This window comes from Humulus lupulus, chromosome 2, assembly GCF_963169125.1.
Source record: "Humulus lupulus chromosome 2, drHumLupu1.1, whole genome shotgun sequence".
In the NCBI taxonomy this organism is placed as follows: Eukaryota; Viridiplantae; Streptophyta; class Magnoliopsida; order Rosales; family Cannabaceae; genus Humulus; species Humulus lupulus.
The window spans coordinates 27,546,548-27,618,636 of NC_084794.1; the positions used below are offsets into that span (position 1 = coordinate 27,546,548).

General features: G+C 41.3%; 3 protein-coding genes and 1 non-coding gene across 4 annotated transcripts; 1 reads left to right on the forward strand and 3 right to left on the reverse strand.

Annotated features, from left to right (window-relative positions):
- Positions 1-9,056: 9,056 nt before the first annotated feature.
- Positions 9,057-10,097, reverse strand: LOC133814075 (glycine-rich cell wall structural protein 1-like). The gene has a single exon (XM_062247081.1). The coding sequence runs from the start codon at positions 10,095-10,097 to the stop codon at positions 9,057-9,059; it is 1,041 nt and encodes a 346-aa protein (XP_062103065.1).
- An 11,768-nt stretch (positions 10,098-21,865) lies between these two features.
- Positions 21,866-21,972, reverse strand: LOC133820713 (small nucleolar RNA R71). Its single transcript, XR_009887114.1, has one exon. It is a non-coding gene; the product is annotated as a small nucleolar RNA R71 (small nucleolar RNA).
- A 1,059-nt stretch (positions 21,973-23,031) lies between these two features.
- On the forward strand, positions 23,032-23,586 carry LOC133814076 (uncharacterized). The gene has a single exon (XM_062247082.1). It carries the CDS (start codon positions 23,032-23,034, stop codon positions 23,584-23,586), a length of 555 nt encoding a protein of 184 aa, XP_062103066.1.
- A 15,864-nt stretch (positions 23,587-39,450) lies between these two features.
- Positions 39,451-40,188, reverse strand: LOC133814077 (uncharacterized). Its single transcript, XM_062247083.1, has 2 exons — positions 39,870-40,188; positions 39,451-39,740 (listed from the first exon to the last, which is right to left on the reverse strand). The coding sequence occupies exons 1-2, from the start codon at positions 40,186-40,188 to the stop codon at positions 39,451-39,453; spliced, it is 609 nt and encodes a 202-aa protein (XP_062103067.1).
- Between the last annotated feature and the right edge of the window lie 31,901 nt (positions 40,189-72,089).

The following is a 72,089-nucleotide window of genomic DNA, read 5'->3' on the forward strand; positions in this document are numbered from 1 at the left end:
GAGTCGGCCAATAATAACCTTGCCTGAGAACCTTTAAGGCCAGGCTTTGCCCCCCAGTGTGGTCTCCGCAGAATCCTTCGTGAACTTCCCGCAGGATGGCCTTCGCTTTGCTTGGAAGAACACACCGAAGGAGAGGTAGGGAGTGCCCACGTCGGTACAACACTCCTTTGACTAGCGTATATCTAGGAGCTTGATAAAGGACTCGTCGCGCGTCGTTACGCTCTTCGGGTAACCTGCCCTCGACGAGATACTCAAGAATGGGAGTCATCCAAGTCAGCCTAATATCAATCATCTCGATCTCTACTCGATCTCCCTCTATACTTGGCTTTTCCAAGAATTCTATTGGCACCAACCCCAAGGTTTCTGCCTCTCCCGAGGTGGCGAGTTTGGTGAGAGCATCTGCGTTGGCGTTCTGCTCTCGAGGTATTTGTTCGATCGAACCTCGCCCAAACGCGGACAGCTCGGCTTTTACTTTTGCCAAGTAGGCCGCCATCTTTGGTCCCCGCGCCTGATATTCTCCCAAAACCTGGTTCACCACGAGCTGGGAGTCACTGAAGCACTGGACGGAGCTCGCCTTTAGCTCGCTAGCTACCCTCAGCCCAGCCAACAAAGCCTCGTACTCTGCCTCGTTGTTAGACGCCTTGAACTCGAACCTTAGCGCCGAGTGGAATCTATGTCCCTCGGGGGATATCAGGATGATTCCGGCCCCGGAGCCGTTCTCGTTAGATGAACCATCGACGAAGATCTTCCACGACGAATGTGGGGAGGCGACCTGAGGCAAGCCTTCTGATGGATTCTCCTGGAATCCCGTGCACTCCGCCACGAAGTCGGCCAAGGCTTGACTTTTTATGGCAGTTCGTGGAGTATAGAAAATCTCGAACTGACTGAGTTCGATCGCCCACTTTAGCAAACGTCCCGATGCTTCAGGCTTTTGCAACACCTGCCTTAGAGGCTGATCGGTCATGACGTGTATAGAGTGGGACTGGAAGTACGGCCTGAGCTTTCGCGAGGCCGTGATTAGGCAGAACGCCAGTTTTTCCATCAGTGGGTATCGCGACTTTGCTCCGAGGAGTCTCTTGCTGATGTAGTAGACTGGCTTTTGAACTTGGTCATCTTCTCGCACTAGCACGGCGCTTGCTGCATCCTTAGTGACGGCCATGTACAGATAAAGAGGTTTTCCTGTCCTGGGCTTGGACAGCACGGGCGGCTCAGCCAGATGCGCCTTCAAGTCGAGGAATGCACTTTCGCATTCTACTGTCCACTCAAACTTCTTGTTTCCCCGGAGCAGGTTGTAGAAGGGCAAACACTTGTCGGTTGATTTGGAAATGAACCGGTTGAGTGCTGCCACTCTTCCTGTGAGGCCTTGGACGTCTTTCCGCGACCTGGGGGAAGGAAGCTCGAGCAGTGACCTGATTTTGTCGGGGTTTGCCTCGATTCCTCGGGTATTGACTATGAACCCCAGGAATTTCCCTGATGCGACACCGAACGTGCATTTATGAGGATTGAGCCTCATGCCGTATTCTCGTAGTATTTTAAAACATTCTTCCAGGTCGGGAACATGGTTGTCGGCAGTCTTTGATTTGACAAGCATGTCATCAACATACACCTCCATGTTCTTTCCGATCTGGTCCGCGAACATTCTGTTTACTAGCCTATGATAGGTAGCTCCGACATTCTTCAGACCGAATGGCATGACTTTGTAGCAATAGACATTCGTTGGGGTCATGAAGCTGGTATGCTCCTGGTCCGCCGGGTTCATCGCGATCTGATTGTAGCCTGAGTACGCGTCCATGAAGGACATGAGCTCGTGCCCCGCCGTGGCATCCACCAGCTGATCGATCCTTGGCAATGGAAAGCAATCCTTGGGGCATGCTTTATTCAGGTCGGAGAAGTCAATACAGGTCTGCCACTTCCCGTTGGGCTTTGGAACCAGCACGGGATTAGCGACCCAAATTAGAAATTTGGCTTCGCGGATAAAACCACATTTTTTGAGCCGGGCCACTTCTTCTTCAAGGGCTTCGGCTCGGGTCGTTCCTAAACGCCTCTGCTTTTGGGATTTGGCAGGAACACTTTTATCCAGGTGGAGTGTATGCATGATGACACTCGGACTAATCCCCACCATGTCCTCGTGGGACCAGGCGAATACGTCCAAGCTATTCTTCAAAAATGCAATCAGCTCTGCCTTTCTCTTGTTGCAGAGGTTCTTCCCAAGCTTAACCGTCTGTGACGGATTTTGTTCGTCAATGATCACCTCCTCGAGCTCCTCAATAGCCTGGAGCTCGGATCTATCCTCGCCTACTCGGGGGTCAATGTACTCATTTAGGGCGATCTTTTCCTCTTCGGAAATCCGAGGTTTTTCAATCTCGGGAGCCGCCTTGGGTCCCTGAGATTCCTCTTCGCCCTGAATGGCCATTGCCAGCTGCCCGGGTTTAGACTTTCCCTTCATGGAAATGCTGTAGCATTCCCTGGCAGCGAGCTGATCGCCCTTGATGGTACTGACTCCTGTTGAAGTAGGGAACTTCATGGCGAGGTGTCGAACGGAAGTGATGGCTTCGAAAGCTATGAGTGCAGGTCGGCCCAAAATGGCGTTGTAAGCAGCGGAGCAGTCAATGACCACGAACTCAAGTAGCTTGGAGACTGTCCGAGACTTTTCTCCTAGGGTGATCACCAGCTCGATCGTCCCTATTGCTGCCGATCTTTCTCCCGAAAAGCCATACAGCATCATCGAGGTGGCCTTTAGCTCGGCGACAGTCAGACCCATCTTTTCTAAGGTGGATCAGAATAGGAGGTTCACCGAGCTCCCATTGTCCACCAACACTCTCCTTACTTTCCGGTTGGCGAGCTGGACTGCTATGACCAAGGGATCGTTATGAGGGAATTGGACATGGCATGCGTCTTCCTCCGTGAAAGTTATCGGTTGTTTCTCTAACCGTTGCTGTTTTGACTGACGTTACTCCGGGGCGAACTCCGCTCCGTTATGAGCCTTTAACTCATTCACATACCTCTTCTGTGCGCCTCTGCTCGTGCTAGCCATGTGCGGCCCTCCAGAGATGGTGGATATCTCTCCCTCGATCACGGGAGGAGGGACGTCCTGATTTACCCGAGGCCCGGGCTGATTGGCTGGGACTTCTGGAGTTGGTCGACCCGCTGGGACCCTGTTTCGTGAATATTGCGCCAAGGGGCCTGCTCGGATGAGAGTCTCGATTTCATCTTTTAGATGTCTGCAATTGTCGGTATTGTGGCCGATGTCGTTATGGAAACGGCAGAACTTCGAAGTATCTCTCTTTCCCTTGTGGTGCTTCAATGGCTCCGGCCTCTTCCAGGGGACCCGAGCAGCGTTGGCCAGGAAAATATTTTCCCTGGACTGGGTGAGCTCGGTATATGTTGTGAATACAGGCTTGAATTTATCCACAGACTTATTCTTCTTTTGACCGTGCTGGCTGTTTTCACCGTTTCCCTTTCTTTTGCCCCCGCTGGGCTGGTTGTTCTGCGCGTCGCCGGGAATTGTCACCGCGATCTCCGTCCCTGCTCCTGCGGGCTTCTCGGGAACCTGGCTGGTCCCCGTGGCTGAAGCTTCGGCTTCCTCTAAGTTTATCCATTCTTGGGCTCTGTTAAGGAATTCGTTAACCGAGCCGACTCCCTTCCTTTGAATATCTTTCCACAGGTCTCCTCAGACCAGGATTCCGGTTCTCATGGCCATGAGCTTAGAGCTATCGTCAGCGTCCCGAGCTCGAGCAGCGACATTCGCGAATCTACTCAAGTAGGCTTTTAGCGTCTCACCGGGCTGCTGTCTTATGTTAGCTAGGGAGTCTGCCTGGATTCGGGCGGCCTGGGAGGCGTGGAATGCCCTTTTGAAATCAGCTGAAAAAGTCTTCCAGGAACTGATTGACTGTCTTTTACTTTGCTTGAACCACTGCCTGGCAGGTCCGATCAGTGTGGAAGGAAAGATCAAGCAACGCAGCTCCGGGCCAATGTTATGAGCCATCATTAGGGTGTTGAACATTCCCAAATGATCCGACGGGTCTCCGTCCCCGTTGAACTTTGACAAATGGGGCATGCGGAAACCAGACGGGTAGGCCGTCGCTGCTATATTAGGGGCGAAGAGTTCCATCTCGTCGCTAGAATCATACTCGCCTTTTTCTTTTTCTGTCAGGAGCTTTCTCATCAGCCCCTCCATCTGAGATAGGCGCTCAAAGGTTTTGTCCTGAGATCCTGGGTTATTCCGGGGCTGTTCCACAGCTCCGGACCCATTGTACACATTAGGTGGGTTGTTGCCCCTCCTATCTTGAGATAGGTTATTTGGGACATTCCCTCCGTTACGTACTTCGGATCGGACCCCCGCCGAGCGGGCCTGCCTACCATCTTCGGTTCGATCGTCTCTGTGAGAGTTGAGGTGATCTCGGAGGTCGCCTCCTTGTGTAGTCTGGATACTTTGTGCCGAACTCAGTCGCTGACGCAGGTCTCCTCCCGAGAGATCACTCCGGCGACTATCAGTCCAGTGGCTCCTGCTGGATAGGCTTGGAGTGCGTCTTTGGCGGTTCCGACCTGACCCTTCCCCTGGCACCCTGCTGCGCCAGGAAGGCCCAGCCGACGGTGGGTCTCTCCTACTACTCCCGTAGGCTGGGACATCCCGAATGGGTTGAGGAGATGGGTATTTGATTGGAGAAGGAGGATGCCTGACTGGGGAGGCGATCCTAGTTCCGTCCGTACGGATCAAATTTGGCGGGGGCCTTTCGGCCTTGCCAGCTTGCTGGTCCTGTGCAGGGCGAGCTGGACGAGGTGCAGGACGGTCTTCTGGGATGGGCTGGCGCTGTTGGCCCGCCCCGGATCTCCTTCGGGAGTTTCCTCGAGCTCTCCTGGGCGCCCTCGAGGAAGGTTGAGAGCTAGGGGTTGACGTCCTCACTGAACGGCTGTATTCCTGTTGTCTGACCCCAGGCCTTTCCCTGAAGTTTGCCTCTTGATGGTGCGATGAAGGGGCGGAGTTGGTTGCATGAGGCCTATCTGAACGACTATGTCTGGACCGATTACTCCGGCGAGACTTAGGAGCCTCACCTTGCCTCTCTCCAACATTAACGTTGGTTGTGAGAGGGGGTAGTCGGGCCAGAAAATCCTGGATCTGCCGACCGGCTGTTGCTAACTGGCTCCTCAGTTGAGCATTCTCCATTTCCACCGCAGTATAATAACACGGGTTTGGATTAGGTGGCCGGGGTGCTGAGCTACCAGTGTCGTCCTGGCCCGCCGGCTGCTTTCCTGGCCTTTGCTGGACTTCAGGAATTTGCTCATCAGGGATGGAAACATGGTGGGCCTCCTGCCCATCATGAGGTTCTATTTCGTTGCCATGCCTGGATCGAGTGGTCACCATAGTTGGGTGTTTGCGGTAGCACTAATCGAACTAGCTCTCAATGAAAGCACCAAACTGTTGACGCGGTTCTTCACCAACAGGTAGTTAAGAGAAGAAGAGAAAGGGATTAGTGCTGAAAGTAGAACCGTCACAGATATGGAATCTTAGAGAATGAACTATGTGACCCAAGACACGTTTTTTAAGTGGTTCAAAGGTTAAAATCCTTCTACTCCACTAGTCAATATTATTGATGTATTATGGGTATTTGGTTTACAAAGTATATGGCTCTTCAGAGACTATTTTTTCCAACCCCTATCAACTCCCAGGGTCCCCATATTTATAGGAGAAGGCACTTGGAAGTTGGTAGGGAGGTCATCACGTGACCTTACCATTGGTCATATTAACTCTGTAACATTTATGATTAATTCCTAAACCTGACACATAAGTGTGGTCTAATCAGTATATAAGGAGATAATGGGCCGCACGACCCAACCCAGCCATGGGTGTCTGAATGCGCACGTTCCTGATGCGTGACCGGAAAGTCAGGGAGATATCGGACACGTGATGTCAGATATAGGCACGTTTATCTTGCGTGTGTTGACTTCACAAAGGACCAGGAATCCACGAGCATCAGCTCGCACAATGAGCTGCTTCACTGACCCAACCTTCGGCCTGAAGGACTCCTCCCCCCAGTGTTAGGCAGCATTGGCGAGTTCTTGAGGATACCTCGAGCTAAGTGGGTACGACCTGGAAAACCAGATCTCTGACCTGGGGAGGCTTACGGACTAACCTTGATTAGTCCGAGGCCCGACCTGCTAACCAGCCCGTGGGAAAACCAGGGCGTACAAAACCAAATAAAAATTAAATGTAAAAGAAATTTATAGTGTCTCCCAACCTCTTCATCTTTCCTTTTTCTTATTTTGATTTTTCCACTCATCTCTTCTAATCATTCATGGCGTTGAGGTTGATTATTGATTGTCAACAAGTTTCTTCTTTTATTTTCATTTTCCTTTGTTATCCCTAAAATGGCAGTCATCCGTTCAAGATCGGCATGTCGTGCTATGAAGGAAGGAGGCGATTGGTGTCTCATGTGAGTCTAAGGAGGCCGACATTGGTGGTTCCAGTGAGTCGAAGGAGAAACACGTGCATGGGTCTATCAAATTGACTGACCAAGTGTTGAGAACTTGATAAGCTATTTAGTTACTACATATATATATATATTTCTTGTTGGGTCTATCAAATTGTATAGTCTTTTATGATTTTTGTTTGCTTTTAATTGTGATTTGCTATGGCTTGTTTTGATATTATATAGGATGGGTTTGTAACAACATGTTTCAAATTTCTTAACAAATATCATGGTTTGATATAAATTTGTTACACTATTGTTATTGTTTGTTATTACATTTGCTCGATATTATTTATTGTATATCATTTTAATTTTTGCATTGCATTATTTAAATATGATGGGAATATTTAATGTGTTTTTGCACTATGGGATGCTCATGCTGTATTTTTTGTAATTTGGATTCTTTGTGCAAGTGTTATGGTTATTTAGAGAATAGGTGTTACTATCTGTTTCAATCTTGTTAAAAAATGTTATGGTTATACAGAATCTAGGTACTCTTTGTTTCAAGTTTAACACACTTTATGGCTCTGTTAAAATGTATTACAGGTTTGTTAATGTACTGACTCAAGTTGCTAGATCATAGTTCTATAGATACTACTAGGTACTATTCATTTCAATCTTGTTAACATATGTTATATATAATTATGTAAAGATATGTAGGAAGGGGCACGATTAGCGAATCACCTAGCATTACAAGCTTGTTATCACATTTTCTGGTTCTGTAAAGATATGTTACAAGTTTGTTCATATGTTTTGTACAGTTTTGTAGTTACAATATATTAAGTATTACTAAATCTCTTTATAATTGTTTCAATATTGTTCTATAGAATTTGTTTACTAAATCTATAACACTTTGTTTCAAGTTTGTTAACACTTATTCTAAATGTGTAACAATCAATTACAAGTTTGTTAATGTGTTTGTAGTTTTTATTTTTATTTTCTAGAGAGATAATGTGTTTGTAGTTGTAGTATGTTTGTAGTTGCACTATTTGCGGTAGTTACATATTTGTTTAATATAGAATTTAGTTACATTTTAACAATAGCAAAGTTTTATTTTTTTAAAAATTATATAATTACCAAAGTGAAAGTTATCTCAAATATTTATGAGTATAAACATTTTTTTTTTGTAAACTTTTATAGTTTAATATCTGTACAATTAAACTGAAGCAGGACTAGTACATAAATCTTGATCAAACTCAGTATACAAAACCAATTATGGAAATGATGATTACAAAATATCATAACAGTTTGTTTCAAGTGAAGAACTTTGATGTAGCTTCATCAATATACAATTGCAAGCATGCTTTTTCAAACTGGCATTGGTTACTATAAATTCAGAGATTTTATTTTTTTGATAGCCTTCGTTTGGGCAACTTCATCGTGTAGTTGGTGTGGGTTTGTGGTTATTAATTTTAGGAATATGGATTTAGGATGGATGGTCTTTACCAGGTAGTTTGCGTGGTTTTAGGGTGGACTTTAATATCTAATGAGATGTATGATTCCACCGTAAAAATGTAATTAGGTGTAATTACCGTATATTTAGATTTTTTTTCGTTAATTTACATTATATTTGAAAATTTCCCTTAAAAATATAATAGAATAAATATATAGTACTTATATTAATATAAATTCAAATATTATAAAATATCATTATTATAATAATATTGAATACAAGACTAAGTTTAATAATTATATTATTATAAATTCAAATATTATAAAATATTATTATTAGAAAAAATACCAGTTTGACCATTGTATTTTTCTCAAATACGCGATCGGCCCCTATGTTTTACAAAATGGATCAAAATAGCACCTTATACCCAATTTTAGTAAAAAAAAAATTTAAATGTAATCTTTCATTCTTAGCTCATCGACCACTTTCTTCACTTCTCTGAATCCATCGCATCACTAATTGATTTTATAATTGAAAATATTTTGACCAAACTCGGGTTTAAAGTACTATTTTGATCAATTTTGTAAAATACAGAATCTGAATTATCATTTAACAAAACACAAAGACCGATCACGTCTTGCATTTTATAAAAAGTTAATGTTTACTCTCTCATATAATAAAATATTTGGAATTGTTCTTGTGAAATTTTCATAAGCATACGCATAACCACACAGGTACTATGTACATTGTAAAACTTATACAGTACATTATTAAGCCATGCTATAAGTAGAATAAATTTTAATTTAAAAATTGTATTTTAAATTTTATATGAAGAGAATTGATTAGTTATTGTCACCCACTTTAAATATTAGAGTCGAGGTTTTAGTTATGTTATGGCAAGATCCATTAACTAGACAATATAAAAGCATTAACCATTTACTTTCATTTCGGAAGTTTAAATGAATCAAACTTGCTATTTATAAAACAATTGGAAATCCTTAATTCTATTAGGGAAATCAGAGTATGGAATTGTAAACAATGCAAGTCTTAAAATGCTGTTTCTCAACAATACAACACCACCATTAAAAAGTATGAAAATATTTTTCTTTTCTTCCTTAAATTCTCACTCCCTCAACACCACCATAAGTAATGACTTGTTTCAGCTTTGAGAAAAAGACTAGTACATTATCAGTGTTTCAATGTCCACCACCTCCACCGCTACCTGAGCCGCTACCAGATCCTTGGCCACTACCAGCTCCAACTCCAATTCCAATCCCAATCCCAATTCCAATTCCTCCTCCATGGCCACCCCCTCTTCCTCCTCCACCACCAAAACCACCACCGTGGCCTGATCCTCCTCCAATTCCTCCGCCACCACCGGCACCACCACCACCACCTCCTCCAATACCTCCTCCGGCTCCACCTCCTACACCACCACCGGCTCCAAATCCTCCACCATGACCAGAACCACCCCCGGCTCCACCCCCACCTCCACCTCCACCACCTCCTCCGCCTCCACCACCAACACCTCCTCCGGCACCAGCACCTACTCCTCCTCCAGCTCCAAAACCTCCTCCATGGCCTGAACCACCACCAACTCCTCCTCCTCCTCCACCACCAAAGCCACCACCTCCCCCAACACCACCTCCAGCACCACCGCCTACACCTCCTCCAGCTCCAAATCCTCCACCGTGTCCCGAACCACCTCCAACACCACCACCGCCTCCACCTCCGGCACCACCACCACCACCCCCACCAAGACCACCTCCAGCACCACCCCCTACACCGCCTCCAGCTCCAAATCCTCCACCATGGCCCGAACCACCTCCGACACCACCGCCTCCTCCACCTCCAGCACCTCCACCTCCACCAAGACCCCCTCCGGCACCTCCACCTCCACCTCCACCAAGACCCCCTCCGGCACCACCCCCTACACCTCCACCATGGCCCGAACCACCTCCAATACCTCCACCACCTCCACCGCCAAGACCTCCACCACCTCCAAGTCCTCCTCCGCCTCCACGGCCACCTCCAAATCCTCCCCCACCACCAAGTCCTCCTCCTCTTCCACCACCGAAACGAGGACCACGAGGACCACACGGTCCTCGTCGGCCCCATTGACAATCATCTCGGAATCTAGCTTTGTCGAGCTTGTCATCCGCAAGAGTATATGAACTTAAATGGAGAGCAATGAAGAGCACTAGAAGGCTCAACGATACCCATTTCGAAGTCCCCATCTCGATCGGTGATGGGATACTTAGGATAATTCTGAGCTTCCTTGTTTGAGCTTGTTAATGTTGTAGCTCTCGACTCAAAAGGGTCATCTTTATATAGGCACAATTAATCCATACAATAAGCCATGCTAGCTAGTTGCACTACTACCAGGATACTGCTCTACTAAACAGCTTTAATGGTTACTTCTTCATGCAACGCGTTGGGGCCGTTGGGGCATTATTGGCCGAACATTAAATGATATAAGTCGAAGTCAAAGTTGATCTGGATGATTAATACATACTAAACAATATGCAATTATGCATGAAATTTTTCGATTTTCAAACAATATATATTTATATATATATATATAGTCAGCTGTACACACTGCTACTAGTATTGATCTTTATAGATTTTCATATTGACTAATGACATGATCACATGCATGCAGTCATGAGCGTTCGAATATATTATCACTTGAGAAGTTTTCAAACTTTTGCACAATATATATATAGTTCGTTAAGTAACTCTCGAAAAGTTTTAAAACATACCTGTATAAATATATTTTCAAATTCATATAGTTGTTAACTTGTGATTCTTCGTATATTATATATATATGATCATAATTTCTATTAAAAAAGTTATAATATAATTTTTAGTCCTAAAATTTTCACTTTTAATCACAATATATATAGAATATTATGACTAAGAATAAAAAAATTATAATGTGAAGTTGAGTAGTTTAATTTGGATTTTGGTTATGGTAGTTTTTCTTAAGTAGCTAGCTTGTTAGTATTATACTAGACAAGCAAATCACATAATTCTCTATTTAAGCTAAAAAATATTATTTATGATATTATTCAAATTACTTATTAGAGTTTATTCTTGATAAAATATAAAATATTATTTATATACACACATGAGATTTATATATAATATATTTATAATATTTATTGATATTCAATATAAATATATATTTATATAAGTTAAATCAAATAAAAAGTAATATGTTTTCTTTTTAAATATAAATAATAATTTTTTTAATAAAAATAAAAATTATGTATTATATTTTAGTGTTATAATGATATTTTATAATATTTAAATATATATTAGTGTAAGTATTAAATATTTATTTTTGTATTAAATATTATAATAATAATATTTGAATTTATATTAATATAAATACTAAAAAATTAGGATTATATATTATTATAATAATACTTTTTTATAATATTTAAATTCATATTAACATAATTAATAAATATCTATTTTTAATTAATTTTAAAAGTATATTTAATTAAATATTTAGAATATTCTATTAAATTTAATAAAAAAAACGGTTAAAACCAACATGATATATACCTAGAAATTTGTATATTGGATTTTTTTCTTTCAAATTATATGTGTATGTATGTTAAATACTTAATAATAGTATGAGATTTAATTTTAAGACATGATGATTAACTCTCACTTATCCTATCTTTTGATCTTATATATTAAACTACTTCTATTTTGTGACTGAGTAGTAGTATGTATTGTATGATATTGAGATATTATCACGTCGATATTATGGGATCGAATTAAAGAATACCCAATATCTGCCGACATTATGGAATGCAAAACCACTAGACCCCATATACGAATGTCTACTATGTATACTCTCTCTCTGTCTCATTTAATTTAAATTCGTAAATTGAGACGTACCAATAATATTAGGGAAATTTCATATTATATGCATAATAACTTTGTAATTTTTTTTAATATGCCATCATAACTTACTACCCTAAATATATGACAATTTCAATTTTTTAGACAAAAATACCTCTAACATCGAAATTGCATCGAAAAAGCATCGTTTGGGATAATAATCAAGTTTTCATGATTGTATCGAAATAGCATCGATTTGGCATCGAAACACCATCGGCATCGATGTACCATCGATTTTGCATCGAAATGACATCGAAAAAGCATCATTTGAGATAATAATCAAGTTTTCATGATTGCATCGAAATAGCATCGATTTGGCATTGAAACACCATCGACATCGATGTAGCATCGATTCGGCATCGAAACACCATCGGCATCGATGTAGCATCGATTTGGCATCGATGCCGATGGTCTTCCGATGCCAAATCGATGCTATCATGAAAACTTGATAATTATCCCAAACGATGCTTTTTCGATGCAATTTCGATGCAAAATCGATGGTACATCGATGCCAGTGGTGTTTCGATGCCAAATCGATGCTATTTCGATGCAATCATGAAAACTTGATTATAATCCCAAATGATGCTTTTTCGATGCCATTTCGATGCAAAATTGATGGTACATCGATGCCGATGGTGTTTCGATGCCAAATCGATGCTATTTCGATGTAATCATGAAAACTTGATTATTATCCCAAACGATGCTTTTTCGATGCAATTTCGATGTTAGGGGTATTTTTGTCTAAAAATTGAAATTGTCATATATTTGGGATAGTAAATTATTGTGGCATATTAAAAAAATTTACAAAGTGATTATGCATATAATATGAAATTTCCCTAATATTATTTGTTTATTTAAGAATATTTATTGTGACAATACTATATTTTAACATAATAAAAACAAAAATGAAAAAAAAAAACACTTCTGATGCAATGTTAAAAAATATGTTAAATATAACATATACTAAAAATTATATTTTTCATTATATACTAAATTTTGCACAAAATATAATATAAAAATAAATATATTATTTTTAAGAAATATTTATTAAGGCTGATTAATTAAATTAATCTTTTTTATATATTAATTTCATAATAATATATCATGTTATTTTTTGTCATAAAATTTACATTTTATAGATTTTTTAATGGAATTAATACTTTTTATGGATTTGAATCAAGATTTTTGTTATAATATAAATATCAAAAATATATTCATCTAACTCTATCTCTATCTCCATCTCATTCTCTACAACCGAGCGACAGTTATCTCTCTCAATTTCCCAACTGCTCTCTCTCCTTCTCATTCATTTTCTCTATTTAGTAGTGGTGGTGTGCGACAGTGGGTGTGCAACGAGGGCGACGGTGGGCTCGGCGAGGGTGATGGGGACAACTTGTCCTCTCTCGGGGTCTTTTTCGTAGGGTCTAACGATGACGACACTTCCTCTTCTTCTCCTCAGTGTGCGGTGGATGATGGCTCAAGATCGGGGATCATGCACAATAAGTTTCTCTCTCTTTATATTTCTTGTATCTAGGTTTTCTTTTTCTTTTTTCTTGTCTGGTGTGATTGTTGGTGCGAGGTCTCATTTTTGCGAGGTCGTGGTTGGGGCTAGAAAATGTGTATTATTGGGTTATAGTGTGTTTATTTTGTTGACTTTTTAGACATACGTTTTTTTTATAAGTGTTTTTCTTTGCTATTTGAGATAGTGTATTATGTTTTTTTTTTCTTGTTTGGGGATTTTTTTTTTCTTTTTTAGTTTGATGGTGGTGGTGGGGGGTAGGGACTGAGGTCTCAGGGCAGAGCTAGGGTAGTATGAGGGTCGACTCTGGTTTTGGTGGTTCTGATGGCGATGGGGTTGTGTTATGGGATCTATGTATCTTAGGTTTGTTTATGCTTTGGTTTTAATATTTTGTTTATGTATATTTTGAGATCTAATTTTTGTTTATAATTTGATATGTAAATTGAGAATTGTTATCCATGGACTTCTCATTATATGACACGCGTATCCTCCGAGAAGAGGGAGGACCATTGCCCACCTGAATAGAATATTTGGGGAGCAGACTACAAGGACGGAAAGCGAGAGAGGCGCACGTCGTTGGAAACATCACGAGGGCTACCCTGTTAGGGTTGATGCCCTAAAAGCATGTAATAAGACATTTTTGTTTGGAATTAAATAAAAGTACATTTCCTTTATAATTGAATGTTTGAATTATTGTTGAATAATTATAAATATCATAAAATTCTGCATTCATTAATGAGAGTATGATCTTGTATGAGTATGAGAGGATTAAGAATATAGATAATGAATAAAATTGTCAGCAACATATTAAAGTATGAAATCTTTAATCAATGGTTGCTAGTATATTAGCATTTTTTATAATACATGTGATCTAGATCCAGATTGTTGATGTGGATAGATATCTTAGTAAATGTACTTTATATAATTAGATTATATATGACTCAACTGATGTGAATTAATTTCGTTATAAACATATTGTTTGTCATAAAGATTTCATTCATATAAAAAAGATGATCATATGTAGATCAGTCTGAATCTTGAGTAGTCATGAACTCATGTTCATGTCTATTGGGTTTTTTGATTCACCCGTTAAGGTTTCTTAGTATAACGAGGCTAATGAATTTTATTTTGGAGAATCAATAGTATGAATGGCTAAGAATATGATCTTATAAGAATGGAATTCAAGCTTTCATAACAGATCGAATATTGGTTATCTATAGGGTTAATTATAGAGTTGAATAATTATTCAGCTCAAATTTATAATATGATTATAAATTAACTATTCGCTAGTGAATTAATGGTACTTAAGGAACAAGTGATCATATCAATAGACAAATCGAGATAATTTTGTAAACATGAATCTATAATTACTAAGAGTGCGATTCCATATTTATAGTAGAGAATGATGGAATTAATAAATAAGATTATTTAATTAAAGAATTTAATAAAAAATCTGGCTTATTGGAGCTTAGTATTATAGGTCCATGGTTCCCAAGTCACCTCTATACTAGACTGTCAAGGAAATAATTTTTCATGGCTAAGTTGTAATTATGTGATATTTATGTGTAATTTAGTAATTCATTAAATAAAACTAATATGATTTATTTGAAAATTATATGTTTGTTATATTAAATATTAATTAAATTTGAGTTGATTAATAATGAGAGAGAAAAATATTAATTTATTTTATGATAATAAATTATCTAAATTATAAGATAAAATTAATTTTGAATTAACTGATATTTATGCATTTATGAAATAATATATTATTTTAATGCTCTTATTAATTAATTAATTAATTAAATGAGATAAAATTAGGGAAGCACTTGTGTGCCACATGCTCAGTTACTATGCTTGCACAATGATTGGCGTGTGACACATGTCACAACTCAATTTGTTCAATTCAAATTTTAATTGTTAGTGTTATCCCTGTTTCCTCCCCGCACACGTGGCCCCATACACTAAGTCCATGAGCTATCCTGAAGGGATCCGAGGCCCAGAGTGAGCCCAATATATGGGGAAGGAGTGAATCCTGTTGGCCCACATATCAGTAAGCCCAACATTATCCCGGAGTATAAGTCGGGACCATGAAGTTAGCACGTTTCGTCTTCCCAGACCCAGAATAAGTTGTCATCCGGGATGCAATAAGGAAGATGTTTCCAAGTCTAAGAATGGACCGGGACGAAGTGGATGAACCCAGGCTCTAGTAAACGAACCAGGGTCCTGGTAAATGGACCGGGACGTTGATGAATGAACCTAGACTAGGCACCCGAGTTGGGTGTGATAAACTGTCCTCGAACTGACATCACCTCGAGAAACATGGGGTTTTGTCTCCTCAACTAACCTGCAGAAGAGGTTACATACGGAATGTACGCCGTTATTCAGAACATTACTGCCACTACTCTAACGAATTCTGTCCCCCGGATCTCCTTAGAAGCCCACGTGAACCAGACTGAAGCTGCGTACTGTTGCCAGTCGTACAGTGTGGTTATGCTCAAGCCGGCCCAATGGGCCCTGATTAGTGTATTTTATTTGATAGAACCCTTTGTATTAAGCCTCCGTTAGTGAGAAAATCCTAATTACATCCGTATTGGGCCCGGATTAGTCCGACCCAAATCTAGTGCATCTGACTGCCTATAAATAGGGCCAGTTGTGCACTGCAGAGAGGATCAAAATTGTCTCTTGTAAGCAATTATTCTGCTCAAACTTGCAAAAAACTCCATTGTCAAAAGCTCTCTAAGCTTTAATACAACTAACTCATGGACTAAGGCTCATTAACGCCCCAACCACGTAAAAACCTTGCTTGCATATTCTAAATCATTTCTTTAATACAACTGACTCATGGACTAAGGCTCATTAACGCCCCAACCACGTAAAAACCTTGCTTGCATATTCTAAATCCTTTCTTTTTAAGCTCTCTTATATTTTATAATTTTAGTTTCCAAAAAACTCGGTAAACAGTTAGAATTTGAATTATTTATTTGTTAAATAATTATTTAAAAAAGAGATATTTTGATTTGATTAAGATATTGGTTAAATAATTATATCCCAAAACTAATCAGTTTTAATTGAGTCTAAATTTGTTAGATTATTTTAGGTTTATAAAGTCTAATTATGTATCGAAAAAAAAGCAATTGATTTTCAGATTTTCAATTTTTAGAGACTGGAAAAACTATGATACTCTCTCAGAGCCTTTGTCTTCTCCAAACTTCTCTTGATCTCATGTGTTGAATGTTATAATTGGTTAAATACATAGTGAAATTGGTTAGGCACAAAGAGGTGCAAAAACTATAACGATTTCACTTACTAAAGTCAACATGAGTGGGTTGACTTTTGGTATAGGCATCTATAAATTATCTTTTAGGGTCCAAAGTGTTTCTTTGGAGTCTATAAGAGTACCCAAAAAGTTTGGAGGCATTTTGAGACGTTTTGGGGCAAGTTTGGGGGTGCTAAGTCAGGTGGACCTGCGTTGCATCGCCTGTAGGAGACGACGCGTCGCTTAGGAGTGAAACCCCCAAATAGGTGATGCATCGCCTGCATGGTTGCAACACATTGCCTGGGCGCAGGCGACACATCACCTTGGCAGTCCATACAGGACTATACAGTTACGTAATTTTGGCTCCAAAACTTAATATAAAATGCTTTAATCTTATTGGTTGAGACTAATGAGGATTCATATACTATTTAAAGGAGTCATTTGAGTTTTTAGTGAATTGATCACCCACCACACACACTCTCTCTCTCTCTAACTCTCAATATTACTAGTTTTCTCCAAGATTTTCATCAAGAAAACTTGACTTTAATGAAGTTTCAAGGCTTATAAATCCCAATCTCATTCCACTTGTAATAACTTCAAGTAATCTCTAAGGGGAGGCCAAGAATAGAGATTTTCGGACAACAAATTCCATTTGTATCAAGCCTTTGTTACCTCAATTGATTCGCATGAAATCATAGTCTTTATGATTTTATGTAACTAAAGGTTTCTATCTTCAAAGGTCTACTCTATCACTTGATATTATTTGTGTTATTCTTCTATTACAGATTAGATTATCTTGGGTTTGTTTATTTGAATTATAATGTTTAAAGTTTGTGAATATCCATATCCTCAACATTGAGAACATCAAGATAGCCTAAATTTTGTCCATAATATCATACGTGCCCACACACGTCCATGTTTGAGGATTGACTTGGAAGATTTTGGTGTGAATCTCAAAGCTATCTTATTGGATTGGATGATTGTTATTGTTTTACAAAAAGATATCAAAGATTCTTGATAGGTTACGAGAGGTATGATTCTATCTTTTATGAATCTTGATTTAATGTATGGATATGTATGTGATTTTGGCTTTGGTATTGGTTAAAATTTTAATGTCACTTTTCCACTACACACTTTGATTTACACAATCAATATTAACATACCCCCTGGTAGGAATTTCCTTACTCTTACTCCCGTTTAGGGATTTACCTCCACGTGTCGAGTCAAAAATGCAAGGGACCATTGATATACCCATTCATCGTCTATAGAGATAGGGGCGGCTCGTAGAGTATGCGACCCCATCCGTACAACCGACAATGCGAAATCAGGGAAAATGGGCTATTTTCCTTTAAGCTTGTGTCCCCATCACTTGACATTTTGGTGCATGTTCCCAATGTTGGTAACTTGTTTACCATGTGCGCAGTGGAAAGCACGGGGTGTTGGGCCCAGAGATTTCAAAAAAAATTATTTAAACAAAATTTAAATAATTAGATTCATTAACATGAAATACATTGATCATATAGAAATAAAAGATGAGGATTTACCAATTGAAGAACTATCAAGAATCATCGCTATCTTTTTGTATCTCCAACGAAATCCAATCCAAACCAGTCCTTCAAAATACTCAAACCAAGATCTTCCAAAATGTATCTCTACACCTCAAGATGTGTGTGGGCATGTAGAATAATCGTAGAGAAAAATTTCTGATTCAAAAGATATTCTCAATACATGAGATCTTGGAATATTAGTTCTGAGACAGTTTTCGGTGATAGAGAAAATAATACAATCTATTTTCTTTCTGTCAAAAGTATTATGTTTAAAACTATTTCCATTTGATAGATTTATAAAAGAATTGATTAAATTTTTTGAAATTCAAAATTCAAATTATAAATAATTATTAAATAATTAAATAAATAAAAGAAATATCCAAGACCCATTATTGGACTCTATTACACGCCAACTACAGTGCATGCACTGTAGTTGGCGTGTAACACATCCCTATTTTTAGGGATGTGTTCCAACCATTTTCTTTTAATTATTATTTAATAATTATTTAATAAAAAATATCTAAACCTGATAACTTATTTATTAGATTAATTAAAGAATAAATATCATTTCAAATTCAAATCCAATTTGAATTATCAGAAATATAAATAAAGCCAATTAATTCAAAATTAACTATATTATTATTTAAATGCTACTTTCCAAAATGTCATTTTAATTAAAAATAATTTTCGAAAATATAATTAATTAATATATTGATTAATTAATTTGTCTCAATTACATATTTGACCCTAAAGAACAATTTTCTTCCAAATATGCAAATTTTTTTTAATTTTCCCAATTTCAACTCTTACCTTTTATAATGTTGATAGAGTCATCTCGAGGACCTATGTGGACCTATAATTTCAAGCTCCAATAAATTTAGATTATTAATTAAAATGATTTAATATAATAACATTAATATATTAATCTCAATATTATTCCACTAAAAATATGAGATTACACTCTTGTAATTATAGACATTTATTTATTGAGTACTTTTAAAACATAAAAGTGTCCATCGATTTAATCACTACATACAATTAAATCCTATATTAATGGTTCATAACTAAAGTAGGAATTAATTACTGTAACGCCCTGAATAGCTAAGACTATGACATTGTGTATTTTAAATAGTGCTAGACTCCCTAAATGAGTCTCTTGGCCATAAATGTGTAACTAAATGTGATTATCGATTTAGGGTTAAAAATTTTGGTAAAAAAGAATAACCATTTCATTAAAATGTTTAAGTTCGTACATAAGATGTACACGTGGTGGTCGAGCAGCCAAATATGTATACGTTGCCACCGAAGCTCTCCAACTCATGGCTGGTCTAGCTTCCCTTTCCCCTTACCTGCACCATTAAGCACTCGTGAGCTGAGGCTCAGCAAGAAAACTTAAACATGCTCATAAGCAGTTAACAACATATTACAAAAGCATAAATAGCATGCATAGCAGTAATAACCTTACTCATGCATGCATTATATTCAGATAAGTGACTACACTGTTGTTGACGCGATTCTTTGCCAGCAATGTATTACGTAATTAGTTGGAATAAACTAGTACTTAAGGATAAACCGTAATAAGAATAATAACTCTTAAGGATGCTTAGAATGATATAGTAAGAACACTCGTTCCTTTTTACATGGTTCGGAGGCTAAAATCCCCCTAGTCCAGGAGTCGATATTATTACTGTATATCTCTCTATATTTTGACAGAGTATTTGCATTACACAGAGAAAACCCAACCCCTTTTCTATCCAAGGTATTGGTATTTATAGAAGAACCACCCCAGGATAGGTGTTAGGCTAAGTTTAGCCTACTTTTTAAGTGTCTTGATCATTGTATTTTTAATGGTTTATGCGTTTTTGGAGCGAATTTATGCTTGTTTTGCTTGATTTCAGGTTTAAGCATATGTTTTGGGCATTTGGAGTGGATTGTGGAGAAAATATGCTAAACTGAAGGGTTGTTCAAGTTTTGCTGAAATTGTATTAGGGTCGCGGCGCTAATGTGTTTTACAGCCGCGGCGAGGAACGATCACAGATTGGGAGCCGATGTCCCAGACTGAATTAGGGTCGCGGCGCTAGGGTGTATTTGAGCCGCGACGAGCCCATTTTCCAGAAAACTGAGACGTCTCAATTTCAGAGTGGCGTCGCGGCGCAGGAATTGGCGCTACAGCGCTGATGTTCGTACGTGTCAAAATTTTAAGGGAAATTTCATCATTTTGGGAGAAAATAAAATTAGGTATTCGTTTTAATGAGAGGGACTCATGATTTTGGAGTTATTCAGACTGCTCTAAACCTAGAAAAAAGAGAAAAAGAAGATGGGAGCAAGCGTTGGTGAATCGTGACAATCCCAACTAGTTTCTTCTCTTCTCTCTTTATTTTTCTGCTTTTGATTATGTTTGTTTTTGAATTAGTTAAGAACAGGTTAATGGAGATTACGAACTAAACTCCAATTTAGGGTTTTTAATGGAGATTGTCTTAAGCTTTCTATGGATTAATGCAATTTTGATATTTTTCTTTCTTCTATTGATATGTGATTTATTCATATTTGTGCTCAATACATGTTTTAGATTGGCCACCTTTTACATGATCTATGGTTCTAATATGAAATCTGAAAAGTGAATACTAGGAATGCTCTAATTGAATAAACATAAGTTTTGATGCAAAACGAAAGTATTTGTGTAGCTTGTGTGGCTTTAGATTATTGCTTAATGCTGATTGCTTGTGTAATTTATCTCAGAAATGCAGTATTTTACCTTGCAATTTAGTACATTTATGTCTTAATAGGAATATCAGTACTTTTATAATTTGCCATCACATTAGAAGAAGAAGGAAAATTATTTTGCATTATTGAAATAGGAAGTGGAAGCAATTGAAATTAATTTCCCTATATTTTATTTTTTGATTGAATCTTGTTTATTGTTTTGTTATTTATTTATTGCTTAGATTATTTAGTTTAAACAATCCATTTTTCGATAGCCAAATAGAAATAAAAATTCAATTAATTGGTACTTAGCTACAGTCCTTGTGGGAACGATCTCACTCATGTGTTGAGTTTTTGCAACAAGTTTTTGGCGCCGTCGCCAGGGAATGCATTAGCTAATATTGAAATAATTGAATTTTATTCTAATTTTGTATTTCTTTTCAATTTCACTAATTCTGTCATTGTCTAAATTTTTCTCATCTCAGGTACAGGTAGTTTATGCAACATATAGGACTTGCTGCAAGAGTGCCTGTTGATCCTGAAATAGAGAAGACATGTAGACTGAACAGAAAAAGCAAGAGATTGGAAAGAAGAACTGAAAATGAAATAAGGGTTGAAATAGAAATGGCAGATCTGATAAATGATAATAATGGGGGTGCTGTTGAAGACCAAGCTAATGGCCAGAATCAACCAGCCAAAAGCTTGAGGGATTATGTATTGCCCACCATTACAGGGGTTCAGTCTTGCATCAGACCACCCGTTGTAGATGCCAACAATTTTGAGATAAAACCTGCCATTTTGCAAATGGTTCAATCCACTGTTCAGTTTGGGGGACTACCAACTGAAGACCCAAACATGCATCTTGCTAACTTCATTGAACTCTGTCAGACGTTCAAGATGAATGGAGTTAGTGATGATGCAATCAGACTCAGATTATTTCCATTTTCTCTGAGAGAGCAAGCCAAGAGTTGGTTGGTATCTTTGCCACCTAACTCAATCAATACATGGAATGATCTTGCACTGAAGTTTCTCTCCAAGTTCTTTCCTCCAGCTAAGGCAGTTAAGCTGAGGGGGGAGATCAACAACTTCTACCAGCTGGATAATGAATCTTTATATGAGGCATGGGAGAGATTTAAAAACCTGATAAGGAAGTGCCCGCATCATGGGATAGAGAGATGGATGTTAGTCCATAACTTTTAATAATGGGTTATGTGGTACCACTCGCACACTCATTGATGCAGCAACTGATGGGGCATTTATGAGGAAGAGCGCCATTGAGGCGTATGATTTGTTAGAAGAAATGGCCATTAATAATCAACAGTGGCCAAGTGAAAGAGGTAACTCGAAGAAAGTGGTTGGTTTGCATGAGATTGTTGCAATATCTAAGTTAACTGCTCAGGTTGAGGCTTTGACTAAACAGTTGCAAGGCAGTACAATGGCAGTCCCCGTAATGCAAGCTCAGACAATGTGTGAATTATGTGGGGGTCCTCATGCTTATGAAAAGTGCCAATATGTGGATGTAAATAATATGCCATTGGAACAAGCTCAAGCCATTGGGAATTTTCCTCGTCAAAATAACAACAACAACCCTTATTCAAACTTTTTTAACCAAGGGTGGAGGAATCATCCTAATTTTTCCTGGAAGAATGATCAACAAGGTCAATCCTCAATTCAGCAACCACATCAGTCATTTCAGCAACCACCTCAAGGGTTCCATCAACAGAGTTTTAGGCCTCAACAACAACTACCTCAGCCGCCTATGCAACAACAACAGAATCCTGTGAGACAGCCTGATACTCAATCTTATGTTCTTAATCAATTCATGACTAAGATGCGGTCTTCTATTAGAAATTTGAAGACTCAGATAGGGCAATTGGCTACTCTTATGGCCAACCGTGCTCAAGGTAACATGCCTAGCACCACTGAAGTCAATCCAAAAGAACAGTGCCAGGCTATTACATTGAGAAGTGGGAAGAAATATGAAGGGGCAAGTGTGGAGCAGTCAGATGAAGACAAGGTTCAGGATCAACAGGCACAGGGCATAGTGGAAAAGAAGCAAGGTGAAAACAAGGTTACTGAAGACCTCCCAACCAAAAAAGCTACACCACAAGTGAGCATAGATCACCACATCAAGATTCCCTACCCACAAAAGCTCCGCAAGAACAAAGTTCCTTGAAATATTCAAGAAACTGCATATCAATATCCCATTTGCGGAGGCCTTGGAGCAAATGCCAAGGTATGTTAAATTCTTGAAGGATATTTTGGCCAAGAAAAGGAAGTTGGAGGAATATGAGACAGTGGCACTTACTGAGGAGTGCAGTGCAATCTTGCAGAAGAAACTACCTCCTAAGCTTAAAGATCCGGGTAGTTTCAATATTCCATGTTCTATAGGGGGCTCAGTCGAAACAAAAGCTTTATGTGATTTAGGGGCAAGTGTGAATCTAATGCCTCGATCTATTTTTCAAAGGCTAAAATTGGGAGAAGCTCGCCCTACAACGGTTTCCTTACAAATGGCGGATCACTCCATTAAGCATCCTCGTGGAGTGATAGAGGATGTCTTGGTGAAGGTGGGTAAATTTATTTTCCCCGCTGATTTCATAATTCTTGACATGGAGGAAGATGCAAAAATTCCCATTATTTTGGGAAGACTATTCTTAGCCACAGGACGAGCTTTAATCGATGTACAAAAGGGGGAGTTAAGGTTGCGAGTCCAAAATGAGGAAATAAGTTTAATGTCTTTGCAGCAACTGAAATTCCTACCTGTTGTAGGGTTGATGTGGTGAATGATTGTCAATAATCAATTGGTAAAAAGAAGAAGAAGACCAAAGAACGATTTCGAACAGTTCGACGTCGTATGAAAAGATTATTGTGTGGCAAGTTTGAAGGTTTCAATGACATTGGGGATAATTTCAATATTCTCAACAGTAGAAGGGAATTTTCCGCGTATGACATGATGGCTCTCAAGGATGCAAGGGGTGGACTTGACCCAAGTTGAAGGTGTAGAGAAGTGAGCGTCCAGCTAAAGACGTTAAATAAAGCGTTGTTGGGAGGCACCCCAAATCTTTTAATTTAATTTTAGTTTTGAAGTTTGAACAATTTAGTTTTTACTTTTATTTTATTTAATTTTTAGTTTTTGTTTTCAGTTTTGATTTTTAATTAGACTTTATTTAGTTTTTTTTAGTTTTGCGATTGTAATGTTGAATTGTACAATACGTGAAAAAAAGAAAAAAAAAACATTAGAGCCGCAGCACTGAAGACTGGAGCCACAACGGTACATTGGGAATTCCTTTTAAGGCTCATTCGGGTAAGTTCTCTTCTATTGGGTTGTCATGTTCACATTGGGGACAATGTGAAATAAAGTTTAGGGGAGGGGCTTACTTTTCTGTTTTAGTTTAGTTTAATTAAAATTTTGTTGTTTAATTTTGTTGTTGTGTGTGTCAAAAGTTAAGCTGATGATATGAATAATTGTCGTTTGTTGTCACTTGTAAAATGTAGATTGTGTTTAACCGTGTGCTTGATTTGATTACTCTTTGGATTAATTTTGATGCCTTTTGGAAATTTTAGTATATGTTGCAAATGTGAATAAGTGGATTGTGTTATACTTGTGTTACTTGGGTTTGAGGTATGAATTGATGAATATGATAGAACTTGCATTGCTTGCCTTTTGAGACAAAATCCTTGATGACATGTGTTTTGGAATATGATTTAGGCAATATTTTGGAACGTTTGGGCCTTTCAAGCTTACCCTTATCATTATTATCCCTAGGTTGCCTATTTGTACCTTAACTTGTTTGATTGATTGTTTAACCACTTCATTAAAAAAAATGTACCAATTATTATTTTTCCCTGTCCTGTGAATTATGCCATAAGCTTAGAAATAAGTTTGGGAGAACGAATTGTAATTGGGTAAAAAGTGTTTGTATGATGGGTGAACGATGTAATTTCTCGATTGAGACAAGTGTAAAATGTAAAAGTACTTGCAACATCACTAAATTTTGATATTCTTCTTCTAAAAAAAACAAAGAAAAAAAGAAGAAGAAGAAGAAAAAAAAAGTGATAAATAATTAAATAAAGTGATGTTGGAGCATTGATTATGAGTTCTCAATAATCGATGGAAAGTGGGTGAAGTAGGGGATGGTAATTGAATGCAATGTGGGTTGTTTGATTGGTTTTTGATGTGTTTATGGTATAATGAAGCCTAAATGTCTTTTTATCTACCTTTACCGAAGCCAAAATGTTATGAACCTTTGAAGTCCTTTTGATTCCATAACATGTGTTGTTGACATTAGTGGAGAAAGGTAAGTGTAATGCCTCGAAATCCCTAATGCGGTTTAATGGCGGGATTAGTAGGCCGGGAGGGCCATAATTGTTTAATTATGCCATTAACTGATAATATGCATGTTTATGTGAATTATATTATAATATGATGTTATATGCATGCATGTGGGTTCACATTTGATTATTAGGGTGTTTGGTAATTTGGCCTGTTGATGGCATATGTGTATATCTGGGTGCATATTGTGATTTGTTAATGAGATCCCATTATTATGGAGATATATTCGAGCTATTCGGCATGAGACGGTCTTATATTATAAATTAGCGGTTTTGTCATAACGGGGTCTTTTATTGGGATATTGAGTTATGAGGATGTTATTTGATGATAAATTGGGAGTTATTGAGATCAAGAGGAAATTCTGGGAGTTTTGACTATAATGTCCCCGGGGGTGTTTTCGGGACCCCGAGCACTAGGTTTTATTTGAGGTTACTTAAGATTGAAGTAGCTTGTCAGATAGAATCGTACGTTAGAAAATCTCTCGTTCTCTCCCCGTTAGTTCATTTTACCGTTCGGGACCCCGAGCACTAGGTTTTTACTACCGTTCGTTTAGCATTGTTTACAAGGCACACTGTAATGGTCCCTAGAGATTAGAGCGTTACAACTTGGTATTAGAGCGAGCCAAGGTTTATGGTTCCTGAAGACAAGTCGGGCATGTACACTCGTCATTGAAGATAGCTTCACTCAGGGAATGGTAACTATTTCTGTAGGTATGTGCTTAATTGCTTAAATAGAATGTAAATGCTTTACCTGCACATTGTATTAGGGAGCATGAGATTCTGATAAAGCTTGGCTCTTGACTGTATGATTATATGCTCCGTGAATATTTATATGAATATGATCATATGATTACCTGCTCCATGAATATATAACTGTAATATTTGCATGCTGGAGTTGGAGGCATGGTGTGAATATTGATGGGGCAGGGATCGTGATTAATGTATGAATGTCGTGGGCATGTTTTAGCACTGCAAGTGGTTAATGAATGTCATGGGGTAAGATTTATCCTGTGGGGGAAAGCTCTTGATATGCTCATTATGATTAATGGGTCAAGTTATTGACTATAGATTCAAATAGCAGGTTTATAGCCAAGGCAGATAATGAGGCCTGGTGGTGGTTATGAAGAGGCTGAGAGTTATAGCCAGGGTATTAGTTCTTCATCTGTTCTTATGAATTTTCAGCAAATGTTTACAGATTTGCAATTAAGATTGTAGAGGTAGGAGGAAGAGGTTAGGTGTTTGAAGCAACAGCAGAATATGTTGGGGAGCACCTCTACCTTTGTTGTGCCAAGAGTGGCACCAGCTTTGGCTCTGCCTAGGGTTAAGAACCGATGGTAATTTCTCTGTGGAATATTCCAGGAGTATTACCCTCCAGTCTTCGAGGGAGGCCTAGATCCATTCGGAGCTGAGCAATGGATGGGCATGATCAGTTCCATTCTTGACAGTATGGGGCTGGTGGGTCATGATAGGGTGATTTGTGCTACATGTGTACTGCGGGATGATGCCCGGACATGGTGGGAGGTAGTATCTCAGACACGAAACACAGTTGTGATGGACTGGAAAGAGTTTAGGCAGCTGTTTAATGAAAGATATTATTGTGATGCAGCTAAGACTGCTAAGATGAATGAGTTTGTGACTCGTTTAAGGAAAAGCATCAGTAACCAAGTATGTTAGCAGATTTGATGGGTTGGCCAAGTTTGCTTTAGACATGGTACCCACAGATGTGGCTCGGAAGGAAAAGTTCGTTCAGAGATTGAATCCTGGAATAGCTCAGGGCATTAAAGTTGCCCCAGTGCATGAAATCTCCACCTATGCTCAGGTGGTAGAGAAGACTCTTGCTGTTGAGAGCATAAAAGATGAGAAGAAGAGTGCTAGGAAGCACGGAGCTCAGATAGTGGTATCTTCACTTATTGGAGCAAGCAAGGAGGAGCACTGGAGGACTTATCCAATTTGTGTTCGGTGCAAGAGGTGCCATTTGAAGGGGTGCCGACCAAAGACGTGTTTCTTATGTGGAGTGGTTGGACATATTAAGAGGGATTGCCCAAGGTTAAGAGAGGATGAGAAAAAGGGGATAAACAACTCGATTCCAACTCGAGTGTTTATTCTGAGGCAGTCAGAGTCTGAGACTGAGACCAATCCTCAGGGGTGGCAGGTTAGCTTTTGGTCCTGATCTTTATTTTGTACTGAATGACTTGGTGCTATGCTGTTCCTTTATTTGTTGCATATAGAGAAGCATAAAGTTGCTACACAGGCCATATGGTTGTGTTATGATGAAAATGTGATACTGTATTGGTAATTTAAGATCTCAGGTGAATTATTGTGGAAGGACTTATTAGAGACTTTGATAAAGTTGGTTATGACTGACTGGTTTTAGTATGATCCATGGTATGGATTGGTTAGCCAAGTGTGGGACAATTTTAAATGGCAAGGAAAGTATAGTAACTCTTGGGCTTGAGAGTAGAAAGTCTTGTGACAGTTAGGACTGCGCATGGATCTGATGTGTTTATGACATTTGTAGTGGGAGTTAGAGTTTTATGGCAGAGAGATGCATGGAACTCTTAGCTAGTGTGGTGAATCTTGGATCTGGTTAGGACCAGTTAGAGATCGGAGAGGAAGTTATATAAAAGACTGTGTTTGTGTAACGACCCACTAATCTAGACTAATTGGACCATTATCGAAACTATACATAAAACTTACATTTTTACGAAAATACCATAATTTATTGAGTAACTTGCAAAATAAGAGTTATTTACAAATAAACAAAATACTAAGGAGGATTATGGGATCCCATTGTCTTTAAAAAACAAAAGATGATTTAAAATAAAAGACATTACATAATAATGCGGAAAATACATGTAAAACCATTAAAAACATAAGAAGTGAGACTACATCCTCGAATCGAATAACGCTCGGCCCCTTGACTCCATTCATCATCGATACACATCCTCCAAGCATCACGAATCTTACCGCCTCTAAACTTATTTTCCTGCACATAAACAGAAAGGAGTGAGCCTAATGCCCAGCAAGGAAAATCTAACACAAAGTCACATACATAATTTCATAAGAAAACATAAAGACTTAACATAATACATATAACATACACTTATTATAATGACCATTATTACTTGGGGTCCCATAGACTAAACAAGCTTATGCCCATGAGATTAGTGGGGTCCTACCAGCTAAATAGGCTTATGCCCACAATCTTTTTGGGGTCTTGTTAGTCAAATAGGGCATAAGCCCAAGCCTACAACATACACATCAATAACATATTCATAACAAAACATAACACATACATAACATATACATAACATATTAATTCTAGCCTATTTTCCTTACCAAAGTTACCGAGATTATGGACTGAGTTGGGATTGTTGGAACACTCCTAAAACCATAAGAAAGAGTAAGTCTAAAGAAAGGAGATGAAATGAAAGAGATGGAAAGACTAAACCATAGAAAACATACTTACCGACTTATATGCTTAAAAGCTTGGATTCCCTAACCAAAATAAGAATAAGGTTAGGGGACTGAGTAGAAGGTTTTGAGAAAGGAAATAACATAAAAATACAGAAAAGAACTAGAGTTTTGGGTTTACCTCAAAGATTGCAAGATCAATCTAACCTTCACCGAAATACTATAGAACTCACTTCCCAAAGTGTTTGATAAGCTTATGATGTTTAAGCTTATAGTTTTTCCCCAAACCAAGTGTTTACACTCTCACACTCACTTAACACTAGCAGCCTCTGAACTTAGAGCAAATGGTGAATAATGGCTGGGTACTAGGTCCTATTTATAGAGTTTGGGAATGAAAATATCTTGATTTTACTTGAATAAAAATAATGGCTTTTTAGGTGAAAATCATTTGAATAATCGTTCAGCAGAGGCTGAAGACTCGTTCAGAAGATGCTGGACTGTTGAAGGAGTTTGAATGGCTGAAGGGAAAAGAATTCAAATGTATTTGAAAACATGCTGGTGGAGGCGATATATCGCCCCCTATAGGCGATATATCGCCTGGACCTTTGTTCCCGAGGCAACCGTGCATCGATTCGTGTTTTCCGTATCTACGTGCTGCGATATATTGCCCCCTATAGTTGCGATATATCGGCTTACGCTGAATATTTAAACACGAATTTACACATTTTTAGCTGAGTTTGAATGGAGTAAACAGCCTTGACTAAGCCCTCAACGTGCTCAAAGCTGCTGACTGACCCTATACATTCAAACTTTTACCCTTATTTAATTTAATCCTTAAAAATACTAAATCCTTAATTACCATTCAAAACATGTGCTTAAAATCCTATTGGTTGATGTCTAAACCTTATAATATAATAATATAATCCTTAATATCAGTCACATTAATCAAACCTTAGGTTATACTTAATATTCTTAAACTATAGATTAAACTTAGAAAATCTATAAGTACTACTATGAGTGTCCAAATAACTCCCGGTCTGAACCAAAAATCCAAAGTAACAATGATAACACTAAACATACTATAATACTACTAAACAATTAGCTAAGTAAAGTTCTTGGACTCTACAGTTTGTATCAGATAAGGGCACTAGGAGTGCTGAGTATGTCTTGAGAATTTGTTTAGTGCCAAGTGTTTATGAATTAGATGAACAGAGCATTCAAAGGGTCATCTGAATGGGATTTGTGATCTTCTTGGATGATGGTATAATGGTATTTTCTCTGCGAAGATTTTCCAAGGTTAAAGAACGCCTTAGGGGCAGGAGTGTCCTTGGGTGGTAAAGATATTTCAAGTGCCTTGGGAAATAGTTCTAAGTCTTCTTGTAGATCAGAATCAATTTGGTGGTTGTTATATCAATAGCAGAGAAAAGTAATTGCCTATGCGATATGTTGGTTAAAGGATCTGACCAAAACTAGAGTAGAGTTTCTGGTGGGCCGGTGCCAGTTTTATGTTTGAGATTATCATTTTGGAAAGGATAAAAAGGAAAGATGACTAAGGGAACCATAGATAAGAAAGATTGAATGGAAAGTCTTAGCTGGGTTAGCTAAGAGTTGTACAGTGTCAGATTTGAATTTATTGTGGTATAGGGTCGGATTTGGAATCCGATGGACACTAAGAATAATTGGGAGATTCTAGATGAATCTCATGCTATTCTTTTATTCTCTTCATTCAGATATCATGGAAATAAGATAGCATCACGATGGGTTTCGCGATGGGATTGCCTAGGTTAGTGGGCCAGTATGAGTTGGCATTGAGTCATTGTGAACCAGTAGTCCAAGTGAGTATATTTTTGTCAGCAAGGATGAATAGTACAACTGATCAATATTCAGATCTCTTTGTGAGAGGGATAAAGCGCCTTCATGAAACTCAAGGTCTACCTTATCAGATGAAGACTCTATTGCGACTTCTAGGTTTTGGAAGGGTTAAGAAGGCGATGAGTATATAGATGGAATTCAGTACAGTTTATTACTCTCAGACTGATGGTAAATCAGAGAGAGAGGGTTATGCAATCATTATTGGAAGAACATCTTATAAGATGAATAAGTTAATATATATATCTTAATCTTGAGGTAGTTCAGGGGACTATTGAGATTATTAGAGATTGAAGCTTGGATGCTCACTTTTCAGAGTGAATGAAATTTTTTTGCTGAATTGAAAAGTAGGAACATGGAATTTCAAGTAGAAGGTTATATCTTCTTTAAAAAGTATCACCATGGAAAGGGGTGACGAGTTAAGAGCAAGTCGAGCCCTAGAGTAGCATAACAGTTTGAGTCCTAGATAGGACTGGTTAGGTTGGTTTTGGTTCGACCTTATCTTTGGCACTGCCAGGTATATACATTGTTTATTTGTCATGTCTATTTGTTTTAGTTTAATGTGTCGTTTCCTTACTCGAGGACGAGTAAGAAGCAAGTTTGGGGGAGTATGTTAGGCTAAGTTTAGCCTACTTTTTAAGTGTCTTGATCATTGTCTTTTTAATGGTTTATGCGTTTTTGGAGCAGATTTATGCTTGTTTTGCTTGATTTCAGATTTAAGCATATGTTTTGGGCATTTGGAGTGGATTGTGGAGAAAATATGCTAAACTGAAGGATTATTCAAGTTTTGCTAAAATTGTATTAGGGTCGCGGCAAGGAATGATCATAGATTGGGAGCCGATGTCCCAGACTAAATTAGAGCCGTGACGCAGCTTTTAGCGCTGCGGCGCTAGGGTGTATTTGAGCCGCGACGAGCCCATTTTCCAAAAAATCGAGACGTCTCAATTTCAGAGTGGTGTCGTGGCGCAGGAATTGGCGCCGCAGCGCTGATGTCCGTATGTGTCAAAATTTTAAGGGAAATTTCATCATTTTGGGAGAAAAATAAAATTAGGTCTTCGTTTTAATGAGAAGGACTCACGATTTTGAAGATATTCAGACTACTCTAAACCTAGAAAAAGGAGAAAAAGAAGATGGGAGCAAGCGTTGGCGAATCGTGACAATCCCAACTAGTTTCTTCGCTTCTCTCTTTATTTTTCTGCTTTTGATTATGTTTGTTTTTGAATCAATTAAGAACATGTTAATGGAGATTATGAACTAAACTCCAATTTAGGGTTTTTAATGGAGATTGTCTTAAGCTTTCTAGGGATTAATGCAATTTTGATATTTTTCTTTCTTCTATTGATATGTGATTTATTCATATTTGTGCTCAATACATGTTTTAGATTGGCCACCTTTTACATGATCTATGATTCTAATATAAAATCTGAAAAGTGAATATTAGGAATGCTCTAGTTGAATAAACATAAGTTTTGATGCAAAATGAAAGTATTTGTGTAGCTTGTGTGGCTTTAGATTATTGCTTAATGCTGATTGCTTGTGTAATTTATCTCATAAATACAGTATTTTACCTTGCAATTTAGTACCTTTATGTCTTAATAGGAATATCGGTAATTTTATAATCTGCCATCACATTAGAAGAAGAAGAAAAATTATTTTGCATTATTGAAATAGGAAGTGAAAGCAATTGAAATTAATTTCCCTATATTTCATTTCTGGATTGAATCTTGTTTATTGATTTGTTATTTATTTATTGCTTTGATTATTTAGTTTAAACAATCCATTTTTTGATAGCCAAATAGAAACAAAAATTCAATTAATTGGTACTTAGCTACAGTCCTTGTGGGAACGATCTCACTCATGTGAGTTATTACTTGGGAAACGATACGTATACTTGCATGTTGAATTTTCGCAACAATAGGTGCAGGGGTCATCACGTGGATACCCATCCTATGTGTGACCTGTCTTGCACAAATGATGAATATTACAATATATATTAAGGTATGATCTAATCATTAGGTAAAATTGATCATGGGTCATCTGGCATAATCAGACATGTGATGTTTGATCATGCACGTTTATGTTACGTGTCCGAGAATTCAGGGATAACAGACATGTAATGTCTGACCACGCACGTTTATAAATAATGTATCTAGGTTTATAAAGACTCCTGGACATGGTAGGTTGTCAGAGTACCACAACCTGAACATAATGCCAGCTCGTGCCAGGATGCTGTGTTTTATATCCATCTTCAGCTCGTGCCTTAATGCTTCGTATTGCTCAGCTCGTGTTATTACTTGGGGAGTCGCACTGCCTTCGCAGAGGAAATATCAACTTGTGGGTCCTTTAGTACTGTTCTTAGCTAGCCAGCTGTACTCGAGCTGCATAAAAGACCCGGGCTGAATATCAGGGCGTACAATTGTCACACCAAGGCCCATTGCCCTAGATATGTGACCATATAGTCACACCGGGGTTGCTGCCTTAAATAAATTACTATAAAGTCACACTAAGGCCCATTTCCCTAGGATATGAGACTATAGAGTCACCCCGAGGCCATTGCCCTATCCTCTATATAACCAGCCTTGGAGCTGGCCCAGCGTACATGGCTCTTTATTTTCCAAACGACCATAGGGTCAGTCAAACGTATATCATGCTCTTGATTAGGCCTAACCATATCGGCCTGTGCTCCACGCGCTATTGCCACCCTTGACTTATAAGTTAAGTCATTTTCAATAGGATAATGGAGACAAGCATACATCATTTAACAATTATCTAGATACAGAGCATTCAAGCATGCTTAATCAAACAATCACAGGCATAATCATAATCATGCTCATTCACAGGGACCTGAGCCCTAATCATATCTATATTTAACAACCGGGCCAAACCCTAATCACATATATCATGTATTGGGTGCAGTTTTCTTACCTCTGGTCCAAGCACAAGCAAATTTACAACGACCCTTGAGCACGAGGTACCCTAGTCACAACAATAATAAGAGATATCCATCAATATCGAGTAAATAAAGACTTCTGGACCAAGTCCTATCCTCCGGGACCTCATATTATACTAAACAGGGTAGTAGAATCATTCCCGAGCCCTTAGGTTTGAGTTCCTGCCATCCAAAACCTAATTTGGCCAAAATCCCCAATTTGAGCCGCGACGCCCCTCACAAGTGACGCGGCTTTCCTCAAGCCAACGAGCCCAAACCTTATTTTTCTTGGATACGGGCCGCGACGCAGCACCAAGCGTCGCGGCGCCATGGTGGTTCAAGGAACAGCCCTGGCCTCTGAGTTTGTGAGGGTCGTGACACCCCAAGAACAGGGCCACGGTGCGACCCTGCGAACCTAGAAAAACATCGATTTCCAGAAATCGCAAGTCTCCCAAATCCATCCCAAAACACAAATTTGACCCAATTCAACCACAGAAATGGACTTAGCAGCTCAGGCAAACAGTAAACGGCCTTAAAAACACATCAAAACTCAATTAAAAACCCATAATTCAAATTCTCATCAAAACTTAAAATAACCTCTAAAAGGACTTAAGTTACCTCTGAAATTCCAAGCTTCTCAGCTATATAATCACGACCCTAAGCTGTCTTAATCAAATTCTAGCTCCAATTCCCTTCAATTTCCTAAGCTTTACTTTAACAAAAACTCAAGAAAGCCCAAGCACTTCAAGAGATGGAGAGAGAGGTGAGCTGAGTGTTTCTATTCCTTAGTTTGTGAGGGGTTCCAAGTGACTAAGTCACTGCCTTGGCACAAAGACTAAAATGCCCTTACTTATTAGCTTACCCTCTAATGCCCTCAAGGGCAAAATCGTCTTTTGCCACACTTCCTGCTAATCACAATTAATGTCTCATAATTTCTCGTTAATTCTAACATCCTCAAATAATCACCAAATAATTTCCTATTAAATTACCAAAATACCCCTAGGCTCACCCTGAGCCGGGTATTTTACCCCGTTATGACTAAACTGCTAACTTACTTCCTAGGATCGCCTTGTGTCGAATAACTCAAATATATCCACATAATAATGTGGTCTCAATCATAAAACACACACACACACATATATATATATATTCAAATATGTCATCAATGGGTCAAAATTACAGAAATTTCCTTCTAATAAGAAACAGACCCACATGCATGCTTAATACACTTAAACATGCAATTACTGTCATATTATAATATAACTCACATAATTCATATAATCACATAATAATTCAATTATTGCCCTCCTACCCCCCTAATAAAGGGACTAAGCCTTATTAGGGAAATTGGGACGTTACAATTACTATTTAACATCTTTAATTATATCTTGTTTCCTTAAGTACCATTAACTTCACAAGTGAAGGTTAATTCATAAACTGATTTATGAATTTGAGCTCAATAACCTTTCAGTTCCAAAAGTCAACCGTTAAGAGAACCATTGTTCAATTCCTCTTGAAAAAGTATAGATTTCATATATGTATATTGTGTCCCTAGCCATTTACATCAATGAGTTCCCAAAACAAAAGTTTTCAGTCTGATCATTTTGACAAACCATAACGAGTGAATCAAAGAACTCATATGTTATAAACAGGAGTTCATAATAACTTCAGGATTAAGATCAATTTGTATATGATCATCTTATTGATATGTTTAATTAATACTTATAAAGTAAACTGTATTATTAAGTATTAATAACATATCAGGTCATGTTCATGTATAACCACTTTATACAAAGTACCTACATTAAGATGTTCTACTACATCAGTAATCTAGATCTAGATTACATGTATTCATAATACCAATGAACCGTACTTACAGTATTTAATCCAAAGATTCCACATAATTTTGTTTTATTGCGAACTGTTTAAATTTGTTCCCTACAATCTTAATCATCTCGTACCAATACAAGATTGTAGTCACAATCACGAATTGGGGAATTTTCTAAAATTTATATAATATTATTCTAATAATAATAATAATAAACAAATAATATTTGCAAAAGTTCTTTTCAATTTTTTTTATTTCATAAAACATTGTTCAAAACATATGCCTTAAAAGGCACTAATCCCAACGCCCAATACATTTCCCACTTGGGAAGAACTCTGAATTGGCTATGAGAGCTATAGTGGATTCGATGTACATGTAGATAGCTTAGCTAGCATAGCAAGACCTCCCTGAGGAGCCGTCATCCTTATTTTCTTATTATAAAGCCCTTGTAAATCCCAGTTTAGAGGGGATTAGTATTTGTAATGTAATCTAGCCTTGGTTAACAAGATCATAATCCCTCAACCGCCTATAAAAGGGGTTGAGGTTCTTATTTGCAAGCAAAGATAGTTGGGTGTATGTACATTCACTGCCCACATCGCAAAAGAACAAAAACTTTGCAAGTTTGTCTGCCTAATACAAATATAGTTGACGTACAGTGAACTTAATCACTTGAACCACTTAAAAATCCCAAGTTTGTCATTTTATATTCAAGCAATTACCTTTTTTTTTTTTTTTTTATATTTGATCCAGATCTAATATTATTTTGAAATATAAGTTTATAGTTCATTTAATGTTGAATTTCTAAAACTTGTTTTTGTTTTGGTATTTATTAGATTTTTTTTTCTGGCGCCAGTTCAAGTTTGACATTAATAACACATTTACATCGAATTCACACTGACACTAAAACAAGATCCTTTCACATTGCCAGTTGCAAAACTGACATTATTAAATTTAGCTTTAGTTATAAAGTGACGCTACAATGTATTTTTGTTGTAGCGAGATTACTTGTATTTTGGTGATCTGATTTGAAGCACATATTTGCTTTTAGATGTAGTTGATAAATACTTAAGAAGTTATAGTTTTGGTTTAGAAATGTAAACTGACCAATTAATTATTTGGAGCCCAAGTTGCATATGAGGTTGTTGAAGTTGCATTTCATGTTGTTGACGTTGCATCAGAGGTTGCTGAGGTTGATCTAAATGACTTTTTAGTTTGGATTGTTTATCAAACAAACAAACCAATCAAAACAATATCCAAAGCAACTAAATCAATCTCAAAAAAACCAAAGCAACCTCATTCAGCCTATGAGTTCAATGAGATTCTTGGAGCTTCGATTACACATAAAATTGATAAAGTTGCATATGAGGTTGCTGAGATTATATATGAAATTGCATCCTAGTTAGGTTGCTAAGATTGCTATTGCGATCGATGCAAATGAGTATTTTCTAAATTGTTTATCAAATCAACCAAAAAAACCAACACAACCACCAAAACAGCCAATAAAACCACCATAGCAACCCCAAGACCAAATCGTATTTCCGAAAAATACAAGCTTGTATTTTTGAAAAAAAAAAAATTAAGACCATATAAATGAAAAAAATCTTCTTTTAGATAATATTTTATAAAAATAAGAATAAAATACTAATATATACTAAAATTACAATCACATATGAAAGATATACTAAATATGTATAAAAAATAACAAAAATATATCAAACATGTCTATGTACCAAAAATAAGTATAAAATAACAAACATATAGGATTTTTTTTTTAAAATGTCTTAAAAAAATATCTAAATATGAACATATAATAAAGTTTCAAGATAAAAAAATAACAAAAAGCGAGGATATGTGATTTATGATTAAAGTAGTAATAAACTAATTAAGTTGGTGTAGATGAATAGAACATGTATATAATATATATTGGTGAAGATAAATAGAGACAGAGAGAGCAAAATTCTAAAAAAGTAGTGAATGTTTGTTTATTGGATAAAAAGCAGTGAGGTAGTAAGGTGTAAGTACTAATATTAGTTAGTACATAATAGATGATACGATTTAATTATATATATATTTTTTATATTCTAGATACAAGCAATGTGTGATAGACATTTGTTTAGTTTTATTTATAGAATTTATTTATTATTTTTATCAAATTTGTATTGTTGTCATATAAATTTCAAATAAATAAACAATATCATATATAAAAGAATAACATATTAAATGAAAAATTAAACCAAAACATTATTTATAATTTTTAAATATATATAGATAATATGACCTTTTAAACATAAATGATATTTTTTTTAATAAAAATTAATTTGAGGCTCGACTCGCGGCCCTGTTCATCAGGCACCACGACTCGCTTGAACGTAGGGGCCTGGGGGCCCCATAAATTTGCCTAGGCGTTGCGACGCAGGTTTAGAGCACCGCAACCCGTGTCCTTCAGCAGAGGGGGTTTTGCCCTCTGACTTGAGTGTGTCATGACCCTCTACTAAGGGGTTGGACCGCGGCTCAAATGTGAAATAATGACTATTTGGGGGTTTTAAGCTCGAGAACCCCAAACGTTAAGGCTCGGGAAGGATCCTACTACCCGGATTAGTAGAATCCAAGGTCCCGGAGGCTAGATTAATATTTTGAAGTTATTAATTGGTTTAAGACTTAATGGATGGTTGTTATAAATGCATTGTGACTAGGTTTTCAAAGAGGCTCGGGTTAGAGGACTGTGCTCGGGATCGCGGTACTCAAACAACTCGGGACACAGGTAAGAAAACTATTGTACTCGTAGAGCAGGGCATGACCCCATTATTTGTGTTTCAGGGCGCGACCCTATTGTTTATGTTTAATATACATGTAAATATCTGTGAATGTTATGTATGCTTATGAATGAACAGAGAGGGTTGGGAACGACAAAGGCCGAGAACGACGAAGGTCAGGAACAGCGAAGGCCGAGAACGGCAAGGGGTCGGGATCGGCGTTGAGCACGCTGAGTGCAGGACACTAGGGCGAGACCCTCCAAGGGTGTTGTATCGACCCGCTTGGTGAAGACCACGAACCCAGGGCTTGGTAAAGCACCTGGGTCGGCGTAGGCCACTACGTGTTTAGTCTGTTGACTATTTAGCTATATGTGAATTGTTATGCATTGAGTTTTCTTGCTGGGCATTGACTCACGGGTGCTCTATGGTGCAGGTAAGGGCAAAGGAAAGGTCGACCAACCATGAGTACGGAGAGCATGGAGCGATGGGTACATGTTCGGCCTACCTGGTTGCCACGACTAGGGTTATTTTGGGGAATGTACTGTAATGAACTGCTTTGTTGCTTAGGTCGACCGTAATTATATTTTTGAGTTGTAATATATTTTCTAAATAGTATTTTGGGATCCCATCTGTATAACTTTTATGATTTCAATGAATGTCCAAATTTTTGTATTTAATGTCATTAAACGAGTTTTATTTCAATTTAGTCATATTTTTAACCTAAAAAGATAATGGCACATTTTTAACTCACATAGTAATGACTCTAAGGAAGTAGGGCGTTACAGGTTCGATGTGGACTTTTTATTTTATTTTGCTACTAATGCAGTTTATATTGTTTGTCTAAATTTTGTGTTTTCCTTTACAATGGATATTGTGGTGTGTACGTTATCAAGCACACTGATCACTTATTAGGTAGGCTACCACTTGACACGTTCTACGATGACAACATTGAGTTGTTCATAAACAAGTGGACGACTGACTTATGGTACCAGAATGTCAGGCCTTGTCCATTAAGCAACCAATGATATTATATTTTTGTTATGTCTTTGAATTTTCCATTTCTTTCACTCAGTGTATAGAAGAACAAATATCCCAGCCCTTCCCTTAGGGATCTTTATTGGGAAAAAGGAATGATTTTTTTGCTTAAAATTTATGTTATGACGAAGTTTAAGGAAGCCATCGAGCAGGCATCGAGTTTTTCTCATTAATTAGATAAATATTAACAGTTCCAATTAATAGGCATCCATTGAGGACACATCACGCATGCCTTGGTGGCCATCGAGCAGATGACCAACAACCCAGAAAAATACAACACAGAAAATAAAACAACATAGAAAGGTCATTCATGACCCATAATCAAAATCCCTGGATAGTTTAGATTAAATAAAATACAACAAAAATCAAACTCAGAGTCTGGCTTTACATGAAGAATTGTTGTGGCCACGACCACCACATCTACTGCACTTACGTACTTTCACAAATTTTTCCTCGCCAGATGGCCAACAGTTTTTCCTTGTTCTTCCTAAATTTTCTTCTTTGGATGACCAACTGGTTGTTTCTCTACAGGTACAACAACTTCCATAATCTTAATGTCATATGGAACTATCCAATCATCCTCGTTCCCAGTTGGGTAAATGGTTTCTTTGTATAGATCCCTCCATGACTCAATGGTATAAAACGAGGAGCACAAATAGTAAATGTTCACCCTATGCTCTAGAGTTGCTGCAACTGCATGGACACAAGGTATGCCTATGAGCTGAAAAATACCACATGAGCATGATTTTGTCATCAAATTCACCTCATCATCACCGTCTGCATCAGTTACAATAAATTCAAACTGGCCAAGGGCATAGACATTCATGAACCTTCATTTGTCAACAATTTGTGATAAATATGCCTCCATCACGGGGGATAATTTAATGGTACTCTTCTCTAACTCACAACGTTGTTCAAAAACCAAAGACTGCTGTGTGAACCGAATGAATTCTAAAAAAGTTGTGACTAGAAAGGTTCTTGCATCCCTGGTCTTGTTTTTGAAGCTTTCAGTGTAGTTGCTTGTCATTATATTGTATCGTTTCCCAGGAAAGAAAAGACGAGACCACTTATCGAAACCAATTCCCTCCAGATATTCAACTATGGCAGGATCCATTCGCTTAATATTTTCAAAATGCTTTACAAATTGGGTCTTCTTCCATGCATAGGCTACTGCATACATCTCATTGTGATAGTGATCAGTCTTGAACTTAGCTTTTACATTCATACTAAAGTGATGGTAGCATGTGCTGTGGTAGGCATCAGGAAAGACAACCCCTAGAGCATGAATAATGCTAGCGTGCCTGTCTGATACGAAAGCCAAGTCATCAAGTCCCCAATGGCTTCCTTAAACTTCGTCATGAAATATTTCCAAGAGTTTTGGTTCTCACTATCCACCATCCCGAACACAATTGGATATAAGTGACTATTCACATCCAACACAATGGCACATAACATGTGGCCACCGTACTTGTTCTTCAAGAATGTGCCATCCACACATATCACAGGACAACAAGATCTGAATCCCCTTTTGCAAACTCCAAGGGAAAAGAAGCAATATAGGAAACGACCATCTTCAGTGAAAAAAGCAATAATTGTACCTAGATTCTTTTGCTACAACATGTGCAAGTAGTATGGTAACTTAGAATACGAATCTTCATGTGTCCCCCTAACATACATAAGTGCCTTCTCTCTAAATCTCTATGCCTTTTCATAACTCATATCAATACCAAAAAAATTCTTCTTATCCTCCTTTATGTTGTTTGCCATGTAGCTGGTCCCATCAACTGCGTATATGTTCTTTATGAGGTGCCCAATGACCCATGATGCTGCTTGACGATGATCTTTCTGCAGCACTTCTAGTGAGCATGTATGTACGCTCTTGTACACCATGATTTCAAACATGGAGGACAGTGATAGTTTTTTCCCTCTTAGTCTCCAACAACAGTCAAGATCCTTGCAAGTGATATACCACACGTCAGCACCAGATTTTTTCACCACAAAGTCAAAGTTATTCTTCATTGCAAATAGAGCATCTTTGGTTTTTAAATCAATCTTGTCCTCAAAAGTGTTCCCAACGTGTAGTTCTCCCAGCTGTGTACTAGATGATGAGCTATGGGTTTTAGCTAATGCCTCAATATCTTCTTTTGTAAACATTGGACACTCCATCTGGTGTGATCCTCTCTTGATATAATTGTCTCCCTCCACCTAGTGTTATCTTTTGTCCTAGCAGGATGACTACTGCTTCTGGCAGGTGTTCGACGTCCTTGAGTTGGGAGGTGTGCTTGTGCAAGAGGAGGTCTTGACTTGTTGACCCTGAATTTGGTCAATGACATGGAGTCATGAAAACGATATAAATAAGAGAATTAAATTCAAGAATGTAAACGACACCAGGATTTTATAGTGGTTCGGCCCCAAGGATTAGTAATGACCTACATCCACTTAGTGTTTTTATTAATGTAGAAGAACTCCAAAACCTACAATCAGCGAACAAGGGTTCATCGATTTTCACAAGTCTTGAAGATAGACACAAATACTGTGTATAAAATAACTATTTCTCTTTGAATACAAATTATTGCGTAAAAAATCCTATGAGTCCTATTTATAGGATCATTGATGTACATATGGGCCTATGGGCCATCCGTAACTTACGTTACAAGCACAATAAAATAATAATATTAATAACACTGATTACATTTGAATTAATAAATATCCCTGAAATATCTAACTTATAACCATTTCTGAGAATTTGTCTCGGTCCCATGAGCAGATCTGGTCACATGTTTTTGTCCATCTTCTTTTCCACTGCTTAGCATATTCCTTGCGTCTATCGAGCAACTCAACTTCTTTTGATACTCTAATTGTAGGTCGACCAGTCCTTTATTAATAATCAGTCACATGTTGTTCAAGTGCCTCTTTAACATGCCACATCATCATGTCAATATTTAGGGAAACATTTGCCCCAAGTTTATTTTAATGCGAACAACATTTAATAAACTTACTCGATCAACAATCTGTTGACCTGTCTCGTCCATATGTACTTATTTCCTCGAAAAGGTAAGTAATTATTACCTTTATGATTTTTTAGAACTGATTTGACGGTTATTGCAGTTTCCCATGCCAAAACCCTTAATTTTCATCATTATGTGTCAGATACCTCTGATCGATATAAATACCCACATTCTTGTTTCCTTTGATTTTTACCCGATCATTCTCTCTTTTCAAGAATATTAAGAAAAAACCTCCAAGAACTTCAAGCGTTTTACTTCGATCTGAGGCGTCTTCGAGAAACTTCGAGCAATTTCTTCAACAACTTCACATCCAGTAAGTTTTCAAACCCATCCTACTGATTTTCTAGCAATTTTTTCGCATCTTTGGCTATGATTTGTATGTTTTTGTAACTGGTTTTGCATGTTCTTGAGGGTAATAAATTATGGGTATAATGCATAGGAATTTTTGGGATAAAATAGGTCTTTTAGGGAGTCTATGACATATAATGATGTTTAGGAAGGGTATTTGGGCATATTGTCACTGATTTGGGCACAAAATCAAAGTAAAAATGTGATTTTTGGTATTTCAAAAAAACTGGCGAAAAGTTTTTCTGAAAAAACTAGCAAAATTTTTTTCTGAAAAAACTTTTGAAATTCGCTTTTTGATCTATTTTTCCAACTTGCTCGCATGTTTTTTGTGTTTGTACTCAGATGCTGATGGTCAGATAAAAAATTAACTTTTATCTATGAGCAGCACTATCCTTTTTCCTTTTATTTTCTTTCTCTACTGGTCGTAGAATCTCACTTCCCCTTATTCTTCTCAGATATTCATGCACAATCCTTGGGGAGGTGAGAGATCAATAGATAGTGATCTTCTTTCCTTGCTGTTTGAAGACCAGGAACAACCTTCTTTACCCATATCAGAGCCTTCGCCACCACCCCCGATTCCTACGACCAGCTTTCCTCAACAAAAACCATCAAAGAAAAAACCAAATATGGGATGTGTAAAACAAACTGCCCAAAGAAAAATAAAAACCATCGACTCACCTACCAGCCAGCCAACAACTAATACTGAGGGCCCTATGAGCAACCCTTAACCCATAAGGGTCGCACCACCAGAGATCCAAACTAAGGCCTATCTACACGAGGGCCCACGAGCAGATGTACCCTGCTACATTGCCCCTCCAAGCGTCATATCGACCAAGATGGTGGCAAAGTATTCCAAGAAGTATGGGTTTCATGTGATTACTTTATATAAGCCTACACCTGACCAGAGCGCAAATGTGCCTAAAGGTGCCTTTAGTGCCTGGTAGGGGTGAAAATTTGGTTCATGACACGACGACACGACACGAAAAGAAATGGGTTTGGGTGACACATTTAAAAATCGTGTTTGTGTTTGCGTTTAAGTTTTTGTCACGTTTAATAATCGTGTTGTGTTCGTGTTTACCTTAATCATGTCATGTCATATAATCGTGTTGACCAGTTTAATAATCGTGTCGTGTCATAATCGTGTCAACACGATAACACGAAAAATTATCATAGGTTTTATGATTTTTTTCATATAATTATGATTAATTGTGTCAATTTCATGTTGTGTCATGACAAATTAATCGTGTTATCGTGTTTGTGTCGTGTTGACCTATTTAATAATCATGTTCTTGTTCGTGTTTGTGTTTTTGACACGTTTAATAATAAAGTCATGTTCATGTTTACTTTAATCGTGTCGTGTCATAATCGTGTTGACAAGAATCTGACACGTTTACACGAATTGCCAGCCTTAGTGCCTGGTCGAGGTACCACATAGAAGTGGGGGAAATTTTGCCCTTGCACGGATTTTTTCGAGGGGTAGCAAACTATTTTGAGGCCACCCCTTTTCAAATAACCCTCAACGAATATAGAGTGTTGTCAGCACTCTATATTCTGTACAACCATAAAAAGTGGCTTGTGCCCACATCTCACGAGATCAATTTTTTATTTGATTTCAAATCCAAACCCAACCAAAATAGCACAGGGTTCTTCCATTTTTATCACCAGGAATCTGGTCGCACATTCCTAAGTGATATAACTTACAAATTCAATGTGGGGAAATACTTCCAAGAGTATTTCCTCACCACCAATCTGGTCGTAGATAACATGGCCTTCACTTGAGGAAGTAAATTCTTTAATCACTATTCGGTATTCTCTTGGTCTCTCTCTTTTATTTTTCTCTGTCCTTAGTCAGTTTATATTGTGTCTAGGTCCTTGGTCCCGACCAGATCCCACTTCAAAAATGGAGATAAGGACTGCAGCCTTGGCCAGCATGACGCATATAGAAAAAAGTGTCAAGGAGCTGGTCATAGAAAGTAATTTAAGGCTGGTCGGCCTTTTGGAGCTTCACCAAGAGGTGAGGGAGTCGACTGTGGGGAGTGCTACTAGAGATGGCACTAAGGAACAAGAAAACCTCGAACAACAACAAGATGTGTCACAACTCCCGAGGCGTCCTTCGACGGGAGTGACCATCCAAGAGCCTGACCCCAACTCTTGACTAGTTGAGATCCCTCCTCAACATGGGAAGGGAAAACAAAAGTTTCCTGAATATGGTGGTCGCATGTTTGAATCCTCCGACGAGAACTGTATGAATTTTTCACTCTTAGATACATTTTCCATCCCTTATCATTTGTTCAATAAGGATGGAAATTTTAATTTTTCAACCAGTAGTTTTAGCTTGGACTTCTTTGAGGCATATAGTGATTGTAGCTGTAGTTCCTTAGATAACATAGCAACCAATAATTGTAGTTCGGGTACAATACATAGAATTTCTTTTGGTATGTTTTCTCATTACACAGAACTTTTTCTTAACATATCTGCTCGCTCTTTTTTGTAGTCATGCAAACCAACGCTGAGTTCTACATATATGCCTCTGGGGGAAAATTTGCTGGCTCAAAAAAATCAAGCAGGAGAGACGTTGGATATGCTAGTGGGGCACCTCCAAGCAAAAAGACTGGATCAACAGACACTCCAGCTCTGACTCCCTCTAGAACAACCACTCCTCCTCCACCTCCTCGTGCTGAGTTCTCCACCGAACAGGTGGGAGGATCCTTGGCAATAAAATTGTTGAGCCACGCTTCCAGCTCAATAGTTGATAAAGTCTAGAAGGTATCCAAGCATCGCCTCAGCAAAGAGGTCTTTGCTTCCCTCCCTTTATTGAAACATGAGCAGGTCCTTGCTTGTGGGTTCAACGAAATGATAGACGTAAGTTTCTTTATTTTATTTTATTTTAATCGGCAAACATTTCCTTTTATTGATACTAACAAATTTATTTCTTCATTGTTCGCAGGCTCTTCTGACCGTGAATAATGGTTGGCATCGTGTTGAGGAGGTCGACTCGAAACATGTTGAAGATATCAAAGCATGGGAGGCCAAAGTCAAAGCAGCAAAGGACAACGCTACTGCTTTGACCAAGGAGTTGAGGAAGAGCAAGGAAGATCTGGTCAAAGCAGCTGTTTCCAAGGATAGAAACAAGGAAGCTTCTGACAATAACTATAAGGATGTAGTCAAATTGCAAGAAGATCTGGTCACGAGCATGAAAGAGACCACCAGACTGGAGGATCGGGTTAAGCTGCTCGAAGGGCAGAATGCCAGCGACTTGGAGAGGTTCTAGGGAGTTACCTTCAATTGCTTTTACATTTCTCGAAAGAATAATCATGGTGCGAACTTTGATTATCTTCCTAAGTAGGTAAAACAATCTGAGCTTACTCGATGTACTGCTCGCCTGGAAGAGGAGAAGAATGCCTCAGAGTCTCCTAAAATTTCCTTGGCAGCAGGCATTGGCGGAGTAGAAGAGGAAGCCGGAACCACCGTCGACCAGCAACCTCAGCAAGACCCCCCCCCCCTCCGCAGCTGCACAGTAGATATTTTTTCCTTTCTTTTGTAACTAGAACACTCGAACAGACTGTTCGTGGTGTTAAGACAATTTGCTGCAAAAGGCAGGTTTATTTATTATTTATAATAGTTTTAATTACACCCAAGCAGCAATTGCTAGCGGTGTAAAGATATTTCATTTTGATATTATCATTTTCCATTATACCATTGTTGACGCGGTTCTTCGACAACAGGTAATTAAGGAAAGAAGAGAAAGGGATTAGTGCTGATAATGAACCGAAACAGATATATGATCTTAGAAAATGGAAAGGTGACTCAAGACACAGTTTTTAAGTGGTTCAAAGGTTAAAATCCTTCTACTCCACTAGCCAATATTATTGCTCTATTCTGGGTATATGATTACAGGACATTTCTTACAAGAGATAATCCAACCCCTATCAATTCCCAGGGTCTCCATATTTATAGGAGAAGGCACCTGGGAGTTGGTAAGAAGATCATCCCGTGACCTTCTTACCTATCATATCAACTCTGTGAAATTCATGATTAATTCCTAAACCTGACACATAAGTGTGGTCAAATCAATAGGTAAGGAGATAATGGGCCACACGGCCCAACCCAGTCATGGGTGTCTGAATACGCACATTCCTGCTGCGTGTCCGAGAAGTCAGGGGCATATCAGACAATTGCAATCTTATATATGCACGTTTACCTTGCGTGTGTTGACTTTACAAAGGGTCATTGCCTCCATATCCAGCTCGTACCACGAGCTGGATACTTAACTCGACCTTCGGCCTTCAGAGTCCGGACTCAAGTCTTAGGCAATCTTGGCGAAACCTTGGGTTGTCTCGAGCTAAGGAGGTACGACCTTATGGTGGAAGCTCCGGTCTTGAGGGATGTCCACGACATAATCGTGATTAGGCCGCAACTTAGCTCGCTAATCAGCCCGTGGGAAAATCAGGGCGTACATCTGCCCCCCAAGCCCCTGCTCGTGGCATACGACGTCGTATAAGGCCATAGTAGGGAATTTTAAGCTTCCCCACGAACTCTTCATATTCCACACTTTACGCAGGCGCCTGATACGTGGAACATCATGGTTGGTGACGGTACGTCTTCCAAGAACCGCATTTAATGGCCTAGCCTATGCCCAGCCATCGTTTCGTATTTTGAGTAGAGGGCCTTGGATCCCACCTCAGGGCCATCCAACGACCCTCTTTACGTGATCCTTCACGTATATAAAAGGGATGGCCACCCCAAGCATGGGCCACCCTTTCATTTGAAATTTCTCAAGAATCCTCTCCTTCTTCTCTCTTCATCTCAGAAGAAAAACCCTCTTCTCTGTGACTGCTATTTTCAGCGTTCAAGAAGCTCAGTCGTAAGGATTTCTTCAAAGCTTTGGAAGCCAATACTCCGACGAAGCTTTCACCTAGGTGACACCTTCATCCACCTCCCAACCAAACACTGTAAGTCTCCTGACCTTGTGTGTTTTGAAAATATATTTCACTGTAGCTTAGGTAAATATTTTACTGTAGCCGCATGCAACGGTTTACTGGGTTTTGTGGATACGGAGGGTGAAAGCCTTTTAGGTTAGGGTATTTTTGCTGTAGGAAATCACTTAAGAGTATGGTTCACAGGATGCTTTTTCTGGGGACAATTTCTGGGTAGGATTTTTGACATATTTTGGGTGCAAAACCGGGTAGCTTAGGGGACACGCCTCACAGGCAGTTTTGCCTTCCTTGCCTATTGAAACTTTCCCCCCAAGGAAAATTTTACCCTGACCCTCCTGACACATGAATTCCGAGTAATCTGGGATCTGTTGGGAGCACAGATGCATGTTCATAGAACCGCGTGGTCTCACTCTCCACGGGCTGGGCTTACCTCAGCTCGTACAAATAACACTTTGGTTCTTCCTCATGCTTAGGTCGCCTTTTCTAAAATCCCTTTTTTTTTGTTCGTTAGGCGACCAGATGGCACCAAAGAGGAATGCCCCACAGAAGACCCTTGGCAGCTCGTCCTCCCAGCAGGACAAAGGAAAAGCGGTGATGCCTGACTCCCCGATCCCCCACTTTGGGCCGGCAGTAGAGAAGGAGCTCGAGGTGGCTCCTGATGCATTTTTTGAGGCGGAGAGGATCGTCTCCAAGATCACCGACTAGACGAAGATCAATAAAATATTCCTCACCCACAACATCGGCCTAGGGAGAGCATCAGTGGTTGCTCGATCTCCTGCAGAGGGAGAGCGAAGCTGCGCGCCGCTCGAAGATTCGTTCACGGCCTGGAGCGGCGAGCATTTCAAGGCGGGGGCCTTCCTCCCGCTGGATCAGTATTTTGTTGACTTCCTCAACTATGTGGGGTTGGCCCCATTTCAGCTCCCCCCCAACTCTTACCGCTTCCTGGCAGGGTTGAAGTACTTGTTTTAGAAGCACGAGTGGGAGGTCTCCAATCCTGCGGACATTTTATACTTTTTCTGCCTTAAAGCCAGCCCGGAGCAGCGGGGGCGAGGCGACGGGTTTTACTACTTAACCCGGTTTCCCAATACGATAGCAGTCATCGAGCTGCCCAGCCACCCTAATGACTTCAAGGATCAATTCTTTATGTCAACGGGTACCAGAGCTGCGAGCACCACTACTTTAATCGCCCTCATAAGTTTTCTCCGACTTTAGCTCGTACGTTAAGTATTATTCAGTTCCTCATGTATCCCTCTCTGACTTAGACTAATCCTGCAGCCATCTTCGCGAGGACAGAGAAATCTGTGACCCTCGGGGCTCAATACGAGACACTGGCGGGCTTGCCCCCCAGTGAGAAAGATTATCGCGTGCTCGTGATAGACGAGACGATGGTAGCCTGCAAGCTGATTTTCCCGAATCAGACTTTGAACCTAAAAAGGCCCCCGGGGCTCCCCCCAGCTTGCGACACCAGACCCATCATCGTGGAGGAGGTCGCGGGAGATGAAGATGAGGAGGACGAGGACAATGAAGTTCCGCTCGTGAGGAATAGGAAGCGGGCTCTGGAGGTCGTCCCGGGGACGGGCGAGGAGAGGACCCAGTCCGGAGCAGCCGCGGGTCCTTCTGGTCAAGGTAACCCTTACATGTTTAGGAGCCTAGATATGGCCATAGCAGACCCCCGGCTAGCTAGGTTCAATCCTAGGCAGCTCGTCCATCGTCACCGAAGTGATCCGGACCTGAACACAACCCTGCTCTATTGTGTCGACCGGCTTGTGCTGGACTACCAAGATAGCCGGCCTAGGGGTATCGTAGTAGTAGATAACACCCTAGCCTTTAGGTCGATCCTATTCGAGGAGTATGGGACCAACCTTCGTACATGGCCATCACTCCGGAGGGGTGCCGTAGCTCCAGGGCTTAGGCAATATGTAGAGGAATCTAGCCCTGAGTCGGACCCGGACCCAGAACTTGCGCCAGCTCAGGAAGTAATCGACTTAGATTCTTCTTCTAGCTCGGGGGGTAGGATTCCCTTAGTATTCATATACTTGACTTTCTCTTTACCCGCTTTTTTTTTGTCTCTGTATGGTTGCTAACTCGTACTAACCATGTTTTTGTTTTGACAGAAGAGATGTCTTAGCCCGAGGAGAGCCTGCGAGGTGCGGTCTTCGGGGGGAACGCCGCAGCTGAGGCCGCTGGGCCAAGAATGAAGAGGCTCCGTACGTCTAGGAACGCCGCTGGGGTCCCCACCAAGTCTCCGGCAAAGGAGAAGGAGCAAGCCCCAGCTTCCCAGGTCGCGGGTTCGATTCTTCCTGCTGCAGGGGGAAGCAACATGCCTCCACCCCCTCCGCGAGCTCCGGCCACCGCCCGGGATGCAGGAACGGAGCTCGGGACTTCGGCGATTGTACCCTCTGATGTACGCATCCCAGTCAATCCCCAGGACCTAGGGAAGATCCCCGAGGCCTTCCGGGGAACGGTGTATGAGTCGGCGAACTACGCCGTCAGCTACATATACAAGTTCACCAAAAAGGAGCTCTGGGCCATCGAGACGATAAGCCCGGTGGGCGTGCTGGAGTCTTCACTGGGCATGGCCATGACGGTAAGATAACTAACTCTTTTGTGGTTTATATCATCACATTTGCCCTAATTTTTCTCTTTTTTCTAAGGCAATTGTCTTTTTGGCTTCGCAGAGCGCCGTTGCCCTTCATCGGAGCATCGCCAGGACCAAAACTCAGCTCGAGGACATAAGGAGCGAGCACCAGAATACTCTACAGGCAACTAAGGATGCCTTGGCATCCTCGCAGGTCGAGTTGGAAAAAACCCGCTCGAAGGTCCAAGAGCTCGAGACCTCCCTCGCCACCTCGCGGACAGACCTTAATGCCGCGAAGACTGAGATCCAGGCCGCCCAGGCTGCCCTAGAGGCCGAGCGGACAACTTCGGAAAAGTCCATGGAAGATCTGTTCTATCATTGCTGGGCCTACAATCCAGACGCTGACTTCTCCTTCATGTCAGCGAGCCTCTGGGAGCGCTTGCTGGTGAAGTTCCAAGCTCGCCTCGATAAAGAGGCGCCCTCTGAGACTGGGGAAGGCTCTGGTACAGCCGAGCAAGCCGAGACTGCGACCTCCAAGGGGCCACCTGGCGGAGCTTAGGGCGTTTCTTTTCTTGTGCCCCTCACTATTTTTAATGTTATATTTTTTTTATGTAACCCTTGCATGAGGTGCTTTCACCTCGAGACAATTTGATTTAACACTTTCAATTGATCCTCTTTTTTGCCTTTACGCGCTTTGGTTACAATTTCTTGAAAAACTTAGTTCGTGCTAATCTTTATCCATATATCGAGCTCTTTAGGAAGAACAACGATCCATAGATTTAAATTAACTTCTAAGTTTTATGACCTGGTTAGGACCAGGAACTTAATTTGAAAACTTAGTTCGCGTTAACTTTTATCCATATCTCGAGCTCTTTAAGAAGAACAACAATCAATAGATTTAAATCAACTTCTAAGTTTTATGACCTGGTTAGGATCAGGAACTTAATTTGAAAACTTAGTTCATGTTAACTTTTATCCATATCTCGAGCTCTTTAAGAAGAACAACGATAAATAGATTTAAATCAACTTCTAAGTTTTATGACCTGGCTATATCCAGGAACTTAATTTGAAAACTTAGTTCGCGTTAACTTTTATCCATATCTCGAGTTCTTTAAGAAGAACAATGATAAATAGATTTAAATCAACTTCTAAGTTTTATGACCCGGTTATATCCAGGAACTTAATTTGAAAACTTAGTTCGTGTTAACTTTTATCCATATCTCAAGCTCTTTAAGAAGAACAACGATCAATAGATTTAAATCAACTTCTAAGTTTTATGACCCGGTTATATCCAGGATGGGACTTAGTTAGCGTTAATCCTTATCAATATCTCAAGCTCTTTAGGAAGAACAATGGTCAATCGATATGAATCAACTTCTAAGTCATTAAGGAGACCTGGTTATATCCAGGTACCATATGCCCCCCAAGTAACTGGGAAAGGGTCTTTTGTGGTTACTTTAGATTACACTTGCAAACATGCATAAAATGCTGATTCTCATTAATACATAAAAAATGACCCTCCTAGGCCTTACAAGTGAATCATTGATAATATTTTTTTAAATGGATGGCGTTCCAAGTTCGCGAGACTGCCCCTCCATCAAGCCGAGCTAACTTATAAGTTCTCTCCTTAACGACATCGATGAATTGATATGGTCCTTCCCAGTTTGGTCCCAAGACTCTGTCTTTGGGGTCCTTACTGGCTAAGAAGACTCTCCTTAAGACCAGGTTGCCAACGCTGAAGGCGCGCTTTTTGACTTTGGAGTTGAAATAGCGAGTGATCTTTTGCTGATAGTGGGCGAGCTGGAGTTGCGAATCCTCTCGCCTTTCATCAACTAGATCAAGGGAATTGCACAGTAGCTCGTGGTTGCAGTTCTAGTCGTAAGACTGGACCCTATGCAAAAGCACCTTAATTTCGACGGGGAGGACTGCCTCACTCCCAAAGGTCAAGGAAAAAGAAGTGTGACTCGTAGGAGTCCGATGCGAGGTCCGGTACGCCCATAGGACCTGGGGGAGCTGTTCTGGCCATACCCCCTTCGCTTCGTCTAATCTCTTCTTGAGGCTCGCCTTTAGAGTATTGTTGACAGCTTTGACCTGGCCATTCGCCTGAGGATAGGCCACAGAGGAGAAACTTTTCACAATTACGTGCCTTTCACAAAACTCAGTGAACAGGTCGCTGTCGAACTGAGTGCTGTTATCGGAAATGATCTTCTTAGGCAGGCCGAATCGACAGATAATTCTTTTAACCACGAAGTCAAGCACTTTCTTGGAAGTTATCGTCGCCAAGGGTTCTGCCTCAGCCCACTTTGTAAAGTAGTCGATGGCCACCACGGCGTAGTGGACCCCGCCCTTTCCAGTGGGGAGGGCGCCAACCAAGTCTATCCCCCAAACGGCAAACGACCATGGGGACGAGATCATCTTTAGCTCGACTGGAGGAGCTCGGGCAACTGCGGCGAACCGCTGGCATTTGTCGCACTTCTTCACGTATGAGATCGAGTCTTTGGACAGAGTTGGCCAGTAATATCCTTACCTCAGGACCTTTAAGGCCAAGCTTTGCCCCCCAGTGTGGTCTCTGCAAAATCCTTCCTGCACTTCCTGCAGGATGGCCTTTGCTTCGCCTGGAAGAACACACCGGAGGAGAGGTAGGGAGTGCCCATGTCGGTATAATACCCCATCGACTATCGTATACCTAGGAGCTTGGTACAGGACTCGTCGTGCATCGTTACGTCCTTCAGGTAGCTTGCCCTCGACGAGATATTCAAGGATGGGGGTCATCCAGGTCGGTCTGGCATCGATCATTTTGACCTCCATTCTGACATCTTCTACGCTTGGTTTCTCCAAGAATTTGACTGGTACTAGCCCCAAGGTCTCCGTTTCCCCAGAGGTGGCGAGCTTGGCAAGAGTGTTTCCGTTAGCGTTCTGCTCCCGAGATATCTGTTCAATCGAGCCTCGCTCAAACGCGGACAGCTTAACTTTTACCTTCGCCAGATAGGCGGCCATCTTGGGTCCCCGTGCTTGATATTCGCCCAGAACCTGGTTTACCACGAGTTGGGAGTCACTGAAGTACTGGACGGAGCTCGCCTTCAACTCCTGGGCTATCCTCAGTCCTGCTAGCAAAGCTTCGTATTCGGCCTCGTTGTTGGAGGCTTTGAATCCGAATCTCAGCGCCGAGTGGAATCTATGTCCCTTGGGGGATATCAAAATGATTCCAGCTCCGGAGTCGTTCTCGTTGGATGAATCATCCACAAAGATCCTCCACAACGACTGGGGTGAGGTGACTCGAGGTGAGTCTTCTGTGGGATTCTCCCGGAATCCCGTGCACTCTGCTACGAAATCGGCCAGGGCCTGAATTTTTATAGCAGTTCGTGGAGTGTATAAAATCTCAAACTGACTGAGTTCAATCGCCCATTTCAACAAACGTCCCGATGCCTCAGGTTTTTGCAAAACCTGCTTTAAAGGTTGATCGGTCATGACATGAATCGAGTGGGACTGGAAGTATGGCCTGAGCTTTCGCGAAGTCGTGATAAGGCAGAACGCCAATTTCTCCATCAGTGGGTATCGGGATTCCGCCCCAAGAAGTCTCTTACTGATGTAGTAAACCGGCTTCTGAACTCGGTCTTCTTCTCGGACTAACACAGCACTAGCTGCATCCTTAGTGACAGCTAGGTAGAGAAAGAGAGGCTCTCCTGCCTTTGGTTTGGATAATACGGGCGGCTCGGCCAGGTGTGCCTTCAGGTCGAGGAACGCGCTTTCGCACTCTTCCGTCCATTCGAACTTCTTGTTTCCTCGGAGCAGGTTATAAAATGGCAAACACTTATCGGTGGACTTGGAGATAAACCGATTGAGGGCTGCCACCCTTTCTATCAGGCCTTGGACATCTTTTCGCGACCTGGGCGAAGGAAGCTCGAGCAGTAATCTGATCTTGTCGGGGTTTGCCTCGATTCCTCTAGTATTGACTATGAACCCTAGGAATTTCCCTGATGCGACTCCAAAAGTGCATTTCTGTGGATTGAGCCTCATGCCATATTCCCGTAGTATCTTAAAACATTCTTCCAGGTCGGAAACATGGTTATCGGCAGTCTTCGACTTGACTAGCATGTCATCAACGTACACTTCCATGTTTTTTCCGATCTGTTCTGCGAACATTCTATTTACTAACCTTTGGTAGGTAGCCCCAGCGTTCTTCAGCCCAAACGGCATGATCTTGTAACAATAGACGTTAGTCGGGGTCATGAAGCTGGTGTGCTCCTGGTCCGCCGGATTCATCGCGATCTGATTATAGCCTGAGTACGCGTCCATAAAGGACATGAGCTCATGCCCTGCCGTGGAATCCACCAACTGATCAATCCTTGGCAATGGAAAGCAATCCTTGGGGCAGGCTTTATTCAGATCGGAGAAGTCTATGCAGGTCCGCCATTTCCCGTTAGGCTTTGGAACTAGCACGGGGTTGGCGACCCATATTGGAAACTTGGCTTCGCGGATAAAGCCGCATTTCTTGAGCTGGGCCACCTCTTCTCTCAAGGCATCAGCTCAAGCTGTTCCTAGGCGTCTTTGCTTCTGGGACTTAGCGGGAATGCTTTTATCCAGATGAAGTGTGTGCATGATGACACTCGGGCTGATTCCCACCATGTCCTCGTGGGACCATGCAAACACGTCCAGGTTATCCCGCAGAAACTTAGTCAGCTCCGCCTTCCTCTTGCTACAGAGGTTTTTCCCGAGTTTGATGGATTCTGCGGATCAATGTTCACTTCCTCGAGCTCCTCAATAGCCTGGAGCTCGGATCTGTCCTCGCCTATTTGGGGGTCAATATCCTCACGTAAAACGACATTTTCCCCCTCAGCGCTTTGAGGTTTTTCAATCTCAGGATCAGCTAAGGGTTCCTGAGATTCCTCTTCACCTTGAATGGCCATTGCCAGCTGCCCGGGTTTAGATTTTCCCTTCATGGAAATGCTGTAGCATTCCCTGGCAGCGAGCTGATCGCCATGGACAGTGCATATTCCCGTGGAAGTAGGGAATTTCATCACGAGGTGGCAAATGGAAGTGACGGCCTCGAAAGCTATGAGCGTAGGTCGCCCCAAAATGGCGTTGTAGGCAGCGGAGCAGTCAATCACCACAAACTCGAGGATTTTGGAGACTGTCCGAGATCCTTCACCTAAGGTGATCACCAGCTCGATCGTCCCTATCGCTGCTGATCCTTCTCCCGAAAAACTATACAACATCATGGAGGTTGCCTTCAGCTCGGCGACAGTCAAACCCATCTTCTCTAAGGTGGATCAAAATAGGAGGTTCACCGAACTCCCGTTGTCTATCAGGACCCTCCTCACTCTCCGATTGGCGAGATGGACTGCTACGACCAGAGGATCATTGTGAGGGAACTGGACACGGCTTGCATCTTCCTCCTTAAAAATGATTGGTTGCCTCTCCAACCGCTGCTGCTTTGGCAAGCGCTGCTCCGGGACGAATTCTACTCCGTTATGAGCCTTTAGTTCATTCACATATCTCTTATGGGCGCCTCTGCTCATGCCGGCCATATGTGAACCTTCAGAGATGGTGGATATCTCTCCTCCAACCACGGGAGGAGGGATGTCCTGATCTACCTGAGGACCGGGCTGACTGGCCGGGACTTCTGGAGTAGGTCGGTTTGCTGGAACCCTATTCCGTGCGTATTGAGCCAAGGGGCCAGCTCGAATGAGAGTCTTGATCTCATCTTTTAGATGTCTGCAATCGTCGGTATTGTGGCCAACATCGTTATGAAAACGGCAAAACTTGGAAGTGTCTCTCTTCCCCTTGTGGTGCTTTAATGGCTCCGGCCTCTTCCAGGGGACTCGAGTAGAGTTGGCTAGGAAGATATTCTCCCTAGACTGGGTGAGCTCGGTATAAGTCGCGAAGACGGGCTTAAACTTGTCTATGGACTTATTCTTCTTTTGTCCATGTTGGCTGCCTTCACCATTCCCCTTTCTTTTGCCTCCTCCGAGCTGGTTATTCTGTGTGACGTTCTGGGTCACTGCCACGACCTCCGTCCCCACTCCGACGGGATGCTCAGGGACCTGGCTGGTTCCTGCAGCAGAAGCTTCGGCTTCTTCTAGGTTGATCCATTCCTGGGCTCTGTTAAGGAATTCGTTAACCGAGCTGAATCCCTTCCTTTGTATATCCTTCTAGAGATCTCCTCCGACGAGGATTCCAGTTCTCATGGCCATGAGCTTGGAGCTATCATCCGCGTCTCTAGCTCGAGCAGCAACGTTCGCAAATTTGCTCAGGTAGGCCTTCAGAGTCTCACCGGGCTTCTGCCTCACATTAGCCAGGGAGTCGGCCTGAACACGGGCGGCCTGAGAGGCTCAGAATGCCCTTTTGAAGTCAGCTGAGAAGGTTTTCCAGGAACTGATTGACTGTCTTTTACTTTGCTTGAACCACTGTCTGGCAGGTCCAGTCAGTGTGGAAGGGAAGATTAAACATCTCAGCTCGGGGCCAATGTTATGGGCCATCATCAGGGTGTTGAACATCCTTAGATGGTCCGATGGGTCTCCGTCCCCATTGAACTTTGACAAGTGAGGCATACGGAAACCATATGGGTACACCATTGCGGCTATACTGGGGGCGAAGAGTTCCATCTCGTCCCCTGAATCATATTCATCTTTTTCTTTTTCTGACAGGAGCTTCCTCATCAGCTCCTCCATCTGAGTCAGGCGCTCGAGGGTTTGGTCCTGATGTCCTTGGTTATTCCGAGGCTGTTCAACAGCTCCGGATCCATTGTACATATTTGGTGGGTTATTGCCCCTCCTATCTTGAGATAGGTTATTTGGGGCATTCCCTCCCTTACGTACTTCGGACAGGGCCCCCCCTGAGCGAGCATGGCTGTCTCCTCCCACATGCTCCCCTCTATGGGAGTTTAGGCGATCTCGAAGGTCGCCTCCTTGGGTAACTCGAGGACTTTGCGCCGAACTCAAATGCTGGCGTAGGTCTCCCCCAGAAAGATCACTCCGGCGACTGCCGGTCCAGTGGCTCCTGCTAGATAGGCTGGGAGTCCGCCTTTGACGGTGAGGATCTGAGCTTTCCCTTGGCACCCTGCTACGCCGGGAAGGTCCAGCTGATGGCGGGGTTCTCCTACTACTCCCATAGGCTGGGATATCTCGGACGGGCCGAGGAGGAGACGGATATCTGATCGGAGATGGAGGATGCCTGACTGGAGAGGCGATCCTGGTTCTGTCAGGTAGGATTAGATTCGGTGGGGGCCTTTCGGCCCTGCCAACCCACTGGTCCCGCACCTGGCGATCTGGACGAGGCGCGGGACGGTTGTTGGGGACGGGCTAATGCTGTGAGCCCTCCCCGGATCTCCTTCGGGAATTTCCTCGAGCTCTCCTGGGCGCGCTCGAGGATGGTTGAGAGCTAGGAGTCGACGTTCTAACCGAATGGCTGTATTGCTGTTGTTCGGCTCTAGGCATTCCTCTGAAGTCTGCCTCTCGATGGTGTGATGAAGGAGTGAAGTTGGGCGTCGGAAGTCTGTCTGAACGGCTATGCCTGGACTGATTACCCCGGCGAGACTTAGGAGCCTCGCCTTGCCTCTCTCCGACGTTAGCGTCGATTGTGAGAGGGGGTAGTCAGGCCAGCACATCCTTGATCTGCTGGCTAGCTATTGCTAGCTGGCTCCTCAGCTGAGCATTCTCCATTTCCACCACAGTGTAATAACCTGGGTTAGGATTAGGTGGCCGAGGTACCGAACTTCCGGTGTCGTCTTGGCCCGCCGGCTGTTTTCCTGGCCGCTGCTGGACTTCAGGAGCTTGTTCACCATGGTCGGCAGTATGATGAGCCTCCTGCCCATCATGTTGCTCTGTCTCGTTGTCGTGCCTGGATCGAGTTGTCACCATAGTTGGATGTTTGCGACAGCACTGAATCGGACTTACTCTCAATGAAAGAACCAAATTGTTGACGCGGTTCTTCGACAACAGGTAATTAAGGAAAGAAGAGAAAGGGATTAGTGTTGGTAATGAACCGAAACATATATATGATCTTAGAAAATGGAAAGGTGACTCAAGACACGGTTTTTAAGTGGTTCAAAGGTTAAAATCCTTCTACTCCACTAGTCAATATTATTGCTCTATTCTGGGTATATGATTATAGGACATTTCTTACAAGAGATAATCCAACCCCTATCAATTCCCAGGGTCTCCATATATATAGGAGAAGGCACCTGGGAGTTGGTAAGAAGGTCATCACGTGACCTTCTTACCTATCATATCAACTCTGTGACATTCATGATTAATTCCTAAACCTGACACATAAGTGTGGTCAAATCAATAGGTAAGGAGATAATGGGCCGCACGACCCAACCCAGTCGTGGGTGTCTGAATACGCACGTTCCTGCTGCGTGTCCGAGAAGTCAGGGGCATATCAGACACGTGCACTCTGATATATGCACGTTTACCTTGCGTGTGTTGACTTTACAAAGGGTCATTGCCTCCATATCCAGCTCGTACCACGAGTTGGATACTTAACTCGACCTTCGGCCTTCAGAGTCCAGACTCAAGTCTTAGGCAATCTTGGCGAACCCTTGGGTTGTCTCGAGCTAAGGAGGTATGACCTTATGGTGGAAGCTCCGGTCTTGAGGGATGTCCACGAGATAATCGTGATTAGGCCGCAACTTAGCTCGCTAATCAGCCCGTGGGAAAATCAGGGCGTACAACCATCTTATCGTATGACTGAACTTAGCATAACACTTTATTATTTCAAAATTTTGAAAAATATTCTAAGTTTCGTAGTATGGTTTCCCTTTATTAGCTCGTGTGTTTACATATGTTTACAATATGCTTTGCTTGCTTAGTATCTTATATGCCCCCCAAGTGATCTAGAAGTTCAAGGTGCTCGGTCTCTTGCCATTGACCAATACCTATTTGAACATTACTGCTCGCGTACTTATATACATACATTAAAATATAGAAAAAGAACACACGCAATGAGAAAATACTTGTAATGAATACAATAATTGGCAAGAATAACTGACTGTGCACAGTTCCTTATATTTCTCGTAAAAAATGGACAAAAATTCGTGTCTATGTGAGTGATCAAAAATTGATCTTACACTTATAAGCGACCAACCATCTAACTGGCTAGCCCTTGTTCAAAAACTTGTAAATAGTAAAACTAAATACAAGAAAAATCATTAAAAGTAAATGTTCATTGATAATACTTGCACACGTGTTCTCCATTTCAATAGCGAGGAACGAGATCTCCGTTTAAGCGAACAAGTTTGTTTGTGCCTGGTTGAAGAATTTCTTCAAATTGATATGGACCTTCTTAGTTTGGTATGAGTACTCCTACAGCTTGGTCGCGAGTATTGAGAAAAACTCTTTGAAGTACCAAATCGCCTACGTCAAACTTTCTTTCGCACACTTTCGAGTTAAAATATCGAGCGAACTTTTTCTGGTAAGCTGCAACACGTAATTGGGCGTGCTTGTGCCTTTCATCTATTGAGTCCAAAGATTCCATCAGTAATTGGTTGTTTGTATGTTATCCTTCTATGTGAGGGTTGATCTAACTCAACTAGTAACATGACTTCATACCCATATGCCAAAGAAAATGGCGTATGGCCTATTGTCGTTCGATGTGTTGTTCTATATGACCAGAGTACCTCAGGTAGTTCTTCTGGCCATGTTCCTTTTGCCTGTTTGAGAATTTTCTTCAGTGTGTCCTTTAGCATTTTGTTTACAACTTCTACTTGCTCGTTTGCTTGTGGATGGGCTACTGATGAAAAGCTCTTCTTATTCCATGTCGTTCACAGAAATCAGTAAACAGGTCGTTGTCGAATTGTGTGCCATTATCTAAAACGATCTTTTTTGGCAGTCCGTAACAGCATACAATTTTTTTGACAATGAAGTCCAATACTTTTTTGGTCGTGATTGTTGCGAGTGGCTCAGCTTCTACCCACTTAGTAAAGTAGTCAAAAATGAATACTGCGTACTTGACATTTCTTTTTACTGTAGGCGAAGATCCAATCAGGTCTATTCCCCAAACTGCAAATGGAAATGGGCTTTGCATCCGTTTAAACTCGTTTTGGGGCTGCTTGAGGTATCTTGGAGAATCTTTGGCATTTATCACATTTTTTAATGAACTCCATAGAATCCTTGATCGTAGTAGGCCAAAAATACCCTTGTCGTAGAATCGTTTTTGATAAATTTGGCCCCCCAGCATGGTCTCCACAGAACCCTTCATGTAACGCCATACTACCCAGGAATCGTTACACTGTGTATTTTAAATAGTTATAAACTCGCTAAACAAGTCATTTGGCCATAATCGTGTAACTAAGCGTGATTAACGATTTAGGGTTAAAAATTTTGGTCAAAGATGCAAACGTTTCACTAAAACGTTTACTATATACATGGGATCCCAAAATACATTTAAAAGGTTTATTACAATAAAAGGTTTGACCCTAGTTCCTCTTTAAACCCTTGGTCGTGGTGTTCGAGCAGCCGCATATGTACACATCGTCACCTAAGTTCTTCAACTCAAGGATGATCCAGCTTTATTTTCCCTTTACGTGCATCACATAGTGTAATGCCCCAAAATCCCTAATAAGATTTAGGACCTTGATTAGGAGGTCGGGAGGGTCATAATTGATTTATTATGCCATTAAATGATTATATGCATGATTATGTGAATTATATTATTATATGATGATAAATGCATGCATATGAGTCCACTTTTCATTATAAAGGCATTTTGGTAATTTGGCCCATTGAGGGCAGATTTGTATATTTTTATGCATGTTGGTGAATTATGAATAAGACCACATTATAATGTGGATTTTTTTGAGCCATTCAGCATGAGATGATCTTTGAATGCAAGTTAGCGGTTTGGTCATAACAGAGTTAATTTCGGGGCTCGGGGTGAGTCTTGGGGTAATTTGAGGATTAGTACATTACCGGGAATTAAAGGGTAATGGGATATGATGTATTAGCATTTGAGAATATTGGGAATAACGGAAATTGGATGACGTTAATTATGATTAACGGGATTAGAGGAGAAATGACAGTTTTACCCTTGGTAGCCTTAAGAGGACTTTAAATGACCTAGGGGCATTTTGGTCTTTTGACCTAAGGGTATATATCAACTAGAAGGTTGTAGAACTGAACCAAAACAGAGCATTATTTCTTCTCCTCCCGATCATCACTTCTCCTTCTTCTTTCTTAAAATTTTTGAAGCCCCAATTGAAGATTCAAGCTAGGGAACCAAGTCTTAAGGGTCTAGGGTTATGTTCTACCATTGAAGAGGGTGTAATTCTGAGCTTGAGGTAAGTTTTTAGCCATGGAAAAACTTTGGTTTTGCTCTATTTTCCTATTGATTTTCAGCTAGAACTTTGATTTGGATAGTGAGAGTTCAATGGAGTTTAATATTGATTAGGTTATGATACCTATGACTTGTATTTTGGGTATTTGGGTTCATTTTTGTGAGTTTGAATGAGGTATGGAGTCAAGTTTTGAAGCTTGGAATTTGAGAAATCGAAGGAGGAAAAACCAGGGCTGAAAAACCCTGGTTGTAGCGCTACAGCGCCCAAGGGAGGGCGCTACAACGCTGTCCATGGCTGAGCATCTATGTTTGTAGCGCTATGGCGCTAGGGGGGCAGCGCTACCCTGTTTTTCCAAGGTCCTATTTTGGGTACTATTGAGGGTTTTTGGCTCGGGGTTTCAATTCCTAAGGCTCAGGATCGAATCTACTAACCGTTTGAGTATGATTCGAGGTTCCGGGAGAGATGTTTACGTCAAGAGCCTTTTATTGTTGATTTCATTAATTGGATTCCATATTTGGTTATGACTAGGTGAACGCTAAGGGATCAAAGGATCGATATTTCTCAAGGGTCGTTCATTTATTATTTCTCGCTCGAACCAGAGGTAAGAAAACTGTACCCAGTTTGTGACATGCATGGTTATTAATGAAGCATGTTGAGTGCTCTATATGTGAACATTGATTGCATATTAAATGCTTAGCAATCTTGCTTATCTATGAATGGTACTGACCTATGAGTCAGAAATCGACAATGGTGTTAGTATTGATTGTGAAGCTGTGACTTATTAGTCAAGTTTGGCAGTGGCACTGAGCACTGGTCGTATGGTATTGGCTTATGAGTCAAGAACGGTATTAGCATGTTTAACGCAAGCCGAAAAAGATTAGATCTAATCGACATAAGCATTATCATCATAAGCATGGGATGCTTGACCGACCTTAATTTCGATGAAAACTAAAAGCGCTTGTCTAGTCTAAAGGCTAGTTATCTAGAGCCAGAGCCAAAAGGCTAAGGTGACTTACACGTCACATGGCTAGGAGGGTATGGGACCTCAGAGATAGACTTATCATTCATCTATACAGAGATAGACTTATCAGTCATCTAACAGAGATAGACTTATCAGTCATCTACATAAGGATAGGCTTATTAGTCATCTATACAGAGAGGCTTATTAGTCATCTATACAGAGCGACTTATTAGTTATCTATACAGAGAAACTTATTAGTCATCTATACAGAGAGGCTTATTTGTCATCTATACAGAGAGGCTTATTAGTCATCTATAGAGAGATAGACTTATCAGTCATCTAACTGAGATAGACTTATCAGTCATCTAATCGAGATAGACTTATCACTCATCTAACCGAGATAGACTTATTAGTCACCTATACAGAGATAGACTTATCAGTCATCTATTTAGAGAATGACTTATTAGTCAACTATTCAGAGAGGCTTATTAGTCATCTACCTCAGAGAGACTTATTAGTCATCTACCTCAGAGTGAGAGACTTATTAGTCATCTACTCAGAGCGCATGATTCCACAAACATTTATTTGTAGTTGCTTGCATGCATGAGTATGGTATGCTAGGCATGCCTATTATGACTTAGTAACATGTTATTACTTGTTCATGAGCATATTGAGTTTTCTTGCTGAGCTTCGACTCACATGTGCTATGTGGTGCAGGTAAAGGCAAAAGAAAGTTTGACCATCTTTGAGTTGGAGAGCTTAGGTGACGATGTGTACATATGTGGCTGCTCGACCGCCACGACCGAGGGTTTAAAGAGGAACTAGAGTTAAACCCTATTTTGCCGCTTAGGTCAGCTAGTTGTAAATCTTTTATTGTAATTAACCTTTAAATTATATTTTTGGGAGCCCAATGTATACAGTAAATGTTGTATCTTAACTAATAAATTTAATCCTATATCATTAATCATACTTAGTTACACGATTATGGTCAAATGACTTGATTATCGAGTGTAGCACTGCTTAAAATGCACACCGTAACAGTCCCTGGGTAGTAGGGCGTTACACATAGCACCCGTGAGTCAAGGCTCAGCAAGAAAACTTAAACATGCTCATAAGCAGTTAATGACATGTTACCAAATCATAATAAGCATGCCTAGCAGTAATAACCTTACTCATGCATGCGTACATGTATAATAATCATTATAGGGCTTGCAGCCTTAATGAGATGACCATGGAGTCAACCTGGGGTCCTCTGCCCTGAATAGATGACCATAGAGTCAACCTGGGGTCCTTTGCCATGTCCTCTGTATAACCAGCTTTGGAGATGATCTAGCGTACTCGACGCTAAGTTTTCTCCAACCAATAGGTCAGTCAAGTGTATAATGCACTCCTGGTTAGGCTAAACCACATGGACCAGCGCTCCACGCTATTGCCATGCTTTACTAATAAGTCAATGCCTTACTACCAGCACTCAGCGTGCTATTACCGTCCTTGACTATTAAGTCAATGCTTTACGACCAGTACTCACCGTGCTAATCCCGTCCTTGACTAATAAGTCAATGCTAGGATATGAGACTAATAAGTTACCCCAGGTATCTTAGCCCTATCCTCTGTATAAGTGTACTTAGCGCTGACCAGCACTCCACGTGCTAATGCCGTCCTTGACTAATAAGTCAATGCTTTACGACCAGCACTCACCGTGCTCATGTCGTCCTTGACCAATAAGTCAATGTTAGGATATGGGACTAATAAGTCACCTCGGGCCCTATTGCCTTATCCTATGTATAATAATCTTTGGAGCTGATCTAGTGTACCTGGCACTGAGTTTTCCCCCGAGCAATAGGTCAGTCAAGCGTATGATCCGCTCCTGGTTAAGAATAACCATAACGACCAGCACTCAGTGTGCTATTTCTGTCCTTGACTAAAAAGTCAAGCCTTTCTCAATAAGATAATGCAAACAAGCATATATCATATGTCAAATATCCAGCTACAAAGCATTCAACATGCTTAATCAATAATCTTAAGCATAATCAGAATCATACACATACTCAAGCGTTCATGCCATATTCATGTTCCTGTTCAACAATTCAGAATCACAAGCATAATAATAATCATGCACATTTAGAGAGACTCAGGCTCTGTTCAATTCTATATTCAACATTTAGGCCATGCCATAATCACATGTATCACATATTGGGTGCAGTTTTCTTACCTTTGGTCCAAGCATAGGTTACTAATAAACAACCCTCGAGCACGATCCTGGTTCTGAGCCCCTAGTGATAACCTACTCACAACCATGATATAAAATCCCGCCAATAACGAGTAAAGACAGGCTTCTAGACTGAGTCCTAGCATCCGGGACGTCAAATCCTACCAAACTAGGTAGTAGGATCGATCCCGAGCCCTTAGTTTTAAGTTGCCATTACTAAAAACTCATTTTGGCCAAAATTGCCTTTTTGAGCTGCGGCCCCAAAAACCTGAGCCACGGCCTGCTCAAGAACAGGGGCTAAACCCCTCTCTGTCTGCGCCGTGGGCCGTGGCCTGTCTAAAAGGTGCCGCAGCCCAAAGTGCCCCCAACAGCCAATTCACCCGCTTCTTTAAACCTGGGCCGCGATACACAATAAAAGGGTCGCGGCCCAACCACGAACTCAGTCATAAAACTCTATTTTTCCCATTTTAAAACCTTCCAAAATCCTATCCAAACATACCCAAATCTCAAAAACAAAGTTGTCAATCATCTCAATGGCCCATAACCATCAAATCCTAAGCTTCAAACCATTCAAAAACTCCTCAAAACATAAAATCCAAATTCAAAACTTAAGAAATTTAAGGAAATGGAAACTTGGAAATTCAAAGCTTAAATTACCTCCGATTATGTTGTTTCTCACTGTTGACGTGGTTCTTTGCCAACAGGTAATTAAGAAAATAAGAGAATGGGATTAATGCTAAGTAATGAACCGAAATAGATGAATGATCTTAAAATGGACTGATGACACGAATACATTTTAAGGTGGTTCAAAGGTTAAAATCCTTCTACTCCACCAGCCAATATTATTTCTATATTTCTGGTATTCTTTACAGGGTATTTCATTACACAATAGAACCCAACCCCTTGCAACTCCCAGGGTCTCCATATTTATAGGAGAGGGCACCTAGGAGTTGGTAAGGAGGGTCATCCCGTGACCTTCTTACCCATCATGTCACTTCTGTGACATTCATGATTAATTCCTAAAACCTGACAAATGAAGTATGGTCTAATCAATAGGAAAGGGGGATAATGGGCCGCACGGCCCAACCCAGTCGTGGGTGCCTGAACACGCACGTTCATGCTGCGTGTCCGAAAATTCAGGGATATATCAGACACGTGATGTCTGATATATGCACGTTTACATTGCGTGGTTGACTTTATAAAGGGTCACAGCTTCCAATTCCAGCTCGTACCTCAGGCTAGATGCCTTCTTGACCCACGGTCTTCATATCTCTGACTCAACTCTTAAGTAATCTTAATAAACTTTTGGCTACCTCGAGCTAAAAAGATAAGACCTGATAACAACAGCTCCGGCCACGTGGCATCCACGTGGCTGATATAATTATGCCATATCTCAGCTCGCTAATAGCCCGTGGAAAATTCGGGCGTACATTTGCCCCCCAAGCCTCTACTCGTGGCACAGGACGTCATCTGTGGCCACAGCGGGGGCTTTTAGGCTTCTTCATGGACTCTTCGTATTCCGCCCATTACACAGGCTCCGAATACGTGGAGCATCGTGGTTGGTGACGGTACATCTACCGAGAACCACATTAAATGGCCTAGCCTATACTCGACCGTCGTTTCGACTTTCGAGTAGGGAGCCTCGGATCCCACATCAGGGCAATCTGACGGCCCTCCTCACATGACCTTTCACGTATATAAAAGGGGTGGCCACCTTATGCACTGGCCACCCGTTTATTTGAAAATTTTCTAAATTTCCCATCTTCTTCTTTCTTATCATCCTCAAAAAACCATCTTTTTCTCCCGGTTACCATTCCCAGCGTTCCAGAAGTTTAGGCGCAAGAGCTCCTTGGAGGCTTTGGCACCAGCTATTCCGATGAGGATCCAACCCAGACGATCCCTTCATCATCCCCACAGCAAAACACTCCGTAAGTTTTCTGACTGTGCATGCTTTGAATTTCTTCTTCACTGTAGCCTAGGTAAATTGTTCCTGTAGCTACATGCAACATTCTGTTGGTTTTTTTGTGGGTATGAAGGGCGTAGGTTTTTATTTTAGGGCATCGATTGTAGAAGAAAACCATTTAGGAGCATGGCTAATAGGGTACGCCTTCTGGGGAAATCCTCTGGGTAGGATTTTTGGTATGCTTGTTTAAAATATCCAGCCTTTTAGGTGCAAAATCGGGTAGCTTAGGGGACACGCTTCACAGGCGGTTTTGCACTTCTTGCCTCCTGAAACTTTCCTTCCAAGGAAAATTTTTATCCTAACCCTCCTAACACACGAATTTTGAGTAATCGGGGATCCATTGGGAGCACAGGCGCATGTTCATAGAATCGCATGGTCTCACTCTCCACGGGCTGAGATTATCTCAGCCCGTGCAAAGGAACACATTTTGCTTCAGGTTCTTTCTGATGCTTAGGTCGCCTTTTCTAAAATTTCTTCTTTTGTTCGCTAGGCGACCAAATGGGACCCAAGAAGAATGCCCCTAAGAAGACCGCAGGCAACTCGTCCTCTCAACAATTCAAAGGGAAAGAGGTAGCGATGGACTCTCCACTCCCCGTTTTCGGGCCGGCCGTGGAGCGGGAGCTCGAGGTGGCACCCGACACTTTCTTTGAGGCTGAGAAGATCGTCTCGAAGATCATCGACCAGGGGAAAGTGAATAAAATATTCCTTTCCCATAATATCGAGCTGGGGAGGGGTGCCCTAATCGCCTGACCTCCCCTAGAAGGTGAGCGGAGATGTGCGCCGCTCAATGAAGAATACGCGGCTTGGAGTGACGAGCACTTCAAGGCTGGGGCCTTCCTCCCGCTGGACCAATACTTTTCCGACTTCCTCAACTACGTGAAGTTGGCTCCTTTCCAGCTCCCCCCTAACTCCTACCATTTGTTAGCGGGGTTGAGATATCTGTTCCTGAAGCAGGAATAGGAGGTCCCCACCCCGGCGGATAGCTTATATTTTTTCAGCCTCAAGGCCAGCCCGGAGCAGAGGGGGCAAGGTGACGGGTTCTACTACCTGACCCGTTTTCCAAACACGGCTGCGGTCATCGAGCTGCCGAGCCACCCCAATGACTTCAAAGACCAGTTCTTTATGTCTAAGGGGTTTCGCAACTGTGAACTTCATTACTTCAACCGTCCTCGTAAGTACCTTTTACTCTTAGCTCGTAAATTGACTAATGAATGGCTCCCTCTATTTGTTCCTGACTTAGAAACAATCATGCAGCCATTTTCGCGAGGACGGCCAAGTCTGTGACCCTCGGGGGTCAATACGAGATACTAGCGGGTCTGTCCCCCAGTGAAAAGGACTATCGTCAGCTCGTGACAGACGAGACGATGCTGGCGTGCAAGCTGATCTCTCCGGGTCAGACTTTGGCCTTGAGGAGACCTCGGGGCCCTCCTCCAGCCCGCGAGAAAGCACCCATCCTCGAGGAGGAGGCCGCGTGGGAAGGAGAGGATGAGGACGAGGAGGACGAGGTGCCCCTCGTGAGGAAAAAGCGGGCACTGGAGGTCACCCAAGAAACGGAGAAGGAGAGGGTCCGATCCGGAGCAGCCGCAGGTTCCTCTGGGCAAGGTAATCCTTACATGTTCAGGGACTTAGATAGGGCCACCGCCGATCCTCGGTTAGCTAGGTTCAATCCCAACCAGCCCGTTCAACGTCACCGAAGTGACCCAGACCGTGACATAACCTTACTCCAGTGCATCGACCAGCTTGAGCTGGAATACAAAAGTAGCCGCCCTAGGGGAACTGTAGTTGCAGACAACACCATAGCTTTTAGGTCGGTCTTTTTTGAGGAGTATGGGACCAACCTTCGATTGTGGCCCTCTCTTTGGGAGGGTATAGTAGCTCCGGGCCTTAGGAAATATGTAGAAGAGTCTAGTCCCGAGCCAGATTCAGACCCAGAACCTTGTCCAGCCCGCGAAGTCATTATCCTAGACTCACCCGCTGCAGCTCTGGCGACGGTGGTCGTGACCATAGATTCCTCCTCTAGCTTGGAGGGTAGGATCCCTTTCAATATATTTGAGATCTGTTTTCCCTTTAATTTTTGATGTCTTGCATAAATATTTCTATTTGTATATTAATACTTTGCCTTTGCTTTTTCAGAAGAGATGTCTCAGCCCGGGAGCACCGACTGTGAGCTATGTTCCCTGGAGGGAACCCTTCTTCTGGGGCCGCCGGGCCCATGGTGAAAAAGCTTCGGTTGGCCAAGAAGGCCATCGGGAGCACCTTTAAGTCCCCTGCGAAGGGAAAAAACCAGGCTCCGGCAGCTCCGGAGAAACTGCCCCCGCCCCCTCCTGCAACGAAGATGCCTCCTCCTCCTCCGCGAGTTTCCGACTCAGCTCAGGATGAGGAGGTGCCCCCCGGGACCTTGGCGGCCACGACCCCCGAGGTGCGCATCCTGGTGAACCCCCGGGCTCTGGAGAAGATCCCCGATGTCTTTCAGGGAATGGTCTATGAGACGGTGAGCTACACCATGGACCATTACTAACCTAAGGGCGATCGAGACAAGGAGCCCGGAGAATGTGATGGATTCTTCGCTAGGGATGGCTCTCACGGTAAGCTGACCTCGCCTTTGGTATTCCTTGCTTGTTATGCACCACATGTTTATTTGTTGTTGTTTTTTATCTAAGGCAGTTGCCTTATCATATTTTGGCCTTGCAGGGTGCCTTGGCTCTCCACCGGAGCATATCCCGATCTCGGGCCAGGCTCAAAGACATGAGGGGCGAACACCAGACTGCCCTGGCCACCTTGGAGACTACCAAGAAACAGGCGCAAGAGGCTAAGGATGCCCTGGCAACCGCACAGGCCGAGCTGGAAGTGTCCCGGCCTAAGCTGCAGGAGGCCGAGGCTACCAAGGTGCACTAGCTGCGGCGAGGACTGAGCTCGAGGAGGCCAGGGCCGCCCTGGCGATGGAGAGGGCAACCTCCAGCTCCTCCATGGAGGCTATGCTGTACCATTGCTGGGTTTATAATCCAGATGGTGACTTCTCCTTCATGGGGGCGGATGCTTGGGAGAGCTTTCTAGAGAAGTTCAAAGCTCACCTTCAGCACGAGGCGCCATCCGAGACTGGGGAGAACTCCACAGCTGCCGAGCAGGAGAGCGAGGTGGTGACCTCATCGGAGCAGCCTGGCGGGGCCTATGACTTTTTTTTTTTTTATTCTTTGTATACATTTTTTTTTGTAACTTTGTATGAGGTTTTCTAACCTTGAGACAATTGGTTTTACCAACTTTTTTGCTTTTAATTGATTTGCATTACTTTACCTTTATGCATTTTGGCAAGTCTTAGTTTTTGTTGGTGCTGCGATTGACATTCTATGCTTTTCTAGGAGAAAACATAACCAATTTTGAGCCAACTTCTAAGATAAGTCCTAGTTGTACCCCGGACATTGCTTTGAAAACTCAGTTCGCATTAATTCTTGATTAATATCTCGTGCTCTTTAAGAAAAACAACGATCAATCAATTTGAATTAACTTCTCAGTTTTAGGACTTGGTTATATCCAGGACGTTAGTTTGAAAACTTAGTTGGCGTTAATTTCTATCAATATCTCGTGCTTTTTAAGAAAAACAACAATCAATCAATTTGAATTAACTTATAAGTTTTAGGACCTGGTTATATCTAGGACGTTAGTTTGAAAACTTAGTTGGCGTTAATTTCTATCGATATCTCGTGCTTTTTAAGAAAAACAACGATCAATCAATTTGAATTAACTTCTAAGTTTTAGGGTGACCTGGTTGTATCCACGCACCATAGACCTGGTTGTATCCAAGCACCATATGCCCCCCAAGTAATTAGGAAAGGGTCTTTCGTGGTTACTTGTGATTACATCCGCAAATATACACAACAATGAAAAAAGATTTAATTCTCATTGCTTAACAAAAAATGGTCTTTCTGAGTAAGCCTTACAAGGGTGTTACTGATAATATTTCTTCAAATGGATGGTGTTCCAAGTTTGTGACACTGCTTCTCCATTGAGCCGAGCTAATTTGTAAGTTCCTTCCTTTATGACCTTGGTGATTTGATATGGCCCTTCCCAGTTCGGTCCCAATACTCCATCTTTGGGATCCTTACCAGCTAAGAAGACTCTCCTGAGGACCAGGTCGCCGATGCTAAAGGCGCGTTTTTTGACCTTTGAGTTGAAATAACGAGTGATTTTTTGCTGGTAATGCACGAGCTGGAGCTGCAAATCTTCTCGTCTTTCCTCAATCAGGTCGAGGGACGCACAAAGTAGTTCGTGGTTGCGGTCTTGGTCATACGCCTGGACTCTATGCGAAGATACCTTTATCTCGACAGGAAGGACTGCCTCACTCCCAAAAGTCAGGGAGAAAGGAGTACGACCCGTAGGAGTCCGATGCGAGGTCCAATATGCCCACAGTACCTGGGGGAGCTGTTCCAGCCAGACCCCCTTGGCTTCCTCCAGCCTCTTCTTAAGGCTCGCCTTTAGCGTCTTATTGACAGCCTCGACCTGGCCATTTTCCTGGGGATAGGCCACGGAGGAGAAGCTCTTCACAATGTCGTACCTTTCACAAAATTCCGTGAAGAGGTCGCTGTCGAACTGAGTCCCGTTGTCAGATACGATTTTCTTTGGCAACTTGAACCGGCAGATAATGCTTTTTAGCACGAAGTCGAGGACTTTCTTGGAAGTGATTGTGGCCAAAGGTTCCGCCTCAGCCCACTTGGTGAAGTAATCGATAGCCACCACTGCACAACGGACCCCACCCTTTCCAGTAGGGAGGGCGCTAACCAGGTCGATTCCCCAAACCGCGAATGGCCACGGGGACGAGATCATCTTCAGCTTGACTGGGGGAGCTCGGGCAACTGTGGCGAATCCTTGGCACTTTTCACATTTCTTGACGTACGAGATCGAGTCCTTTGATAGAGTGGGCCAGTAATACCCTTGCCTTAAGACTTTCAGGGCCAAGCTTTGCCCCCCAATGTGGTCCCCGCAAAAACCCTCGTGCACCTCCTGCAAGATGGTCTTTGTTTCGCCTGGCAGAACACATCGTAGGAGGGGTAGGGAGTGCCCACGCCGATACAGTACCCCATCTACTATTGTATACCTTAGAGCCTGGTACAGTACCCTCCGTGCATCATTACGCCCCTCGGGCAACTTTCCTTCGGTGAGATACTTGAGGATGGGGGTCATCCAGGTCGGTCTGGCATCGATCATCTTGACCTCCACCCCGACCTCTTCTATACTTGGTTTCTCCAAGAACTCTACCGGTACTAACCCCAAAGCCTCTGTCTCCCCGAAGGTAGCGAGCTTGGCAAGGGCGTCTGCGTTAGCGTTATGCTCTCGAGGTATCTGCTCGATCGAGCCTCGTTCAAATGCGAACAGTTTGACTTTTACCTTGGCCAGGTAAGCAGCCATCTTGGTTCCCTGTGCTTGATATTCACCTAGCACCTAGTTTACCATGAGCTGGGAATTGCTGAAGCATTGAACGGAGCTGGCCTTCAACTCCTGGGCTACCCTTAGCCCGGCCAGCAAAGCTTCGTATTCGGCCTCGTTGTTGGAGACCTTGAATCCGAATCTCAGCGCCGAGTGGAATCTATGCCCTTCTGGGGATATCAAAATGATTACAGCCCCAAAGTCGTTCTCATTAGATGAGCCATCCACGAAGATCTTCCATGACGCCCGGGTCGAGGTGACCTGGGGTGACTCTTCCATAGGATCTTCTCTGAATCCTGTGCACTCTGCCACAAAATTGGCCAGGGCCTGACTTTTTATTGCAGTTCGTGGGGTGTACAAAATCTTGAACTGACTGAGCTCGATAGCCCACTTCAACAGGCTTCCCGATGCTTCAGGTTTTTGCAAAAC

What these genes read in the sequence shown, in the direction of transcription:
- LOC133814075 (XM_062247081.1), bottom strand. Translation starts at nt 10,097, where the DNA reads ATGGGGACTTCGAAATGGGTATCGTTGAGCCTTCTAGTGCTCTTCATT.
- LOC133814076 (XM_062247082.1), top strand. Translation starts at nt 23,032, where the DNA reads ATGCCAAGGTATGTTAAATTCTTGAAGGATATTTTGGCCAAGAAAAGG.
- LOC133814077 (XM_062247083.1), bottom strand. Translation starts at nt 40,188, where the DNA reads ATGAATGTAAAAGCTAAGTTCAAGACTGATCACTATCACAATGAGATG. An exon ending in TTTGGTTTTTGAACAACGTT is followed by an intron (nt 39,741 to 39,869) that starts GTGAGTTAGAGA and finishes TAACTGATGCAG; the next exon opens with ACGGTGATGATGAGGTGAAT.